We start from the raw sequence: 72,089 nt of genomic DNA on the forward strand, positions 1-72,089 counted from the left end.
TACAATTACGAATTACAGGGACATTCCCCCTGGAGTAACTGAGGGCTAAGTGCCTTACTCAAGGGCACACTAGTAGTGTGTGGTTTCAGGCGGGATTTGAACTCACAACCTTCCGATCACAAGTCCAACTCACTATGTGTTTCTCAACCCTCTCCTCGGGGCGCCCCAGCCGCTCCACATATTTGATCTGTTCCACCACCAGCACACCTGATTCAACTAATCAAGTCCAAATCATAATTGCTTTGGACTTGATTAGTTGAATCAGGTGTGCTGGTGGTGGAACAGATCAAATATGTGGAGCGGCTGGGGCGCCCCGAGGAGAGGGTTGAGAAACACCACTACCCGTATGGGATACGTCATACAGCGCGTCGGATTCAACGTCAATGAACGTCAACGTCAATGAACGTAAAAAAAAAAGACACTTGTTGAGAGAAACAAAATGGTGTTGCTGTTTAAAAAAAACATAAATAAATATGTTGTCCCAATTCATATCTTTTAAGTTCTCATCCTTGCATTAGAATTAGAGCAGTTAATAGTTTGATGGTATCATGTGGTAATGCTCTCTGAAAATAGGTGATAGATAGATTCATCCAATCACCTGCCAAGTATTTTTTGAAAGTACCTGCCCTTTTCCAAACAGCTTCCAATTAAGCTTTCCTAGATGGTTGTGTGAAACAAACCACCTGAGTCAGGTTAGTAATGCTCCATCACATGTTTTAATCTGAAGCTTGATTTTAAAGCAACCCAACTTTAAAGCAACCCAATGTAAGTGTAGTTCTTTCACTCGTAGCTCGGGCTGTGGGGGTGCTAGAGGAGGGAGCCTCTAAGTCCCCTGAAGACGTACAAACAAACTGCACGTTGATACGACCTTCCTAGCCGGAGATATGGCCACACTTTACAAAAAGCCTCGGGTTGCACTTACAACTACCATTACGAGGCGGATGAAACAAAGCAATGCAGGACTTGGCTACGGGAAACACTTTACTCACATTTAGGAATGTTCAGCGATACCGGCGTTGTAGGACGTCTGATCACTCCAGAAACAAACGATAATTCCTACAAGCTACGTACACGTGTACAACAGTAACCATGCGCTTGAATCAAAACAACACGAGATGAACACGTTGTCGCCCGTAGATGACATCATCAACGAGTCTTTCCATTTCTTCTTCTTCTTCTTTTCAGTTTGAATGGCGGTTTGCGACCAACTTGAGGCGCATTACCGCCACCTACCGGACTGTGTTTGTCCTCCTGGAGGATGGAGTTAGGTCCCAGAATCTGGAGATATGGGATCGCCACTGGCCCCAGAATATCATTCCTGTCAATTAGGTGCCATTCAGGTGCCAGTAACACACCTGCCAGCACTTGAAGCTCAAAACGAGAGCGAATACCAACAGAAGAATATTTTTGGCAAATTTTTCTGGGCCGCTACCCACACGTTTAGCTGTGTTACTCATTCCATGAATGCATGATCCTTACAAGTTGTACCTCGTTGTAAAGGTGACTAATCAGGCTTTCCAACGATATAAAATACAATACCAATTGGTATTATTAAAGGGGAGGAAGAATCGACTGAAATAACGTTTCCAAACTTTTTTTGAGGGGTTTATATCAACATACAAGCATGTGTTTTTGTTACTGAACTCTTTTTAAAAATAAATTGTACAATAGTTGGACACTTAAATGTCTGCTTGACATAATTTTTACCTAGACATCTGCTTTCACAGCCTGTTATTAATTACATTATTACTAAAACCAATAATAATAATCAAATGCAGAGACAATTGTGTAATATGATAAAGAGTAGATACATTTCTATAGTCATACAGTTACAACCGGCCCTTTGAGGGCAACCATAATGCTGATGTGGCCTGGGATGAAGTTGAGTTTGACACCACTGCTCTAAGTCAACATGACAGCAGACTTCAGGTATCAAGTCAGGTGACTTCTGCTCAGTCAAGTCTGTCTCCAGATGGCTATGCAGCCCCTCTATTATGTTTGGGGGTGTGAGGGACAATTACTGCTATGCGCTCACATGCACGGACTTAATGCTTTGTTGCAGAATGTGTGGCACAAATATGTACTTTCTAGCCTGCAAACTGCGACACTTCAAATGAATGTGCAATAACACTATGTGCAATATGACAACCCTAGTCGTCTATCTGTACAGTATAGTATAGTGGATAGTGTACATAGCCTTTATTTATTTATGCAAACCAGCTCCTTCCCTTCTTGTGTTTTTTTTTGTTTTTTTTTCTTTCCTAGCACCGGGGGAGCCACCCCTCCTAAATTTCGTTGTTTGGTACCTGTACTATAGCAATGACAATAAAGACCATTCATTCATTCATTCATTCATTCATTCATTCATTCACAACGCTCGCCCCCACAGAGCCAGGATCATCACAGAGCACCTCCAGAATTTGGGAGTGGAGAGGGTGGAATGGCCTGCCGTGAGTCCAGACCCAATTAAACACTTGTGGGATCAGCTTGGGCATGCTGTACGTGCCAGAGTGACCAACGCAACCATGTTGGCTGACTTGCGGCAAATCCTGGTTGAGAAATGGGATGCCATCCCACAGCCGTGTGTGACCAGGCTGGTGACCAGCATGAGGAGGAGGTGCCAAGCTGTTGTGACTGCGTATGGATCTTCCACACGCTACTGAGGTCCCTGACAGTGTACAATTAATAAAGTGTAAAAACGACAGCCAAGATGTGTTGTTTTTTCCTTATTACTGTGGGAGAGTGCAATCATCCAATCCACCAAGCAACTCAAAACGAGAGTGAATACCAACAGAAGAATGTTTGTAGTAAAGTAAGTAAAGGTGACTAATCAGGCTTTCCAACGATATAAAATACAATACCAATTGGTATTATTAAAGAGGAGGAATAATCAACAGAAAAAGCGTTTTCGACCTTTTTTTGAGGGGTTTATATACGTATATATACTGTATATATTTATTTATTTTTAAAGTGCCTTACTCAAGGACACACTAGTGGTGGTGTTCCTAGGTAGGATTCAAACTCATGACCTTCCGATCGCCAGTCCAACTCACTATCCCCTAGTCCAGGGGTTTTCAAAGTCCAAGACAGTGAGCCTTGCCTAAGAGAATTGTGACATACACATGCCCCCCCCCCCCCCCTGTAAAAAAACAACAACATTAAAATAGACAGCAAGACTGAATCCATTGAAAATAATTATATTTGTGTTTATTTGACACATGTCAAACTTAGGGCTGGCCCAAACTATTTGGAAATGTCTTTTAACTAAACACAAGTTAACATACAAACTACAGCGGTATAATCACCAATCCAACGGCATAACAACACTTTTCTCTGACAGTAAATTCACCAGTGTTGTGCCAGCTATCAAACACATTGTACTGAACTAAAAAAGACAACCATCGTGGAGTCCATAGTTTCAAATCAAATGTTTCAGAAGGCGTGGAGATAAAAGTCGCTATGGGTTTCATCTTTTCCAATAAAGTTTGTCTCCTTCTCCATAAGATGTAAGTTCTGTGGTGATTTAATGTATAAATCCGTAATCCACAGAAGGAATAGAAGAAAGTGTGGAATAATCCTCGCCGTTGCATTGTTGTTGAGGCAGCAGCAGGAGCGTTGAGAAATGCGACTGTTCATGTTGACGACTGACGGGACCCTTTTATCTCCACGCCGCTAAGAAGTATTTAAACTTCGGAGCGGCAACTATTCACACGACGCTGACTGCTAACCTGACGCGGAAGAACAAGCCCCCGACAGGTAGAATGGACCGAAGGACCATGATCTTTCTCTATCTACTTCTCTCGGGAGACATTCAACTGAATCCCGGTCCAGTTACAACCAGGCAAGCTACACGTTTGGCCAGAGAACAGCTGTGCTTTTCCCAGGCAACTGTTGCTAGCGACGCCATTGTCGTCACACCGGCACCGGCAGCGGACTTCCTGGATACAAACGAGGCTAACAAAACAGAGGGGAGCTATGCTAACAACATTAGCCCCCCACCTAGCTTCCACCAGCTATCCAGTGAACACAGAGGAGTCACCACCACCGCCGCCTCAGACGAGACCGAGGACCCCCAGCCCTCTCACACAACCCCCATTGATGTCCCATCTCCAACCACCGAGACCTGGGGAGACTACGGCTACTTCCCGGCCTTCAATGCAGTTTTCATGGCTCGTTTCACCGAGTCCTGGAGGCAGCTCACGGCCGGTAGAAACACCATCAACGACGTCCCCCTCCCCCACCCGGCGACGACCCCCCTCCCTCCCCCACCCGGCGACGACCCCCCCTCCCCCCTCCCTCCCCCACCCACCGACGACCCCCCCTCCCCCACCACCCGGAGACTCTCTACCGAAACCGTGGAACAATGGGCAACCCCCCCCATCCCCCAATCCTCAACTTGACGATGACCTAAATGGAGACTACTGACACTGTACATACTTTGTGTTTTGTCCCCTGCCCCCACCTGTGGTGTATGTCCCCACCTGTCCTACCCGCTGTACATACCTTATGTTTTGTTGTATTGTTCTTCCCATGTTGGATGTATGTTTATCTTGTAGATAGTACTAGTTATTTGTCTGTATTATCTTGTAGATAGGACTAGTTTTTTGTCTGTCTTACATGTAACGATGAATTGAGTATCAAGGACCCCAATTGAAATAAGCCAGTGGCTTTCTTGGGTTTTTATCCTGTTAGTTGACCTTGTATGTAATATGTACTTTCATGTACCTACTTCTGCAAATCTTCTAATAAAGTTCTCAATCAAAAAAAAAAATAATTAGAAGAAAGAGCGGAAACATTTCGAGCGGGTTGGAAAAGCTTGCAAGTTGCCTACATGTCAACGTTGTTCCTTCTGGTTGTGTAAACAGTTGGTAAGTGGTGCTTTGCAGCTTTGCAGTATTTTAGCTTTGTTGATGTGTGGAAAGTTTGTTTTCTGTCGGGAATGTTGACGTGTTTTAAGTGTTTATTTTTCAACAACCAAGCGCGGATAAAACGATGCGTTTACATTGTATCAAGGGAAACTTGATACAATGTATGGGGAAATGGAGCACTTCATATACATTTAGAACACTGTATATACATTGTATCTTGTGTGCTTGGAGAGCCGGTGTCTGCATGAGTTATATGCATATGCGCAATATGCTGAGAGACAGTACCATGACGTTAGAATGATAAGGTTCTATCTCCATTTTTGTCCAAATTGAGTTTTTTTTACATAATCTAATCCATTAGGTGTTTATTAATGCCTGTGTGGTGTTATTTTTTAAAATGTTGACATTTTTGAGTTAGTAATTCATAAAATACAAAGGTTCCATCTCACAAAACATAATGGAATGTAAAAACTTTGACGCTCAATATCTCTGAACGACCCTAAACGGAGATAGAACCTTATCATTCTAACCTCACGATCTGTTATAGAGGCTAACGCAAACGATCTGTTTGGAGAGTGTATTGTTTTGGATTGGCGCCTTGAGTGATCCAAAGTTGACCTAGTCATTTGCTCGCAGGCAGGGTGCAACAGTTGGGTAAATAATCCTTCCCCCGCCCCCTCATAATATAGGCCCTGGATAATGGACGGGGGTGTCAGATCCTGAATGAATGAATGAATGAATGGTCTTTATTGTCATTAATATAGTACAGGTACCATACAACGAAATTTAGGAGGGGGGGCTCCCCTGGTGCTAGGAAAAAAATACTAAAAAACAAGAAGGGAAAAGAGCTGGTTTACATAAATAAAGGCTATATACACTATCCACTATACTATACTATACAAATAAAACACTGTGCTGTACTCTATGCTATGCTATACCTATTCTAACATTTCCTATCTCTGAACCTTATGTACCCGAGGGTTGTCATATTGCACATGGTATTATTGCACATTCATTTAAAGTGTCGCAGTTTGCAGGTTTGAAATGTTCACAGTTGTGTTTCAGTGTTGCACTTGATTACAATCTAGTAGCTGCCATCAAATTGTCTAGATTGTCCAGGGCCCAGAACCTAGGTCTTTGCTGTGTTCAGGGCCTGAATGGCCCTGGGGTAGAAGCTGAGCTTCAGTCTATTTGTCCTGGGCTCGTATCAAACGTCGCAGGTGTCTTGGGGTGTGTCTTTATTATCAGACAAATCCAACCATGTTCTTTTGAAATATTCCAATGTTATCATCACAAGACATAATTCATTGTAATTGTATTTATTTTCTATGGAAACAAAAAGGTAAACATTGCAGGGCATATTGAGATGGAAGTTAATGGGGTCTTCTGTTTAGGCTGGCACTACCCCTTAGTGCACTAGGGGCCGGTTTCGCAGACTAAAAATATCTTCAGAGATAGAGATTTGACATTGAAATGTGATTTAGTGCAGGGCTAGGCTTAAGCCTTCTCTGTGAAACCGGCCCTTAGTGCACTACCTTTAGTATACCTATCATTTGCAGCCTCAGTGACCTTTGTGAGTGAATTTGCAAGTTGCAACGTCTGCTTTTGTCTGACCCTGTCTTTACTGAGGACATGGGTTGAGTAAGAATTGAATGTGTCTCTGTTGGTGACACTGTATAAGTTAGTGTCTACAGTCACTGCCACTGAGTGCAAGCCAAGGTGCTCACATATCTGTGGCTCAGCACTTGACTGTTTGCCAACAAGCATCGGAGGCAGTGTACAGACAAACTGAATGAGTTGTATCCGCCCTTCCTCCATTGGAATCCCTGTGCTGGATGGCATTTCCTTGCACTGTGGCCACATTCTACATTCAGTTAACATTAGGATAGCAATGTGGGCAACATAGTGTGCCTAATGATAAAGATAATATGATTGGTGTGTCCTTCTTTGTCCACACAATTTACCATAGGTTCTTTAGGTGCATTATAGATTTGGAATGCGCTGAGAAACTCAATCTTGGCCCCACGGAACGGCACACCACTCAGACTCTTGTGATTCTCTAGTTTACGCGTGTCTGGTGTTTGCGTGTGTTTCTGGAGCCGCTCTCTGCAGGAAATGACACCCTCCTTACTTCTCTCACTGGTTGATAAGCCTCTTAGTTGATAGTGGATGTGATGTCCTTTGTCGGTGAGTCTCTTTTGATTGAATGGGGAGTGGAGTGGATTTTGTCCCCTACTCAGTGTTACACCATGACTAAAGTGGGCCATGTCTGTGTGTGTGTGTGTGTGTGTGTGTGTGTGTGTGTGTGTGTAGGCACACATGCGCACTTGAGTACATTGAACTTGTACTTTGTCACAACTAGTCGTCAGGAGGTTCTTGTCAGGTGACGGGGGAAATACGGAAGTAGACTAACTGGTGAACAGCTACGGGCAGGGCTCAACTGTACCAGGGAGAGAGTCAGAGGGCATTGTTGTTATGGCAAAGAGCAACAATTAATTATGTAGGTTCTATTTATATACATCACTTACACATAGGGGTTAGGTAGGTCTGTAGTGTGAGCATGGACAGAGTATATTTAGATAAAAGGTGTCTGTGGTCTCCGATATTAAAGAAATAGAGATTGTGGCTCTTCAATGTGTGAAGCAGATTGCAACTGATCTATGAATATACCTGCAATTGCAGCTGTAGGAAACAACACATTTTACTGCTGCGAAATGAAGTGGCACAGTTTACTGTGCAATGACATGGTTGACTCCGGTGAGCTCTGGTTCAAAATGCTTCCAGTCTTCGTAAAGACTGATCGGTGTGTGCACATGTAACGGAGTTGGGAATGTATGTTTAGTTGTGGTGAATGTAGATGAGTTTCGCCGTGCTTTGAGCAGCCCTGGTTGTTGTTGGAGCCCCCCTTTGGAGTTTGGGTGTACTGCAGGTCTGCACGTTCCTTTGTCCTTCTCTTGTTGCCGTACTTGCGGTGGTGCGTCAGAACATGGCCGCCACCTTAATGGGTATGTGCGTGATGTGAAATGCTCCTCGTGTTTTGTTGTTTGTATGGAGAATCTTGTAATGTAGGGTGAAGGTGTTGGTGTAGTACTGTGCTGTTTGTTTTTACATGTATTGTGATGATGTGATGTATTGTGATGATGTGAAACAGAACATTTATTGTATGTTGTTTTGAACGTGCAGATTCACAAGCAGACCAGAGAAGAATTGTGTTCTATATGTCTTCTCTGCAGGTATGTCGCTCCACATGTTGTTTGTAATTGTTATTTGTAATGTTTGAGGGAAGTTTGTGTTCTTTCTGTGAACAAATTGTCCTGATGTGAAATGTACATAGACGGTGGTGGGAGAACATGGCCGCCACCTTAATGGATTCACAAGCAGACCAGAGAAGAATTGTGTTCTATATGTCTTCTCTGCAGGCCAAATAAAAGAATTGATTGAAAGAAGTTTGGCTGTTTGACCATCGTTACACACAGTAGTTGATAAACAAAGATGCTGTATGAACATTGGAGATACGTTTCATTAATTCCTGCCTTTGATGTCCTCTCAGGTGGCTGACTCATTTCCCCTCTGACCCCTCCAGCAGGATAGTCTATTCTGTGCTCTTTTTTTTTCCTGGAGTTTCAATGGAAATTGGGGACCTTTTTGTGTACCAGTGAAGGTTGTTAAGAGAGGGCAGTGAGTTTCCCTCTCCCACAGTTCACAGTGGAAAGAATGCTTTTTGTCTGGCAGCCCGTCATGCTCCAGGAGGGGGGAAGTCTTGTGACGTTTCTGCTGAGCTTTCTTACCCCTTTAGCTACCTTTCCCTGATTCCGACAGTACCAGCTCAACGCTTATGCTATCCTCTGCATACAAATGTCGGGAAAGGGTTTCAGTGGACTTACTCTCTCTCCTTTCTCTCTTTCTATCCTTTTCTTTCTCAGTCAGTAGATTTATCAGCTAACACGTCATCATAAACCAGACAGCTGCTTAATAGGACTAGGAATAGTATTTATTCTGTTGCCGTTGTTACAGTCAACAGCCCATGTGGGCAGCTGAAGTGACACGTTGCAGTGCAAATCTTTTTATCAGGCTTTTATGTAAAGCATGTCTGCTACTGGACATACAAAGCTAATTAAACACCAACGCAGCGTTCTATTTCAAAGTACTTTACTTTCAAACAAATGTGTCAAGTGTATTGGTCATATGCGTAGGATACAGGTATTACATTGATGTGGTTGATGTAAATGCTCTAAATGCATTGTGTTCTACTCTGTGCAATGACAAACTTTGAATCCCTTTCCCCTTTCCTTTCCCTAAAGAGAGTTAGTGGAATTTTTTAGGCAAGTAGTGCAGATTGGCAGCTAGGGTTAGCGGTTCATAAGTTAGGGTTAGGGTTATGGCATGGATGTAGAAACTGTCTCTGTACCTGTCTGTCTTAGACCAGATGCACGGCACCATCTACCAGATTGTAGCAGAGAGAATAGACCGTGGCTGGGGTGGCTGAGGTCCTTGGTGATGTTCCCGGACCTTCCTCAGACATAGCTTGGTGTAGATGTCCTGAATGGCTGGGAGCTTGACGAGCCAGTCGTCTTCAACAGCCTTGCTGTTGAGGGCTGTACAGCTGCCATACCAGGCGATGACGCGACCGGCAGGATGCTGTCAGTGGTGCATCTGTAGAAGTTGGTGAGAATGGGAAGGGGCCGTGCTGGCGCCACCTTGATCACTGTACCAGTGTGATGGGTCCATTTTAAGTCCTCTGATGTGGACACTGATGAACTTGAAGCTGCTGACTTCCACTTCAACCCCATCTTCTTCTTCCTGTATAGTCCACGATCAGCTCATTGATTTTTCTAATGTTGAGGGAGAGATTGTTGTCCTGGCACCATTCATACCTCCTCCCTGTAGGCTCACTGTCTCCTCACTGTTGGGGCTCAGGCCCTTTTCAAACAAATTTGATGATGGTATTGATGGTATTGGAGTCGTGCGTGAACATGGAGGTGAGATAAGATCGGCATTGCTCTGCACATTGCCTTATCCCATCTAGACGACCTTGCCATTGCCACTTCTGATGCCTTGGTAAAAGGAGCGAGGTATACCGGTGATATTCGGTGGTGTTGTATTTGCACTGTTGTATTTTCTTATTTCAGCAACTAGATGGTGTATATCATCAGTGTTTTTGCCGATGGGTTACACAGCACTTTTACAGAGGGAAAGTCCCGTTTCCCTGGTCTCTGCTTTGCTTTATCTCACACACCTTTAAAATATTGACTATTGACCCAGTTGGTTGATTAGAACAGGTTTGTCAATCATTTTAGGAAACATCTAAAACAAAAACAAAACCCCCCAGAAAGATGCAAAATGACTCAATGGAATTTAGTGATGACAAAGCTTAGTTATTTCCTTATGTGCAACCATTGCCAACTGTGCATGAGACCTCAGGGTGTTTTAGACCAGTATGCAGATTGGGCTCTGTAGTCTTTAGTAACCCAGAGGAGCAGAAACATCCAGAGCAGTCAACTGGTTTCTTGCACTAGAGAACAGGTTGTGCTTTAATGGTTCTCTTAGTCACATGGTTTTGCAGTATTCTTGTTGGGTCCATTATTTCCTCAGCATTCAGTGTTGGGTTTGTTTGCCATTTTGAAAACAATTGCAGATGCAGTCTGACATGCAGGGTAAAACATGTGTAAGTTTACAGACATCATTTGGAAGTGCCAATGATAGAAGAAGCCTAGGCAGATTTTAAGATAGTTAATGTTGATGTCTGTAAGTTACATGAACTTGCCATGTTGTGTATAATTATTCCATGCAACTTAATTCCAGCATCCGGCTGCCCCCCCCTGCTCCCCACTATAGAATTTGGTTCGATTTGTAACTCATGTAGGTCTATGTAGTGGCAGAAAATCAGGTTTTATACAGGCCTAACTTTCTAGTTACTACCTAATACTAATACTAGTATTAATACCTAATACTTCACTGTCAGTTCATCTCAATTATGAAATACAAGCAATGACTTAAACAGGTAAATGTCAAAACATTGCTGATTAACTCATTAAGTTGTTCATTGGCCTGCTAGTGGTCTCTCTTTATCAGCATTGCCCAGGAATAACCCTAAGTGTTGGTATAGTGCTGAGTGGAGAGGAACAACTTCTGCATACTGATACAGCAGAATCTCTCAGAATGTCTCGCTGATCTCTTTCTTTGTCTGTTTCTTTTTCTCTCCCTCTTCTATTTTCTCTTCTTTCTCTACTCTTAACTGTTGTATTGAGATGCTAACAACTCTTCTCTTGCCAGATGGGGTGGTTTTATTCTCCTCAGAACACATTGTTATGATTAATTAACCCGGTGAGGTAATGACAAACCTCAGTTGGAAAACAACCACGCACACACATGGCCTACACACCATATATCCAATCAGACTGGAAAGGTTTTAACCTTATTTTACCCCCATTAAAAGCCTGATCCCTCCCCCGCCTCGGAATTTCTGTTCTTGTTGCTTTTAAAATGAGGGTTTTGTCGCCATGTCGTCACCTCTCACCACAGACACCACACGGCGGTGACAGGTGGCAGGGGCACTTTTCCACTAGTTTTACTGTATGGTTGTCGAGTGGCACTTGAGATAGACTTAGAGGTCCTGAGTGTGAGCTGTCACCCGATTGCTGAAAGGGAGACTCCTACTGTAAATTCATGCTTGGAGATCACATCATCTGTATGAAGCTTTCATAATGAGACACTTTTTTATTTACGGTCTAGCGTGCACATTTGTTTGCAGAGCAATGTTTACCTCTTGAAATAGAAAGACGATTCAACTACATATTACTGTACAAGGGGAATGTTGTTTTGCCAAACTCTGGGAAACCCTCTGGATATTGCTCAATCTTGTGCGTATTTGCTCAAAGTATTGTAAATAGTGAGTCCTTTGTGATGTTACCGGTAAGTGTTTCAACTGATCTATAAAACAGATGTGTTTTTGTTTCTTTGAATTATCTGTAGCCTAATTAAATTGGCCAAGTTACGACTATTGTAATGTGCATAGGTTTATAATGAAAAGGACTTGCATTTCTGTAAACATACATCTGTGCTTTGGTTGAGGCTCATGTCTCTGTCATTGGTTTATAACGTGCTCCTCTATACAGTAACACATTTCTCTTGTCACGTGTATACAGTACCACAAAGAGAACTTATGTGATTCTTCTTTAGTAGTGTTAGTGATTCATAATTCTGCGTGTTTGTCAGTCACTGTCATTGGATTGGTAGTTCTTGTCTCCATATAACAATGTTTCCCGTGTCACCACAACGTGTTTCCTATTTGTGTGTTTTGTTTGGTGGGTCTGTGTCATATTCAGCTGATGCCATTCCCTTCAGGCGAGTTAGGCCCTGCTGAATGGAGCGGCATGACAGGGCCTCTAGTGGAATAATTGAGACAGGCCTGGTGAACAGATACGAGGCTGTCTGCTGCCCAGAGTCGTCGTCCCCCCCCCCCCCCCCCCCAGAGTCTTTTGTATCCAGAGGATCCAGAGTCTTTTGTATGATGGGGATGAGATCACTGTGGGGGAGACCATTGGGGATGGAGTTATGGGGGTTCCACTGTGTACATAATAGTCCAACCCGTTTCTAAAAAAAAGAAGACGAAGCACAAAACAACAAGCAAACAAATCCAGTTCAATTCAATCCAATCCAAGCCAGAATGGCGAAACTAAAAGAGGCGTGAGAACAACGTGATCTGGAGGTACGGCTACGGTACATGAGACTAACTCTGGTGTAGTAATAGAGGGGGAGCCTCTGGCCCGAGGGCCTGTTCGACCGTCGTTGCAAGCTTTTGTCAGGTTTTCAAGTTGAGACCAGTGCCACAGCCAAGAAACGTGACCTCAAGCATTGCACTGGCAAGCAATGGGCCTGGCCTCTCTTTCTCCCTGTGAATAAAGAGACTCAATAGAGAAAGAAAACAATCATTTGATTACTGAGTGAGGTACTGGTCAGCACAACCCCTATAGTTGACCAAAATTAACGGTCCAACTGGACACTCCATACTGAGGTATGTGGTCTTTCGTAAATGGCTGCAGGTTGTTTCAGAGACATGGGCTTCACACACAGTAGGACCAGAGATGGGGATGGTCACATGTGCTTGGTGAGTGAGGGTGGAGCGTGCTTTTTCCTCAAACACGACTTCTAGAAGTCAGTGAGCAACCCTGTAGTAAGGATAAGAAACGTGGCAGCTGTCATGTGTTTGGTTTGCCAACTCAGAAGTTCACCTGCTGTTGTTTTTGGCTCTTGATTGAATAGGCAGTAGGGATTGGCAACTACTGTCCCCGGGGGATGTGGGTCTGTTAGTTTTCTCTCGCCTGGCATTTACAAGAATTGATCAAGTCATTTCAGTGAGTATACACCCGTGTCAAATTGGTAGTTACTTCTAGGAAGGAAGGAAGGAAAGAGGGAGGGAGGGAGGGAGGGAGGGAGGGAAGGAAGGACAGGAAGGACACGTTTGTTACGTTTTTGACCAGGGTCCAGTGTTGGCATTTACCAAGTCTCACAGCATGTCGCTCACACGGTCAGCAGGAGATAGTGCACCCACAGTGCAGTCCAAACAAAGACAGTGTGACACCCGATCGCCTGCCTCTGCCTCAGAGTTACAGAGGAACAGGTTCTGAAAGGGAAGGGAGGGGCTCGCTGTTGTACAACCTGGGTGACTGGAGCTCAAGTTACCACATCAAGAAAGACTTTAGTACAATGGGGATTTCACAAACCAGTTCTGTTCATCTTTAATGTAGTGTTCATCTCGGTACTTGATAATGCTGCGTTGGAATTTGACCGTTTCTTTGAATGTCTCTAATATGCCCATCCCTGAGGCTTGACTTGACTCTTTGTCTGGACACATTAATTGCTGATTCGTTTATTTCCATATCAGATGAGCATATTTTTTCTTTTCAGAGCATATTTTCCATGTAACAGGTCACTACAAGTCTGGGGCAAGACGATTGAATATAAAGCGCCATGCTCACTTTTGTTTACAATGTCCGCCAAGGCTTTTAGTTTAATCCCTTCCCCTTTTTCCAAGTACAGGCGTTCACAATTTACGGCCACTATCTTTTTCTTTTTATTATTCGCCTGCCAAACCTGAAGTGGACTTTAAAACGGCCCTTCCCCGCTTCTGTTTACTATGTCGACATGGAACTCAGACCTCGGTGGATGTTTGTGTGGCAGAGGGGGGGGGGGGGGGCAGATAGTGGCCCACAGTGCACGTAGGGATACAGTAGGTCTACTCAACACGACGCCCTTAGAAGACCCAGGGTAGATTGATTTCCTCTGACGGCTCACCCCTCCCTGCTCAGATAGAATAACAACACCAGCAGCAGCATGGGGGCTTGCCTGGGCATTGTTGGGGCTCGGTTTCCATGGCAGCACCAATGTTTGTCTACCCTGCACTGTCCACAAAGAAAGGTTTGCCTGTCATTCTCTTCTATTGTGGTGCTAAATATGGTCAGGGTTAGGTTTAGGTTTAGCCCCCCCCCCCCCCATCCCCATTACATAGCACTACAATATTATACACATCTCTACTCACCCTCAGTTTCCTGTCATTGTTGATGATGAGGGAGACAGGTTTCAAGTCTGGAGAGCTAACTGTGGCATAGGTATTTGGCACATTTACTGGATTCTCTCTCTCTCTCTCCCTCTCTCTCTCTCTCTCTCTCTCTCTCTCTCTCTCTCTCTCTCTCTCTCTCTCTCTCTCTTTCGTATATTCTGGTATCTGTTGCTGCTAAAAAATGAAGAAGAGTTCTTGAGCAAATTTAAGACTGTTTATTCAAAAAAAGCAGGTTACACAGCATGGTTTTCTCTGGTCTGTAGCTGGTCATCTGGATGGTCGCAGGATGGTCAAGAAAGAAGAGGCAGAGTGTGGTTGTCCATAGGATTTTATATCCCTTGTGTTATTGTGCTATGCAAATCCTTTCATCCCTGAGCCAACCAAACCAGAGATCTGGTCTCTGGTCAATGCTCCCCCTTCTCTCCCCTGCCCCTCCGAGGTCCATGGAACTTTGCGAAAACATGTTTTCATGTTTCGCTCATGGTAACATCTGTTAATGATCAGTGTGTGTGTGTGTGTGTGTGTGTGTGTGGTAGCCCAATCCCTATGGGCGCCTTTCGGTCTGCCATAACACCACCCCCCCCCCTGGGCCCCAATGCAATCTTCCTTATAGCTGGTCAAGGGGGGAGGCCAGAGTGTGTGTGTGTGTGTGCTTATCTGTGTGTGTCTGTGTGTGTGTTTCAAGTAACCTAAAATATACCACATATTCCCCCCTCGGAACACCCAGAGGGTGTTTCGAAACTAAACGAACACACAAAACAAAACAAAAACACAAACCCCACACACCGCAGCCAAGAGAAAAAATAAATAAAAAAAATAATAAAAACAAACAAAAAAAAATAACAACAACAGACAGAAAAACTACATCAACACATAACACAAGAAGCACAATAACACAGACCAACCCAGGACCAGTACTAGGAACCAAAGATAACACATACAAAAAATAGAAAACAACCAATAATAAAAAGAATCTTGAAAATAACAATCACAATTAAACTAAACACAGTTCATCATGCATAATACAAAAACTGAGATACAGAAACTTCCAACGACCGATGTTTTCCTCGTCCTCGAAGCGTCAGGGTCAGAGGTTACTAGCACGTGACCCCAGTTGGAGAACAGCCTTTACCGCTGTCTCAGATTGATAACACTTTCATAGTCAGGAGCTTCCATTTTCGTTGCGCCAGGAACAGAACCTCTCTCCTAGCTTCGCGTAACCATTACATCACTCCACAACCGACATCAATCACATGATATAGAAAGAAACAAACAGTAACCGAAGCAAACAATCACAAAACATCACTTAATAAACAAATCATCAAAAGAGGAAACAAAATCAGAAAGCAAAACAGAATCCAGCTTTCGCTCATCAGCTATGTCGGTCAACATTAAAGCATTAACAGGAACATCAGAAATACACTTTCCAAAACATTTGATTAAAATACCAAGTAACATAATACAGATGATAATGACAACAAGAATAATAGCGACGGACCTGATCATATTACCAATACCTGAAAAAGCAGAATCAAAGAAATCTAATGTATTCCAACCGTGTTCTTTATGTAAATCCTCTACACCCTTCTTGTTAGATTCATGAAAATCATACAGAGCGTTACCAGAATCCGAAATATAACTGCAGCATTCACCGCCTATCAATGCACAAGTACCACCCTGACTGGCCAAAATAATGTCCAAAGCCATTCTATTTTGGAGAGCAACATTCTTAGTTTCAGTCAATTCAGTAGCCAGGGCAGATATTACAGTATCCGAAGCATTAATGTGTTTCTCAAGAACGGATGATAGGGCACTTAATTCAGTCTGAGAGTTGTAGACACCATAACTTGGGAATATTAGGCCAAAAAACTTCTGAGCAGTAGATAACTCCCTACGACTACGATGGGTTGCTTGTTTGTGAAGTACAGACATCTCCTCCCAAGTAACTTTCCTAATCAAAGGTATCAGATGAGCCATATAACAAATACCCTCACTCAAAGCAGGAAGCTTAGAGAATGCATCATTATTACACACAAGAAACACACCCTCCGGGAGTTGAAGCTCCTTACCAGGATACGAGAAAATATGACTAGGGCCTATACAAGACGCGTCCCCTAGCTGACGAATCGCGCTGCCCTTGAGCAGAGATTGAATGTCAATACAGGTTGTAACATTCACGAGAGGCATGACTTTAAGCTGCGTGGTGCCTTTCTGCCGTCTGATAGTATTGGTATCATGTAATTTCATTTGAGGCACCATAGCACAATCAACAACTTTACATTTCAATCCAGAAATAACAACTGAACCTCTCCACCGTGTAGAAGTCACAATCCCAGAACATGACAGATGAGGACTCAATGCAGTACCATTCAATTGAACGAACATAGCTTGGATAATATATATCCTCTTCGGACCTGTTGGTTGTGACAAATGTGTAAGCCTATCAATAATAACCTTCCCCACACCGCTAGGCCTATGGTGTTCGTTAACTGCTGCTGTCAGACGTTCCAACACACCAATATCCACACCTGCATAGGAAGAATTTAAAGGAACCAGAATCGTGCTGGGCTGACAAGAAGAGCTCTGGTTCTTGCCCTGTAAAACAAATTGGGCTAAACCCTGCCAATTATAATGAAACCATTCTGCTTTAGTTAACGGTATGGGGAAAAACATAGGAGCAGACGTACTTACAGGGACCTGTTGACAAATCCAGCAATCAGAATAATTCATTTTTGAAGCAAAATCTTTCATGATACTAGTGGCAGAATTAGGGTGGGACCGTGTCCCCAGTTGATTAGAATCATACAACAAATAATCTTCAGTAGCGACTACAAGCGCCTTCGTAGAAGCATTCACAGCAACTTTTTTAACCTTTTCTGATAACCCAACTTGAACATATTCATGCTCAAATTTCTCACAGTCCAACCAAGAGTGTGGAAAGTCAGGAATGTTCCTACAAACTTTGTCCTTGAAATTGTTGGATTTATCAGACACCTGTTCACCGATATTACGTCTAACACACCAATACGGGTTCAACACCTTGTCAACATTAGTTAATGTCACACGAGTGTCTGGCGTGTGATGCTTAAGTGTAACATATTTAGCATCCAGTAAATACCACTCGTCCGCTTCGGCGGTATAGATCAAACAATCATCAACAGTACAACGTGAATGTGGGCAAACAAAAGCTCTACCTGCTGTGATCATTCTTCTCTGACGTCCAGGCATAACAGTGTGTGAGTGAAGTGTAACATTGTCCAAAGAAGTCAATGGGGTAGGAACACTAAGGGGTATACTAGTCTCTGAAACGGCATGGCTTGAGTTTCCTCCTAATTGGCCTTGGTGTATCACGGGGTCTGTCTGGTTGGGGTGTATCACTGACAGGTCTGTGTCTCTCAATGGTACCTTGGTCCGGGCAGCCGCCCGGGTTGCTGACATCTCCGTCTGGAGCATTGTCAGGGTCGGAAGGGGTGACAACAGGGGCAACACCAGGCTTGGTAGAATCCCCAAGAGGGGTGTCGCAGTCACTGGATTCTTCACGATCTCCATTGGCCCACTCATCTCTGGGCTGGACAGGGTCTGGGACGAGGCCCCCGGCATCATCTGCATCACGACGCAGATACTCACCAACATCCTCGTCAGCCCGGATGTCCAAGCTGTGGACATCCTCGTCCCCAGGGGTTTCCTCACCATCCTGCTGAGGTTCTCCCTCATCTTCCTCATTGGGCGCCTTGATGCAGTGATGAACGTGATACCAAGTGGGGGACCCCTTGATTTGAATGGCAGTCCCAGTGCACCGAACGACCTCGTACGGTCCTTCCCGTCGAGCCTCATGCCACTTCCGTCGGTATACCTTCACGTATACTTTGTCACCCGGTTGCAACGCGTCCTTCCTCTCCTGTGCGTTCACCTCCTCTTCACGTTCCTGTTTGTGGAGCACATAAGAAGAGATACTCTTTTGCCGGTTAGTCATGTACTGTACATAGGCTTTCATGTCACTCTCCAGGAGAGCCAAACTTGGCCCTTTCCCACTGGTTCGTGCACAGGGAGCTGTCATTACTCTCCCCATAGCCAGTTCATGGGGAGTCAAGTGCAGCCCTCGAATCTCACTGGAACGACAGGCCATCAATGCAAGAGGGAGTCCTTCCACCCAATTAAGACCTGTATGCTGACAGACCTTAGAAAGACGGTTCTTAAGGACCCCGTTCATCCTCTCTACCATCCCCTGGCTTTGAGGTGAGTAAATACACCCAAATCTCTGCTTGATCCTCAACTTTTGTAGTATAAGCTTTACCGTCTTATCCACAAATTCCTTTCCATTGTCTGACGCTATCCTATCTGGAATTCCAAACCTAGGTATGAATTCCCTGCATAGGAACTTTGCTACAGACTGAGCATCCTTTTTTCGAGTGGGGCACGCTTCTACCCATCTGCTGAACCTGTCCACTACAACTAACATGTACCTGTATCCTGCAACAGGGCGAATCATGTCCACATAGTCAATCACCAAATGTTTCATTGGCCCGTTTGGGGTAGGGATATGCCCAGTTCCCACTGGTATTCCAGGTCTGATATTGTTTTTCAAACAGACCACACATTGACCAAGGATATGGTCTATTTGTTCCAGCAAATATGGAGCCCAAAAACCATATTCCTTGGTGATCTTGCGTCTTACCTCCCCCCTGGCCACATGTGCTAATCCATGGGCTTCCTGTATCAGCATGCCTATTAAATCTGGGGGTGCCACAACCAGTCCCTCATGATTTCTCCATAGACCTGTGTCATCCTGACTAGCCCCCCTTGTTAACCATAGGTTTTTGTCTAGCGCATTTGCCCCACTCTGTAACATCAACAAATCCTCAAGCGTGACCATGCCCTGTAACTGTGCTTCATGTGTGACCAGCAGAACTTTACCTGCTTTGTCTGCTCCTGTAATGGCTTTGGCTGCATCATCTGCAGCCCTGTTACCTTGTGTGACATGTGATGAGTCAGATCTGTGTGCGGCACACTTCACTATGGCTAATTCCCTTGGTTTCATCATGGCTTGTAACAGCTTCATGATTTGGGCGTGGTGCTGAATAGGCGAACCATCAGTTTTCTTAAAACCCCGTCCCTTCCATACAGCTCCATGTAGATGACACACATTATGGGCGTAGGCAGAGTCGGTGTACACTGACACTCTTCGTCCGGTTCCCAAGTTGCCTGCTTCTGTGAGGGCAATCAACTCAGCCAACTGAGCTGAACAAGGCTGAGGAACAGCCTCGGCTTGTTCCACAATGAACTCTGAATTTTGGGATCGGACTATGGCATACCCAGCACGTAAACGTTCTCCTACCCGGTAACAAGATCCATCAGTCCAATACTCAACGTCAGCTTCCTTTAAAGGCAAAGCTAGTAGATCTGCTCTAAGCTTAGAGTACCTCGTAGCTTCCTTCACACAATCGTGTGGTTCCCCATCTTCTGGGGTTGGCAAGGTCTCTGCTGGGTTAAGTGTGTTACATCTTAGTAATGTTACATCTTCCCTTTCCAACATCCTGTAATAATTCCTAATCCTAGGCATCGTCAAAGTGTACTTGCCTTGATTCAAGAGATTCCTTAGACTGTGGTGGCAGAGAATGGTAATTGGGTACCCCATTGTTAAGGTTGTTGCCTTCTCGTACATAAGATATGCCCCGGCCATTGCTCTGTAGCATGGCGCGAAACCCATTTCTACCTCTGAATATGCGACAGAGTAATAGGCTATGGGCTGTGGACTAGGTCCAATGCCTGTTGGTTGCGTAAGAACAGCGCAGGCATACTTCCCTTCGGCTGAAGAAGAAACATACAATCCAAATTCTTTGGAATAATCTGGAAGCGCTAAAGCTGGCGCTTCTTGCAATTTGTGTTTAATTGTTTCAAACGCCAAATCAGCTTCCCTTGTCCAAGTAATGCAACATTGGAGGTTATCACTACCTGTTTCCTTAATCATCCCCCTCAATGGAGCGACCAGTCTAGTGTAATCCTCCACCCATGCTGAACTATACCCAGTAATGCCCAAAAACATCATCATTTCCCTAACCGTTCGTGGTTTTGGAGCCTTCTGAATAGCTTCCAAATGTTCATTAGTGACACTGCGATGTCCCTGTGTAATAGATTGTCCTAAGTAAGTTACCTTTTCCTGACAATATTGTAGCTTCTTTTTAGACACCTTGTGTCCCTTCTCCGCCAAAACCTTTAACAGTTTAACGGAATCCCTGTGACATGTTTCTTCATCTGGGGCACAAAGGAGTATGTCATCCATGTACTGAATGGCAGTACTACTTATCGTCTGCCCTAACCCGTCTAAGTCCTCCTTCAAGACCTGATTAAAAACATGAGGACTGTGTTTGTACCCCTGTGGCATTCTGGTATATTGATAATGTTGACCTTTGTAGGTAAACCCAAATAACCCTTGACTTTCTACACTAAGAGGTATAGAAAAGAAAGCCCCGCATAAATCAATCACTGTAAATACTTTGGCTGTAGATGGAATCTGAGTCAACAGCACATGAGGATCAGGAACTTCAGCTGGATAGCTGACAACTACCTCATTCACAGCCCGTAGGTCATGTACCAGACGATATGAACCATCAGGTTTCGTCACTGGCAGAAGAGGTGTGTTACTTAACGGATATTGAGTTATCTTCAGGACTCCTGCCTCTAACAATCCTTTGATCTGTGGCTCAATTCCATCAATTGCTTCCTGTTTCAATGGGTATTGATTTTTCCAAGGGGGTTTTGCACCCGGTATGAGTTCAACTCTCAATGGACGAGCTGATTTCACAAATCCAATGTCTGTACTGTTCTTTGCCCACAGGTCTGCTGGCACATTCTGTATCATTTCTTCTCTGAGGTCTTTTTCAGCTTGTACAGGAAGGATTAGCTGGTTCATTAGCTTCACAGTCTGCGGATGTCCTATTCCTTGAGCAGAGATCATCAGTTTTGTAAACTGTCCATCAATGCTCCTCCAGATAGCAGGGTTTTCTTTTGTCGTTACAAATCTGGCCTTTTCTGAGTCTGCCATCATTGCCCCTAAATGCTTCTGTTCATAGTGTTCAGATATCATAAGTGTCACATGAGGGATGCTACCCTCAATCTTATGCTCCTGATCTAGATAAGTGTCACTGTTTATCTTCATAGCCACTCCCTCAGGGCCTAAGATTATACAACTTGTGCTAAGCTGTACCTGTTTTGGCTGATGCTTCAGCCACTCATCTGGGTTTGCGTCTGCAACTTCTCTAAAATACTGGAGTGTACAATGCAATGGATCAGTAGGCCTTCTGGCCTCTGACATGTGTGCCAGGATATAATTGTCCCACATCCTTGCTGGTTCCATTAGGTCTGGGCTAAGCCCTCCCACCCAATACACCATAGATGCGTTGTTGTCCATCATGACAGACAGCTGTCTGTTCTCTTGTGGCACTGTCACCTGACAGCCGTCAGGTGTGCATTTCACTGTACAGTTCAATTGGCATAGTGCATCTCTCCCTAGTAGCCCTATTGGCGTGTGTTCTGATACAAGTATTGACAGATCTGCTCTCTGTCCTTTGTACTCTAAGCTTACAAGCTCAGTAGTAGGGATCAGCTGTTTAATTCCCTCGAATCCGATTGTCTTCACATATTTCCCAGACATAGGAAGGTGCGTGGCGTCTTCAGGCTTCAGACAGGTATAGGCTGCTCCACTGTCCACCATCAATTCTAATGGACGTTGGTTGACCGACACCCATATGGTGGGTTCATCTTCAGGCCTGTTTGTCACCACCAGCTGGCACCCCCTTCTCGGATCTTCTGGGCACCCCTATAGCCCAGCTGCTGGGCCTCTGTAGGGGTTCACCACTCCTGGAGCCGGTGTAGCAGGGGGCCTATATCCTCCTTTTTGTTTCCCCCCTGCGCCCCCCTGGTTCTTCTTCCAGCAGGTACGGGCTAAGTGTCCATGCTGGTCGCATTTCCAACATGGTCCTAGCATCTTCTTCCCGGCTGCGGTCCATCCCTCTTGTGGTGGTCCTTGGCCAGGCTGGTTGTATGGCTGGTATGGAACCACTTGCACCCCTGGTGACCCCTGTGGGTATGGATACCCCCCTTGTGGCCCCTGTGGGTATGACTGGGGAGGGACAGTTTGCAGTTGCTGTGGCTGAGCTGGGACCTGTAGGGCTACAGCCTGCACTCTCTCTCTGGTTTTCTTGCCTTCTGTCAATTGTATTTGAGTTAATTTTCTGAGTGACTCTTCGTCTTGTGTCTTCTGTATCTGAATCTTCTTTCTAAATAATTCTACTTGGTGTGCTACGTTGTCTATATAAACAGCCTTGTTCATGTGTCGTAGCCCCACCACTTCTGCTAACTTGTTCTTAACTGGGGCAGGGAGACCTTGTTGAATCTTTTCCCTGATTATGGCTTTTTCTAACGGGTTATCTTCAGCGTCCTTCCCTGTCACACTTCTCCATTGAGAGTGCACACGGGCAACAAAACCCCTGGGATTCTCATCTCCCCCCAGTGGCATCACAATGATATTGTCTGGGTGAATGTGAGTAGGGTATGTCTCTCTGATTGCCTTCCACAGCCTGCCTCTGTTTGCTGCGAAGAGCTCTGGGTCATAAACTGATGTATCGATATATTTATGAAGTCCTGCCTTCATCAATATTTCCTGCATGGTGTCCAATCCTGTAATGGTAGCTAAGAGTCTTTTCAGGTCTCCCATTGCGGCTTGCGTCCCTGTCAGTCTCACGTCCATCTCAGTAGTCCACGGGTGTCCACCATCTTCCAGGACTGGGAGTTTTTCTATCACTTCAGACAGATCTGTATGATTCCAAGGACGATATTCTATCTTGTTACCTCGAATCAGCACCGGGAAGTTCCCCTGAATTTCCTCTTCCTCCGATGCCTTCCCTCTGTTTCTTAGGCCATAATCGCTTACTAGTGGCTTCGTTTTTTCGGCTGGGATGTATGGGATGTATTCGGCTGGGATGTATGTGATGGCACTTGACGATACTCTCTTGAGAGGTTCGGCTGGGATGTATGATATGATGTCGCTTGAGCTACCTGTGGTTCCAGTTCCTGTATCTGTCGTCTGTGACTTTCCTCCTCTCTTAGGATTCTCTCATGGAGTTTTCTTGCCCTCTCTCTTGACTCCTCCTCATCCTTTTTTAGGGATTTCCCGTGGCGTTTTGTCACCCTTTCTTCCTCCTCTTCCTCCAACATCTTCTTTTTTTGCTTTAAGCTCTCTTTCTTCTTCTCTACCTTCAGAGACTTCTGCTCATCTTCAGAACTACTTTCTTCTTTTCCCTTTTTATAGCGTCTTGTCCCTCCCTGCTTTTCGGCCCTGGCTATTAGTTTTCTGACCTGAGCACTGTAACCTCCCTGTGCATTGCTGTCATCACCTGAACCTTCGCCATCACCTCCACTGCCATCTTCACTGTCATCTGTCTTGTTCCTTTTGTCCTCCTCGCAGTCTCCTTTTCTGACCTTTTTCTCGTCACATTTCACTAAATGCTTCTCTTTCTTCTTTTGCTTGGCACCTGACTTGTTCTCTGGTTCGAAATCCACTGTCACTTTCGCTCTTCCCCTCTCTAGTACATTATCATCCTCATCTTGGATAGTGAAGGCTCCGTTCGTACTTAGGACGGGGACCTGAGGGTAGATCCGCTGAGAATTGTCCTCCAGTACCTTGGCATAGGGAGGAGGACTGGAGACTGGAGATGTGTGTGAGAATGGAATGTTCACTTTCTCTTCCATTGCTTTGGCCAATTCATCTCTTTCTTCTGGATTCATGTCAGCTGTTTTCTCATTCCAAGCTGATGCTACTTTCTGCCCCACTACCTTAAAGAGGTCTAAAATAGCTAACTCTAACCTGCGTTTCTCTGATCTAATCTTTCCTTTTTGATGTGCCTTGTGCACATTGATAAGTATCTCCAATGTTGCAATTACGTGTAAATTAAGGGTGCCCTCTTGTGGCCACGGTTCTTCAATGTCTGCCCAACGATTATTCCATTTCGTTGACATTTTGCTAATCTCCTTAACAAGAGGATTCATTTTTTCCACTATAGCCACAGGGGATGAAGTTGCCAATATTCCCCTATCTGTGTTAACAGCCCTTATCATTTTGCTGGATTTGGCTCCCATGTCTGAACTATATCAGCTGTCCACACAGAATCACTACAACCTTGAACAACGGATTGTTTCAGTGGTATCGTGTATTATTAACTTGAATGTAATCTATGTGTGTGTTTTTTACTTGAATGTTTTTTCCTTATTCTGTATGAATGTGTGTCACTTAATTGCTCATTCAATACTAATTATAGTTCAGGTCAACTTAATTATTAAACTACAAAGGCTGTTCAACACAATTATCAAATTACAAAGGCAGGTCACGCTCTAAGTCTTTCTGATTCACAAAACCCTTGATTGTTCAATCCTCAGATAGAAACTGTTCTGCTATTCTTTAATCAAAAGCTGTGAAAAAGAACTTAACTTGAAATAAAAAGATGTAAAATACGAATATTAATCATAACCTGTAAAGAAATCGACTTGTTATTTGGAAGGAATGAATGATTAATTATTAATTACAATTGGTAAAGAAATCGACTTGTTATTTGAAAGGAATGAATAATTAATAATTAATTACAATCTGTAAAGAAATCGACTTGTTATTTGAAAGGAATGAATAATTAATTAGACTTAGTCATTGTACAATCGTACACTTCATTGATGTAAACCTGTGAAGTCATTCAGGTATTATCGAAAAAAGAAATGGTTATCATTAGATTATTACAAACCAATTGATCAAAGTTCTGTGAAACAGAAAATGAAATGATCTGAATAATTAATTCAATCAATTTGTAATTAATTAAATTAATTAAAGTAATGTAATATATAACAATCATTTACAATCATCCATCAACTTGCAGAGAACCAATGTTTTAAAAAATGTCTTGTCGTGTTTTGGCCAGCAGATGGAGCTAAGCAACCAAAAATGTCTTATCGTGTTTTGGCCAGCAGATGGAGCTAAGCAACCAAAAATGTCTTATCGTGTTTTGGCCAGCAGATGGAGCTAAGCAACCAAAAATGTCTTATCGTGTTTTGGCCAGCAGATGGAGCTAAGCAACCAAAAATATCTTATCGTGTGGCTTCGCCCTTAGTATGGAAAGTGCTCCGGCTAACGCGCATGCGCCCGCTTTTTCACTAGACTTGTGAATTAAATGTCTTTAAACTATTTTATATACCCCGATGGTCAATTCACTTTCTTTATCTTTAGAATATTACACAACCTATGTGAAATGAATTTAATTTTATCTGTAAGAAATAAGTAATGTAATTAATCAAAGTCAGGTTCCTTTCTAAAGGAATGCTTATTATTTACCAAATGAATCTCATTCTAATATTCTCCATTGACCACTTTCTGTCCCAGTATATAATCACCCGCAGCCCCCCTTTCTCTTTGAAACTGGAGAGTATAGAGAAAAGGAAGGAGGGGGGGTTACTTTTGCCTTTGTCCTCTGGAAAAAACCGCCCCTGTGGGATTTAAACTTTACACCGTACTTTGCTTTCCACAATAATGTTATTTTCCACGACACAACAATTTCAAGATTATCTTTCAATGCAATTTAACTATTAGTTACCAAACTAATTCTTATTCAACAATTTATATGCTTTTCACACGGTCTCTTCACAGAGATATCTAGGCTTCTTTGTGCCTCTGCTTCTGGGCGTCTGCGCGCGTGCCTGTTTTTGCTCCGCTTTCAAATACGCATCCCCTTGACATTAACACATTAATACACTCATCAGAATCTCTTCTGATTTATCACAAGATATCAGCCCACTGTGAGAACGTCTTCCACGCAGTTTTCTACTGACAGCGCATTCGCAAAACGCGCACTGAAGCAATTCATTCTTTGCTCCACAACACACACACGATACTTCTACAATATCGTACAATTAAACATATATTTACAATTACAGATTTTCACAAATCCGGCTCTTTATTTCAATCTTCACCCAACTTTAATGATCTTATATTTCTAACAGATACTCAACACAAATCAAGATTCTTTTTGATTATAGCTTATCACAGTCAGTCAATCCTGCACAACTCCTCCTTCGCTTGGCTGAACTCCAGCGAGGGAGGGGGGTGTATTACTTACCTCTGCGCTGAAATGAAGGGATGCAAAAAACTGACGGTGATATACAGGCTATAGTTATTCACTTCTGGGCTAGTCTTGCCATTGTTTCGTATATTCTGGTATCTGTTGCTGCTAAAAAATGAAGAAGAGTTCTTGAGCAAATTTAAGACTGTTTATTCAAAAAAAGCAGGTTACACAGCATGGTTTTCTCTGGTCTGTAGCTGGTCATCTGGATGGTCGCAGGATGGTCAAGAAAGAAGAGGCAGAGTGTGGTTGTCCATAGGATTTTATATTGTGGTATATTTTAAGTTACATGAAACACACACACATAACATGGATTATATGTAAAGCTTTGTTAAAGTCTGACCTCTCCTGAAGGCCTACAAGGGCATGTTGTATTCTAACAAATGGGGGTTTTATGGCAGCCAGAGAACGCAAGACGCCCATACGGGTTGGGACCATTGTAAGCAACCACACACATACTTTGAGTTTCACCCCTCCTGACTAAGTTTAAATTACTTGAAACACACATACCATGAATTTGTATGGGGCTTTGTAATGTTTACATTTACGTTGTTGGCATTTGGCAGACGCCTTGTCCCAAGGCAACTTTCTTGTAAATACTTGCAGTACTTGCCTGACCGCTCCCTTCCTCTGAAACAAGGGGGTCTTGCGACAGACCACATGGTCAGACACACACGCACACACACACAGGCACGCACACGCACGCGCACACACATACACACACACACACACAGAGGTTGAGGAACGATCGATCAGCTCCTTATTGGGGCAAAAGCTGAGGAGGAAGGGGTTGGCTCAAAAGTGAGCTGGGGAGGTATAAAACTTGGGGAGACGCAAGGATCATTCTCTTTGTCCTCGGAAACCCCCACCGTGATGCCTGTTGTCGATGACCTGATCCTGTGATGACCTGATTGCTGACTTTTTTGAATAAACATTCTTAATCTTTGCTCAGAACTTTTCCTCATTTTTGACAATCATCAGAAGACGAAAATATATAACAATATCCCTTGTGTTATTGTGCTATGCAAATCCTTTCATCCCTGAGCCAACCAAACCAGAGATCTGGTCTCTGGTCAATGCTCCCCCTTCTCTCCCCTGCCCCTCCGAGGTCCATGGAACTTTGCGAAAACATGTTTTCATGTTTCGCTCATGGTAACATCTGTTAATGATCAGTGTGTGTGTGTGTGTGTGTGTGTGTGTGGTAGCCCAATCCCTATGGGCGCCTTTCGGTCTGCCATAACACCATCCCCCCCCTTGGGCCCCAATGCAATCTTCCTTATAGCTGGTCAAGGGGGGAGGCCAGAGTGTGTGTGTGTGTGTGTGTGTGTGTGTGCTTATCTGTGTGTGTCTGTGTGTGTGTTTCAAGTAACCTAAAATATACCACACTCTCTCTCTCTCTCTTTCTCTGTTGAAGGAATGTGAACTGGTTCATGTTGCCAGTAGGACAGTCATTAGTGAGGCTCTCAGCGTGGTGGATTAGGTGTTTGGCATCCGCCTCCTCCTTCTCATCCAGTTGTTGCTTTCCTCATATCGCAGGCTTGATATGTGATATTGCATAAGGGGTCATTCTCATGGCTCCATTCAACAAACTAACAGATTGTTTGTGTACATATATATGCCAGTTCTGAATTTAGGGTTGATTGGCGTTGTCAGGGCAATAAAGAGATTTCATGTGACAGGCTTGGCAGAATTGTGGATTGGCAGGGATCGTGTTTGTTTGCCGATTAATTTTTTTCTTGTTTACGTTTGTCGTGCGTGTGTGCGTGTGTGTGTGTGTGTGTGTGTGTGTGTGTGTGTGTGTGTGTGTGTGTGCGTTAGAATGACGGACTCTGGGCCAAGGCACACTGTATTCTCTGCAGCTGCCCTTTAACCTCTTACCAACTACATTAGCTTAGCACTGCAGCCTAGCCTAGAAGAGACACAGGGTGTTAAGACTAGCATTGATCCAATGTCAGCTTAATTCTGAGTAGTAGTCTGGTTCCCTTCCCTCTGTTCAAGTAATAGGCTGGAATGTACTCTGCACAAATAGGCCTACATCTAGAGACATATAAAAGTGGACCGTTTTTGAGCCGTTTTTTAAATAAATGTAACCAAGCAGGGCACATTGCAAGATGCATTAAAAGCCTGTGTAGTCTTTGGTTTAATGAGATGCAAGCTGTGTAAATGACTCCACTCCCAGTTGTGTAACGAGTGGAAAATATGTTATTGATTGATGCAGCAAGTTGATTCAGTAACTGATTTCTTCTTAGTTCGCGGGGAGGATGTAAAAGGCCATCAACTCTGCTGAGCGTAGCCGTCTGTCACGACCAGAAGGCGGAACCCAGAAGCAGACAACGGAGAACAGGTAGTATGAATATAACAGTAATTTATTATAGGGTTTGGGGTTAGGGGAATCCGGCTGGGGGTAGGTAGTGCAGGTAGGGGTTCTGGCAGGTAGACAGGTACTCAGACAGGCAGGGGGTCAGGCAGGTAGGCGGGTAGTCAGACAGGCAGGGGATCAGGCAGGTAGGCAGGTACTCAGACAGGCAGGAGGTCAGGCAGGTAGGCAGGTACTCAGACAGGCAGGGGGTCAGGCAGGTAGGCGGGTAGTCAGACAGGCAGGAGGTCGGCAGGCAGGGAATCCTTTAGCGGGGAACAGGGAGTAAAGAGTTAGGCTAAGGTATCGGATAATGTCTCGAGTACAGGGAACGAACATAGGAACCAACCATTAAGTGGTTACGATCTGGCGTTGACTGGAAGCAGGAGCAGGGCTTAAGTAGGCACCAGTCGCGGTCTTAATCGGCCACACCTGGCGCCACTGATAGATGGCTGATGAGCCGGGGGCGGAGCTGGGGGCGGAGCTGGAGGCGGAACTGTGACACCGTCTAATCTTGCCTGTGTGCGTGCACGAATATGCATGCTTGTTGAGAAGAGAGGATGGCATTGTCATGTCTGGGTGTGTGGACACAGTTCCTAAGTCACTACCTTTGTTTGTTTAGTGGCTACACAAGCATGTTGGCACAGAATTATTATTATTATATTACAGAAACATGTGCTTTGACACTGGGGGAAACAGTTGGAACATCAAACCGTGGTTCTGAAGCTCTTAAGGCCCCAAAGTAGCAGCAGTACAGTTGTTTCTGTAAAAGGTTCTGTTCTGGAGTTTTGGATGTGGAATGTCTGACACTATTGAGTGTGAGCCAGACACTTCTCTGCCCACACAGAAGACTTTAAGAGATGTTTTCATCCAGAGACAAGTCAAACCACCACAGACAAACAGTTTGTCTGTTTTTTTAATATAACGTTCAACAGGAACATATTTAACGATGTGGTTTATTAGAAAGCTAACAATGTCTCAAATCAACGCTGAGCGCCTGACTCCCGGCTCTGACCAGTGTGATGTAACCATGGATACACTGCTGTAAATCTCGCCAGAGTAAAAGGAGGACCCGCTCAGTTTTGTCTCTGCAGTCTGCCACAATGCACTGCATACTAAAGGCCCTATCCCATCGGAAATAGGGATGTGCATGAGCGATGCACACATTTTGTACTATAGCTGTCCAGCATCAGACTCTCCGAAGACAGGGACCAAATGAAAAGTTTCAAAAAATCTAAACCTGAGGAACACTGCCCGCCAGCGTTAGACCCCATCGCTATTTCACCTTTCTGCAACTTTACGTTTTGACGCCTCTTAATAGCCATGTCTGCTTCCAATCTCTTCAGCTTCAACTGATATTTTCACTCTCTTTCTCCTTTCGCACTTTCAGCATGCGATCTACCATAGAGCCAGGAGATGTAAATACTGCCATTTTTACAAAGAGACCAACAAAACACACGTATTCCTACACTGGCAACGTAGCCCTCACAAGGCTAGACTAGGCTAAAAACAAGTAACCCAACTGTAAACACAAGTTGAATGACGTCAGACTCTCGTCCCGTTCTACACTAAAATAGTAATAATAATTACTGAACTATAGGTGCACAATATATGTGTGCAGTAGGACTACGACAAATAATATTCCATTCCCTATGTGTTGCGAAAATGCAGAATCTGGTTTCATCTAGTTATTAGAATTTTGTTGACTAGGCTACATGAAGCATAAACAAACTCAGCAGCATATTGATTTGCACAACACATTCTCAGATTTTAGTTTTGCTTTACTGATGTTCTGGATGTTGTCTTTGATTGAATAGCCCTTATTGTTGTATGATGAAATGGGGTTTTCCCTGTGGTACAGTAGAAGCACTTTACTCTTGACATTTCGGTTCAGCTATAGTGTTGTCTTGCGTTAATGACAGAACACAAGCACAGAGAGTAATTTTCCCTCTCTTAAAAGACATTTGTTTGTTAAGACTCAGAGAGCCAATCCTTTGACAAATGCCCCTGGTATGGAGTGAATGTTGTGGTTTTGCCCAATGGTGCTTTTCCATCAGCAGCCCGCGTTAGTGCAGGGTTAGATCAGTTCGAGGTCAGGTCGGGTCACTTTGATCTGTTCTGGTTTTCCATTATACACAAACCGACCCGGACTAGTAGGAGGAGTAGACGATAGTAGGTCGTTTAGTTTCGGAACACCCTCTGGTTGGTCCGAGGGGGGATGTGTCGTATATTTTCTACTTAAACACACACACATACCTTGGATTTGTATGATAAGGCTTGGTAACAGTTTCATTTACATTTATGGCATTTATGGCTTGTTCCAAAGCGGAGCCTTTGGGCCTACAGGCAAGCTCTCTGAGGGGGTCAGGTTACGACAGACCACATAGTCGAGCGCACACACACACACACACACACACACACACACACACACACACACTGATCATTAACAGATGGCCCCTGGACCAGCTATCAGAGACCTCTGGGGGTTGGGCAAAGACACACATACACGCTGGCCCCTCCCCTCTGGAACGAAACGGGGAGAGAGAGAGAGAGCGTCCTCTTTCCAGCCCAGGTCCACGGGGAACACATGTAATGTATATATCTGTCTGATTAAATTGTCTTAAACTCAATAAGTGTTCTTTGATTCATAACCAATAAGGGAAATACACAACACATGGCGAGCCTAGCAACGGAGTCTAAAAAGGGAAATCTATGTTTGAAAACTGAAGCTGCAAGAAAGGTATGATTGTGTGGAATGGCTGTGTTTTTCAAACATTTTCTTTGAGACTAAAACAACCTTAAAGTAAAGAATCTTGTTGGAATAGAAACAAACTTTTCATAATCTTTAATAAGTGGGTGGTGAGAGCCGGACTTTGAAGCCCGTTTTTTTTTGTAAAATATAGTGTTTGATGGTAAGGTATGTGATTTGGTTGTATGGTATTGGAATATCGTGCGTGTCTGTGTAAAAGCATATAAATTGTTGAATGAGAATTAGTTTGGTAACTAATAGTTAAATTGCATTGAAAAGAGCATTATTGTTATAGACTAAGAAATCGATTCTTCAGAACTGTGTCAGAGAATCCATTCTTAGACGCCATTGTCTTTGTCCTTGAGGAAGGACACACACAGAGGCCATCTCTTTATGAAAAGTGGAAAACGTGAATGCATGGTATGAGTATTTGAATAAGATTATTTTGGCAAATAATACGTTTAACTGCATTGCTTGATATTGCTGTGTCGTGAAAAGTAATCGTTTATGAAAACAAGTTGTGTTAAAGAGATTGTTTTAAGCAGGCCCCAATACGGCCGTGGGCTTTCAAGAACAATAAAGCCCTTCCCCCTTCCTGCTCTGCAAAAAGCGCAGACACACAGTGGAACATTCCTTTAGAAGGGAACCTGAATTTGATTAATTTCATTACTTATCCCTTACAGATAAAGTTAAATTCATTTCACATAGGTTGTGTAGTAATTTAGAGATAGAGATAAAGTGAATTGATCAGCGGGGTATTTTAAATAGTTTAGAGTTACGGTTAAAACATTCATAGCCTCCATTTTACACGGAAGAGCTGGCGCATGCGCAATCGATACGCAAGTCGGTTGCACAGCTCCGCCTGCTGGACAAAATACGACAAGACATTTTAAAACACTAATCCTCAGTGATCCATCTGAGGTCGATGAAATAGTCCTATACAATAATAAATGGATGGTTGTAAATGATTGTAATACATTACCTTAATTCAATTAATTTAATTAATTACAAATTGATTGAATTAATTATTCAGATCATTTTATTTTTCTGTTTTCACAAAACTTTGATCAATTGTTTTGTGACAATCTAATGATATGTTGATAATAGCTAATTGACTTCACAGGTTTACATCAATGAAGTGTCAATGAATAATTCTAACTAATCATTCATTCCTTTCACTTAACAAGTCGATTTCTTTACAGATTGTAATTAATAATTAATCATTCATTCTTTTCCAAATAACAAGTCGATTTCTTTACAGGTTATAATTAATATTTGTAATTTCCAATCTTTTATTTCAAGTTAGGTCATGTCCACAGCTTTTGATTAGGAATAGCATAATAGATTGTATTGATAATTAAGCAGTAAAAGGGTTTTTGTAAATCAGTGAATACTTAGGTGTTGACCAGCCTTTGTGATTTAATAATTGTGTTGACCAGAACTGTAATTAGTATTGAATGAGTAATTAAGTGACACATATTCATAAACAATTAGGAAACACATTTAAGTATAAAGTACTTACACAGATATTAGATTTAAGTTAATACTGCACTGACATACACAAGAGGCAAATCTGTTATTCTGAGTTGCAGGGTTTTGTGGGGATGGTTAATACAGTTATATTGGACTAGCATTTGTTTAGCAAACAAGACAATAGGAAGGTGGGTTGTAAGAAGCGTACACCTTATCTAATATAGAATATTGTCAGCATATTGAGCAAGTAGAATGGGGTCAAATTCAACGAAGCTGCTAAAAGATATTAGTGAACATCGTGGAATGTTGGCTACGTTATCCCCTATGGCTGTAGTGGAAAAAATGAATCCTCTTGTTAGGGAAATTAGCAAAATGTCTACGAAATGGAATAGCCGTTGGGCATACATTGAACAGCCGTGGCCGAAAGAGGGCAGCCTTAATTTACAAATAATTGCAACATTGGAAATACTTATCAATGGGCACAAAGCACATCAAAGAGGAAAGATTAGATCAGAGAAACGCAAGTTAGAGTTAGCTATTTTAGATCTATTTAAGGTAGAGGGACAGAAAATAGCTCAGATGGAACCGGAAAAGAAAAAAGAATTGTCCAGAACACTGGAACAGAAATTGAACATTTCATCCCCAGACCTGTGTCCTGTCTCCAGTCCCCCTCCATATGCTAAGGCACTGGAGGACCATTCCCAGAAGAAGAAGAAGAAGGAGCCAAGGGGAAAAGGGGACGACAGGAGTGACGAGGAAGATGACAGCGAAGATGGCAGTGAAGACTCAAGTGATGACGACAATGCAGATGGAGGCTACAACGCGCAGGTCAGGAAGATGATAGCCACAGCCGAAAGGAAAGGTGGGAGAAGACGCCCGGAGAAAGCGGAAAGAGAGGAAGAAAGACACCACAGATGGCTGAAGGAGCAACGAGAAAGGGAGAAAGAGGGAGATTGTCACCGAATGTCATCAAATACATTAAAGAACTGTCCAGTGCTGATTCGGGGTAACAAGATGGAATATCATCCGTGGCATCATACAGATCTGTCTGAAGTGATCGAGAAACTCCCAGTTCTGGAGGAGGGAGGACATTCGTGGACGCGAGAGGTCGACGTGATACTGACAGGAACGCAGGCCGCAATGGGAGACCTGAAAAGACTCTTAGCTTTTATTGCAGGATTGGATACAATGCAGGAAATATTGATGAAGGCAGGACTTCATAGATATATCAATACATCAGTTTATGATCCAGAGCTCTTCGCAGCAAACAGAGGCAAACTGTGGAAAGCAATCAGAGAGACTTACCCTACTCACATTCACCCAGACAATATCATTGTGAAGCCACTGGGGGGAGATGAGAATCCCCGGGGTTTTGTGGCCCGTGTGCACTCTCAATGGAGAAGTGTGACAGGGAAAGACGCTGAAGATAACCCCTTAGAAAAATCCATAATCAGGGAAAAAATACAAGAAGGACTTCCTACCCCAGTTAAGGATAAGCTAGCAGAAGTGGTGGGGCTACGACACATGAACAAAGCTGTTTATATAGACCACGTAGCTCATCAAGTTGAGTTATATCGAAAGAATATTCAGATACAGAAGGCAGAAGACGAAGAATCACTCAGAATATTGACTCATGTGCAATTGACTGAAAGCGAGAGGAACATAGAGGGAGTGCAGGCTTTAGCCCCACAGCAACAGCCACCTGGAGTGCAGACTGCTACTTACCAGTCCTACTCACAGGGGCCACAAGGGGGGTATCCTGCTACTTACCAGTCCTACCCACAGGGGCCACAAGGGGGGTATCCATACCCACAAGGGCCACCAGGGGTGCAAGCGGTTCCATACCAGATGTACACACAGGCTGGCCAAGGACCACCACCAGGGGGATGGACAGCAGCAGGAAAGGAGATGCTAGAACCATGTTACCAATGCGACCAGAATGGACATCTAGCCTGTACCTGCTGCAACAGGCCCCAGGGGGGCGCAGGGGGGAGCCAAGGAGGAGGATATTGGCCCCCTACTACACCTGCTCCAGGAGTGATGAACCCTTACGGAGGCCCAGCAGCTGGCCTATAGGGGTGCCCGGAAGATCCGAGTGGGAGGTGCCAGCTGGTGGTGACAAAGAAGCCTGAAGGCGCCACGCACCTTCCTATGTCTAGAGAATATGTGAAGACAATCGGATTTGAGGGAATTAAACAGCTGATTCCTACAACTGAGCTTGTAGACTTGGAGTACAAGGGACAGAGAGCAACTCTGTCAACATTTGTGTCAGAACACACGCCAACAGGGCTGCTAGGGAGAGATGCTCTATGCCAATTGAACTCTACAGTAAAATGCACACCTGACGGCTGTCAGGTGACGGTGCCATCCGGTGTTCAGATTCCATCGACAGCCAGAGTGATTAAGCATAGAACAGACCTACAAGCTTTGCCTTTAAAGGGAGCTGATATAGAATATTGGGTTGATGGGTCTTGTTACGGGGTAGGAGAAACTTTGTGCGCTGGGTATTCCTTAGTTAAAGCACAGAATTCAAAGTTTATTGTAGAACAGGCTGAGGCAGTTCCTCAGCCTTGCTCGGCTCAGTTGGCTGAGTTGATTGCCCTCACAGAAGCATGCAACTTGGGAACCGGACGGAGAGTGACAGTGTACACCGACTCTGCCTATGCACATAATGTTTGTCATTTTAATGGAGCTGTATGGAGGGGGCGGGGTTTTAAGAGAACTGATGGTACGCCTATACAGCACCACGCACAGATCATGAAGCTGTTACAGGCCATGATGAAGCCAAAGGAATTAGCCATAGTGAAGTGTGCCGCACACAGGTCTGACTCATCACATGTCACACAAGGTAACAGGGCTGCAGAAGATGCAGCCAAAGCCATTACAGGAGCAGACAAGGCAGGTAAAGGTCTTCTGGTCACACATGAAAAGCAATTACAGGGCATGGTCACACTTGAGGATTTATTGATGTTACAGAGTAGAGTAACTACGTTAGACAAGAACGTTTGGCTAGCAAGGGGGGCAAGTCAGGATGACACAGGTCTATGGAGGAATCATGAGGGGTTGGTTGTAGCACCCTCAGATTTAATAGGCATGTTAATACGGGAAGCTCATGGATTAGCACATGTGGCTAGGGGGGAGGTAAGACGCAAGATCACCAAGGAATATGGGTTTTGGAGTCCATATTTGATGGAACAGATTGACCATGCTTTAGGTCAATGTGGGGTCTGTTGGAGAAACAACATCAGAGTGGGTACACCAGTGGTGTCTGGGCATATCCCTACCCCAATAGGGCCACGGGTGGTGGACAGGGGGGTGGATGTACAGAGTAGGCAGGATGTTGTGCCAACAGGTGCCGAGGTCCCCAGAGAACCTGAGAAGGAGGAGCTACGAGGAGATGCTGTGGTGTTGCCAGAGCCAGTGGCAATGCCAGTGTTACAGCCAGTGACATTACCGGCAGTGCCTGAAACCGAGGGGACAGTGGAAAGCTGTCCAGATGCCAATGAACCAGAAACCAACGAAGCAGAGAGTGTTGACAGTCTGGAGGTCCAGCCTGGGAGTGTCCAAAGCTTGGACACCTGTGCTACTGGGGATGCTGGCGAGTGCCTGCATCATGCTTCAGATGATGCTGAGGGCGACTCCCCAGACCTTGATCAGCGTGGGAGGGGACCAGGCGGCTGCCTGAACCTCAATGACACTGACGGACGACGACCAGTTAGGAAAAGATTAAAGACTATGAATAGGGTAGTGAAGCAGCAGATCAAAGGGAACGACGGGAATGGACAGCAGATGATAGCATGGCTGGAAACGGTCTTAGGGGCATGGGAAACTTATTTTGCTAAGATAGGAGCACCTATTATAGCAGACATGATTTTTGACTTTCTTAGGAGGCAGGGCCTCATTGACTGTTTTTGGAAAATCAGTCACTCAGTCCACGTTAATGAACTTTTCAGAAGACTAGTCCTCACCTGAGGTGAAGATCTATGCATTAATGCATTCCCTTTGTCCTATGCTTACTGTTGGAGAATTATGTGTTATGATAACTGAATGTCATTATTTGTGTATTGTTTGTTTGTTTCTATATCGTGTGATTGAGGTCAGTTGAGAAGTGATGTGGTGGTTATACAAAGCTAGGAGAGAGGTTCTGTTCCTAGCGCAACGAAAATGGAAGCTCCTGACTATGAAAGTGTTATCAATCTGAGACAGCGGTAAATGCTGTTCTCCAACTGGGTACAAGTGCTAGTAACCTCTGACCCTGACGCTTCAAGGACAAAGAAAACATCGGTCGTTGGAAGTTTCTGTATTGATTTGTGCATGATGAACTGTGTTTAGTTTAATTGTGATTGTTATTTTCAAAATTCTTTTTATTATTGGTTGTTTTCTATTTTTTGTTTATGATATCTTTGGGTCCTAATACTGGTCCTGGGTTGGTCTGTGTTATTGTGCTTCTTGTGTTGTGTGTTGGTGTAGTTTTTCTGTCTGTTGTTGTTTATTTTTTAATTTTAAATTTTTTTTTTTTTTTTTTTTTTGGGATGTTTTGTGGGGTTTTGTGTTTTTGTTTTTGTTTTGTGGTCGTTTAGTTTCGGAACACCCTCTGGGTGGTCCGAGGGGGGATGTGTCGTATATTTTCTACTTAAACACACACATACCTTGGATTTGTATGATAAGGCTTGGTAACAGTTTCATTTACATTTATGGCATTTATGGCTTGTTCCAAAGCGGAGCCTTTGGGCCTACAGGCAAGCTCTCTGAGGGGGTCAGGTTACGACAGACCACATAGTCGAGCGCACACACACACACACACACACACACACACACACACACACACTGATCATTAACAGATGGCCCCTGGACCAGCTATCAGAGACCTCTGGGGGTTGGGCAAAGACACACATACACGCTGGCCCCTCCCCTCTGGAACGAAACGGGGAGAGAGAGAGAGAGCGTCCTCTTTCCAGCCCAGGTCCACGGGGAACACATGTAATGTATATATCTGTCTGATTAAATTGTCTTAAACTCAATAAGTGTTCTTTGATTCATAACCAATAAGGGAAATACACAACATTAGCAAAGGAGTATTGTGTTTGTACCACCTCCACAGCCGGTGTTATTCACGGACAAAGACGGTGCATAATAGCGATGTTTGTGTTGTGCTTGTTGTAAATAAAAGTTCTATGATTCATTGAAATGACATTAAACTAAGATAATACGATGGTCAGCATAATTTTTCGAATCTTTATTAATAAGCTATTACAGAAACTCTAGTGAGTATCAATGCTTCATTGAATGGAAAGTCCTATCTATTCCATTCAAAGTGTTTTAGCCTTCCCCCTTTCCACTGGTAATAAGGAATTGGCAAGAATAGATCGATATAGATAGATCAACATAATGCAGCACTATCATGCACAGATCAGCCTTAAAACATGTAACGTTATATATATAACGGAGCGATGTATTTCTACGGAAAAGGCTGACTGACGCGGGCATTTGAATGGAATTCCCGGGTAGAAATATTCTCTGCCCCCGCTGTCAACACGACTTTCAACCAGCAGCAAGCGGTGCTGCGAGCAGCAGCGGCCGGGTGAACTCCCGGTTCATCGAGTTTACGGGTAAAAGCATAACTTCTCGGGGTGTCAGCGCGGTGGTTAAGGGCTCAAAATGACCGTATACCGATGGTGAAGTTAGCAAAGGAGTTTTGTGTTTGTACCACCTCCACAGCCGGTGTTATTCACGGACAAAGACGGTGCATAATAGCGATTTTTGTGTTGTGCTTGTTGTAAATAAAAGTTCTATGATTCATTGAAATGACATTAAACTAAGATAATATGATGGTCAGCATAATTTTTCTAATCTTTATTAATAAGCTATTCAGAAACTCTAGTGACATTTTCCTAGAGCGAATGTGGTATTTCAAGATGGCGGTTAGTGAAGAAATATATGGACATGGGATGACGATTTCCCTTGACCAATCAACGGTGTGCAGCGTCACACGTCACACGCAGCCTGGCAAAAAGATCCGGATGTTAAAATGTAGTACCTGCTCTCGATGTGGAGCTAAAGAAGCGACCCGAACCGACCTGGGACGACAATGGAAAAGGGGAAAAGAAGCAGACCGAAGCGGGCTGGCTTGCTTTGGCCTGCTTTGGCGCTGTAGTGGAAAAGGGCCATATGTGGGCCCGGACAAGTTTCTCGAAGCACTTCATGATGATTGGTGTGAGTGCCACCGGGTGGTAGTCGTTTAGGCAGCTCACCGTGCTTTTCTTCGGGACTGGGATGATAGTTGAGGTTTTCAGGCAGGGTGGGATGGTGGCCTGGGACAGGGACTGGTTGAAGATGTTGGTGAAAACCAAGCCGCCTCACGCTACTGAAACAGGAGATAGGCTCCTGCCCTATGGGCCATTAGGCTGGAGAACCATCGGTTCTTAAGGCTACTTACTTATGTGGTCTTGACTACCTGTCCACTTTCTCACCTGGTTCTTGCTCTCTCTCTCTCTCTCTCTCTCTCTCTCTCTCTCTCTCTCTCTCTCTGGTGCACCATCCTGCTCTCTCTCCTTCTCTCCCTCTCTATCCTCCTCTCTCTCTTTTGCTGTCAACCAAAAGGCAAACCTAACAACCAGAGTATTTATAATCTAATAAGAGGTATAAATTGATCCATATCAATTTATAACATAATTATAATTGAACATTGGATTGCTGTGGGCAATGCAGTCATATAATGTCATTTTGGAAAAAAAAATCGTATGTCCAACTATAAAAAACAGAAATTTCCAATGCTTCAATCCACTGTCCATGTACTGTAAATATGCCATTATGGTATTACCATAAAGCCCAATTCTAGCAGAATAAGAAAGATAGTATATCTACTTTAAGTAAAATAATAAAGTGCATCCAGTTAGCTCTTTAGCTGGCAAGTGTGCAGCAGACTAGCCCATCTAATCACCTCTGAACTAGATAGTTAGCTTGCTAGTTCTTTGACACTATTTTACATACCATGGAACTTTAATCAGACACTTTCTAGTCATAATAATAACGACCAATTTGAACCAACTTGTTCTGTTAGAACACTCAGCAATTATATTTGCTAACGTTTCAACTTGCTTACTTTCATTTGCAGACATCTCACCCTGCAAAAACTCTCTCGCGTCGCGCGCACACATTCGCGCACAATCTTGTACGTGAGTGTGCAAGTGTGTCCAGCACGAAGCGAAGTGTGGAGAGATAGGTTTGGCTATGCGAGACTACTGGCGGACTAACGATACCAACGAGCCCATGGGCTTGCCACTCGCCAGATTCGGATTGGGTGCATTTAAAAAAAAGCTGATATTTTAGCCTACTTGTCAGATGTTTGGTGTCTACGTCTGTAATAGTTCCTCTTTCTTGGGGGGGCGGGGGGTTCCGTTGGCGGCCCGCCCCCCCAAGGCAATGGTAGGGGAAACACTGATACTATTATATACTAGTATACTATACTACTATACGGCTATTTAGATGCAAGGTTGGAGATTTGTGAATGAGTTGGTAGAACCATATGAATCTATGCTATGGACGCGTTCGTAAACTCTCTCTGAGAGAGTCAGAGCGTCCACGTGACTGCCTCTAGTCCAATCAAATTACTTGGTTCCATGATGACGTTGAATCCAGTGTGCGCTCCGACGAATTTACGAATGCGGTCTATATGTTCTAAACGGTATTTCCGTCCTCACATTTTCTGAATTCATTAATATTAAAAAACCACAAATATTCCACGGGCCCAATGGGAAGCTTTGGTGGGACGCATCTGGCCCGCGGGCCGCCTGTTGGTGATCCATGCTGTATATGGTCCCATCGGGATTCAAACCCACAATCTAAGCGTTGTTAGCACCATGCTCTACCAGCCGACCCTCAGATCCTCACCAAGTCCTATAGATGCATCATGGAGAGCCAACAGGGTCTGAGACAGCTTCTACCTACTACACACACACACACACACACACACACACACACACACACACAGACAGCTTCTACCTACTACACACACACACACACACACACACACACAGACAGCTTCTACCGACTACACACATACACACACAGACAGCTTCTACCTACTACACACACACACACACACACACACACACACACACAGACAGCTTCTACCTACTACACACACACACACACACACACACACAGACAGCTTCTACCTACTACACACACACACACACACACACACAGACAGCTTCTACCTACTACACACACACACACACACACACACACACACAGACAGCTTCTACCTACTACACACACACACAGACAGCTTCTACCTACTACACACACACACACACACACACACACACACAGACAGCTTCTACCTACTACACACACACACACACAGACAGCTTCTACCTACTACACACACACACACACACACACACACACACACACACACACACAGACAGCTTCTACCTACTATACACACACACACACACACCAGGGTTTCCGTTAGAAAAAATTTGTGCCGGTCAACGTGTCCGGGAAGATTTCAATTTACCGGACAAACGTGAGATATTCCGGTCATCATATTAAAATATAATATAGCTGTTTGTCGCGGTGATTACTGTTGTGTAGCCTATACAGTATATGCCGTTTAATGTCTATTTCTCATCCGATACGATTAGATGCGAGCTATATAATAAATATAATAATAGGCTTTCATGATTCGCATGCGTGCTATGCCATATGTCCAGCGCTGAACGCGCGCCACACTGGGAACTGAACAGACTGCATCGATCAATGAACGGACTCCACATTACGTTAACTGAAGTTTGTTAAATTGTTTGGGATTAATGTGAGTTTTCTATTTTCTCTTTCCAGTTTTACCCTTTTTTATCAATAAAACAACGTCACTTCTATAACCAGGTCTCGCTGGTTGGGAAGGCATTTTAGTTTAGCTGCCTGTCAAATCATACTTAATCGGACTTGCGAGTATGACAATGAGGAGAACATAACTGTTTATTGAGAAACAATTGATAGGCAGGCTGGGATACGTATATAACGAAATACCACAATGTCTAGATTTATAACATTTTATTTAGGGATGCACGATATGCATTTTTTCCCTACCGATACCGATGTTTACCCGCTTCTCGTGGCCGATAACCGATATGAGAACAGATATAATTTCACAGTTGATAACCTGTAGTTCATGCACACCTGAAGGTAAGAAAGGCTATGTAGTGAGCAAAGATTGATGATTTAATATGCCATAGTGATCTCACCAAATCTAACTTACATCACTATTGTTAACACAACAAAGAGAACACTTCTGACTCTTCAAATGTTCATTTATTATTTCCTCTAACAAACAGAATCTGTTATAGACAGTGCACAATGCTTTTTTTGCCAAGATCTGGCCTCCTTTTATGAAAACAAAAAAGGCTCACCTAAGAGTAATTAGATCAAAAAAGTGTATCTTGTCTATCCCTGTAAATTGAAAATGCATATATAAAATATCAAAAAATAAATAAATAAAGTGCATCAGTCAATACAAAAATAAAGACTTTTAAAGAACCAAAAGTTTTATAGAAGTTTTACAGAAACTAGTGCCAAATGGCTGCTTAGTCTGCAGATAAACAGAATGACACAAGGCACATAGTAGGCTACACTAGTATGCTTAATAAAGCAACTGAAAAGGGCTGGGCTCTCGTATGCGAGTGGTGTAGCCCATATATGCATTGTGCGCATATTATGTGCATATACGACACGCATGAAGCATTTCTGCGACACGCGTTTCTGTTAACTGTTTTCGTTCCCTCATCGCTGTATTCAATGCCAAAATCATATTCCTTCCATACAGCGTGCTTGCAATGGTGAATCTTATGGTGACTTATGAGATTCGTTGTGTTGTAACTCGTAGACCTTTGCCCTCCTCTCCGAACTTTTGTCGAACATGTATTGCAAATTGCAAACGCACTATCTGCCTCAGAAACTCTGAAGAATGTCACACCGGGGAAGACATGTTTGCTCTCGTCTCTACACTGGGTGGCTGTACGCAGGCGCAGCAGCATGAGCGTGTCAACCGGAACCAGAAATATTTCCGGCTTCATATTATCGGCTCTATATCGGCTAAAATTTAATAAAACCGATAAATATTTAATAACATTAATTTCCCATTATCGGGCCGATAAATATCGGTGCCGATAATATTGTGCATCCCTAGTCTATATAACTTACTGTCAAGTCCGTTTTTGACTGCTTGTCAGGGTGGTCTAGTAGCGTAAATAGATATATTTGAGGCTAGCAACAACATGTCTGTAGGGATATGGCTGGTTAGCTGATCTCTAACTCGGGCTATGCTCTGCTGGGTATGTGAGACGAGGTTGGTAGGAGAAATGCAAAAATTCAGTTGAGAAATTCGCTGATAAACAGACGGTGTTGGTAAGGGCAGGGGACACAGTCGGGCGAATGAAGCATGCATGTTTCTCGAAATCGCAAACATCAACATCCAACCTCTTTAGTCATTCAACTACCGTAATACATTATGATAACTGCATGTTATTAAAATACAATTTTCATCCTCATGTATTCCCAGTGTTGTGTTTATATTATCGGTTGAGTCCCTACATTGTGTTCTAGATCATAAAAAAGACATTGACCATGAGTCGGTTGTGGAGGAGCAGATCATTGGAGAGAACTCCCCACCAGACTACTCTGAATACATGACTGGGAAGAAGCTGCCCCCTGGTGGCATCCCAAGGATAGACCTCTCAGACCCCAAACAGCTGGCAGAGTTCGCTAGGTGAGTGCGCCACCTAAACCCACCAGCCAGATGGAGGTAGGCTACAATAAATACACACACAGAAAAATGAATGCCCATACAATTAGTATACATGCAGAAATACATCCGAAAACCACACTTTCATGTGATGTTTTAGAGGACACTAGGGCTAGTTTTTATCTGTAGTTTTCTCAAAGACCTGCTTTCATTGAGCAGACTTTGTAGCAGTATAATGTCAGAGGTAAACAACTTGTCACGGTAGTGAAAGTCAGGCCCAAGCGTAAGCTGACTGTCCCATGTGGATGTTGTGTTCTTAGCCCCTTCAGCTTCAGTAACAGTGAGGGTCGATTTGGTCAGAGCCCAGTTCGGTAAGTTCTAGTCAGCTCCTACAGGAGCAGGCTTTCATACCTCCATGAACACATATATCAGGGTTCCCCATCGTTAACACTCACACAGACAGAGCACTTGGACACAGAGGGAATAAGTAAGCCTCACAGAACAACTTGCATGGGTGTTAGTTTATTGACACTTTACGGTTAACGTGTGTGTGTGTGTACACTAAAACCTCATTAATGAGATCATAGGACGTCATGTGGTGTTTGATTCTCTGTAGATGTGGCCGATAAAAGCTCACACTCCATATCGTCACCTTCTTAAAATAATGGCTTACGTCACTTTTGAGGAAAATTATGTTTTCTATATTATTTTACAAAATACAAACATTTACCCCCAAAAAACCTACACATTTTGGTTCAGTGTATTCTGTTTTTCTCAAAACTTTAAAATATGACTTTAATAATAAAATATAATATATATATATAAAATATGACGTATGCCACTATTTTAAGAAGGTGACGATATCCGATTTGTTTTCACAGGATGAAGCCGAGGAAAATCAAGGAAGACGACGCACCAAGGATGATAGCCTGCCCTCATAAAGTAAGTCTCACCACTTTATCGAGTGCCTGTGGGAAGTATAGATCACCCAACTGACAGGACTGTTCAGCTGGCCTGGTGCGATTTCTTCCCCCTATCTAAACACATTGTTATTGCCTGGTTAATTTGCATAGAATATATGATTAGCAGAAATGATTTTTTAATTTAAAGCAATATGCCAGACAGGGTTTCCGTTAGAAAATATTGGTGCCGGTCAACGTGTCCGGGAAGATTTCAATTTACCGGACAAACGTGAGATATTCCGGTCATCATATTAAAATATAATATAGCTGTTTGTCGCAGTGATTACTGTTGTGTAGCCTATATATGCCATTTAATGTCTATTTCTCATCCGATACGATTAGATGCGAGCTATATAATAAATATAATAATATAGGTTTTCATGATTCGCATGCGCGCTATGCCATATGTCCAGCGCTGAACGCGCGCCACACTGGGAACTGAACAGACTGCATCGATCAATGAACGGACTCCACATTACGTTAACTGAAGTCTGTTAAATTGTTTGGGATTAATGTGAGTTTTCGATTTTCTCTTTCCAGTTTTACCCTTTTTTATCAATAAAACAACGTCATTTCTATAACCAGGTCTCGCTGGTTGGGAAGGCATTTAGTTTAGCTGCCTGTCAAATCATACTTAATCGGACTCGGGAGTATGACAATGAGGAGAACATAACTGTTTATTGAGAAACAATTGATAGGCAGGCTGGGATACGTATATAAAGAAATACCACAATGTCTAGATTTATAACATTTTATTGAAAAGTGCAACATTCTCATATTCGTTGCTCCTCTCGTGAATCCGTTATTCCTCCCCGATTTTTTGCACGGTGAGCAGAACATTTTTCCTTCCCCATCTAAACGCTAGGCAGGCTATTACCGCTGTTTCGCGGAGTCATCATCATGCCGGCGTCAAATCATATAATAATAAAAGAAATATATAGCCTGTAGTATATTGCTATGTTTAGCATAGATCTGGGATTGATTGCTATTGCCTCCGTAGCATTACATCTTGACAATGTTATCATCGATCGACTAGTGTGGTCTAGTTGTCGTTGGGATGCTGAATAAAGACGCTCGTTGAACGTTGCTCCAGAGACCAGAGTATTATTAATATAAAGTGTATCTTGTAAGTTAGAGAACAACAAGACACAACATAGCCTATATATTCGTCTTTTTTAATATAGAAGGAATCAGAATGTGACAATTAAACTTTAGCGAATTGTATTCAAAATGTTTTCACCGGTGCCAGATGTATACTAGTAACACAAATCATATGGATTTATTCTTTGTCCCACCCATTCTATTTCTATGATACTTGTCTAGTTTGATCCCTTGTGTATTGATATGTGAAAGACCAAGTGGATGTGTTAACCCTATCATGGTCTCTGTTGTTCTCAGGGCTGCACTAAGATGTTCAGGGATAACTCAGCGATGAGGAAGCACCTTCACACCCATGGACCCCGTGTGCACGTCTGCACGGAGTGTGGCAAAGCCTTTGTAGAGAGCTCCAAACTCAAACGCCATCAACTCGTTCACACAGGGGAGCAGCCCTTCCAAGTATGTACCTACACTCACACAGACAGACACACTCTGTTAGAAACTCTGAATCGCTTTTATTACATCTCAATGTACAAGTACACAAGAGTAACATTCCATTGGCTTTGGTTCCTCAACATTTACATTGCAGTATCAAGATACAAAATTACAACAGTAAAGTAAATAATTAATTATAAAGTAATAAAGTGATGGTAGTAGCCAATCGTACTGCAGTGGATTCAATAGTGCAAAAATGCTGTGCAAAGTACGATGTAAGATGTAAGATGAAGTATAATATAATACAGTACAAGTAGTTAACTCTCACACAGGGGAGAAGCACTTGAAAGTACACTCCCCTCCCCTCGTTAACACACATAATTACACAATTTCTATGTTCTAACACAAGTCTCCTTTCTCTCCTTGCAACCTATGAGCAGTGTACTTTTGAGGGCTGTGGGAAGAGGTTTTCGCTGGACTTTAACCTGCGCACACACGTGCGGATCCACACCGGAGACAGGCCGTACGTCTGTCCCTTCGACGGCTGCAAAAAGAAGTTTGCCCAGTCAACCAACCTCAAGTCCCACATCCTTACACACGCCAAAGCCAAAAACAACCAATGAGGACCCTCCTACTAGCTCAAAGTCCCCAACCCCCACAGCAGCATCTTAGCAACACACAAGAAACTTTTTAATAAAAACTGAGAAGACAGAAAATTCAAAGAAATTCAAAAGGTACTGAAATTCTACCAGTCCTTCCCCTGTTGTATTGGCTGAAGAATACAGTGGCACTGTGTTACACCCCCCCCCCCCCTCTCTCTCTCTAGCTGTCGCAGTGGCATGTTGTTGCCGGAAAGATGGAACTCATGGACAAGCATCAGAGTCTATTCTTTTTACCACAGGGTTGAAAGATGGGGCAATCTGTTTTCAATTAATTTCACTGGTCTGCATTGCTGCATAGCTTTTAATTTTCTATTTTTCCAAGTGTGCATATTGTACACTCCTTTTGGTATATGTTGAGTAAGACAATTATTTCCTGAGTATTCAGATCTGCTCACCGTTTGAGATATGACATGAGTTACTGTATCACATGCTTCATACGTGTTTTATGTAAAAAGTTCTGTTTTGTTTGCATTTTCATCCCTACTTTGGTTGTACTGCTCTAAACCTGAAATAATCTTGTATACCTGTATTGTATGACTGTATTGAAGTTATGTAGACATTGATAGAGGTGTGGTTTAAAGTGTTAACCAATTTAACTTTTAGTCATGAGTTGCATTCTTTTTTTATGGATTGTCCTATGAACGGAGAAACGTGAAACGTTGACTCACTTTGAGCCTGTCTGTTGGAGTACTCGACACACGTGAAATCGACTGACCATCAGTTTCTTTGTTAGAATGTATTGTACAGGCGTCAACCATGAACTTCCTATGTTAATATTTACACCCATGTATTTCAATGGCCCACAATAAAAGGGTCATCCTGAATCTGTTTATTACATCTACTGTCATTATTTGTATTACAATTCAGTGGTGGTGTTACACGCATTTTAGATATGTGTTGAATTATTCGGTGAAGGTTTTATTAAATCATTAGATATATGGAATACCGTACGTGCCCTTTTTTTACAAGCCTAATTCCATATTGGCCCTAAATTCAAGCACTTGCATAGATCTGAAGGGATTGGATAGGGGTACAACTACTATGGTGAAAATTAATAAAGAGGATAGTGGATATCAGCATTAGGGATGCACGATATGCATTTTTTCCCAACCGATACCGATACCGATGTTTACCTGCTTCTCGTGGCCGATAACCGATATGAGAACAGATATAATTTCACAGTTGATAACCTGTAGTTCATGCACACCTGAAGGTAAGAAAGGCTATGTAGTGAGCAAAGATTGATGATTTAATATTCCATAGTGATCTCACCAAATCTAACTTACATCACTATTGTTAACACAACAAAGAGAACACTTCTGACTCTTCAAATGTTCATTTATTATTTCCTCTAACAAACAGAATCTGTTATAGACAGTGCACAATGCTTTTTTTAGCCAAGATCTGGCCTCCTTTTATGAAAACAAAAAAGGCTCACCTAAGAGTAATTAGATCAAAAAAGTGTCAAAAATAAAGTGCATCTTGTCTATCCCTGTAAATTGAAAATGCATATATAAAATATAAAATAAATAAATAAAGTGCATCAGTCAATACAAAAATAAAGACTTTTAAAGAACCAAAAGTTTTATAGAACTTTTACAGAAACTAGTGCCAAATGGCTGCTTAGTCTGCAGATAAACAGAATGACACAAGGCACATAGTAGGCTACACTAGTATGCTTAATAAAGCAACTGAAAAGGGCTGGGCTCTCGTATGCGAGTGGTGTAGCCCATATATGCATTGTGCGCATATTATGTGCATATACGACACGCGTGAAGCATTTCTGCGACACGCGTTTCTGTTAACTGTTTTCGTTCCCTCATCGCTGTATATTCAATGCCAAAATCATATTCCTTCCATACAGCGTGCTTGCAATGGTGAATCTTAAGGTGACTTATGAGATTCGTTGTGTTGTAACTCGTAGACCTTTGCCCTCCTCTCCGAACTTTTGTCGAACATCCCAGTGAGCAATTTTACGTTGATTAGACGTCTAAACAACGTCTAAATGGCCCGTAGACGTCTAGGCCAAATCGAGGCTAAATATCGGCCATTTTGGATATTTAAAAAACGTCTATGTTTAGACGTTGAAATGCCGTTGAAACATAGACGTTGTTTCCCTTTCTATGTTTCAACGGCATTTCAACGTCTAAACATAGACGTTGTTTCAATTTCCAATTTAGCCTAAATTTAGCTTAATTATAACCTAGACATTGAAACACCGGTGTTTAAACGTCTAGGCTAAAACAAAGCCAAATGGAGGTGAAATTGAAACGACTGTTTCTATAGGCATTTCAACGGCAGACTATATATAGCTGTTGAAATGCAGTTTAAACAGACGTTTCAATTTCCAATTTCACATCAATTTAGCTTTGTTATAGCCTAGACGTTTAAACACTTAGTATAAGAAGACAAATACAATTTTCATGAGTAATAAGTAAATATAAATAAGGAAATATGAATAGGAACATGTATTTATTTAGGGAACTAGTAAATACGAAATAAAAATAAGGAAAAAAGAATATTAAATATTAACAATGTTGATTGTTGTGGAACATTTAACAACATAATAACAACATATTTAACAACATTTAATAACATAATAACAATGACATAGGAACATTTAACAACATATTAGTATTTATTGACAGTTATGGAGACAACATTTAGGTTGGGTTATTCTGTCTGTAGCCAGCACCGCCCGTTCTGCCTGGGGCCTGCTTCAGGTGATCTCCAATGCTCGCCCTTGCCTCCACCTCTGTGACCTTTTTTAGGTTCATGACAGCTTCTGTAATTAAATAAAGCAAAAGAAAAGTTATTTTCACAGAAGAATCCCATTTAAAACTTTAAAAAGCAAGAGTAAAGAGCCAGATAAATTGTGGATTGCCTACTATGTGCCAAAGAAAATGTAATATGCTTGAATGTCTGGTGCCCTGTAGCTCTTGTTCCTATAGTGAGCAAATGTTTGACACTCGCCACAAAATAATCTGTAGTATGCTACCACCCACCCTAGACCCCCGTGTATGGATAGTAGAGTTTAAGCCGTTGCTATAGACAACCAACCTTTAGTGTAGGGCTGCCACGATTAGTCGACTAGTCACGACGACGTCGATTACCAAAATCGTCGCCGACATATTTGGTAATCGACGTCGTCGCATGTAAAAAGAATGTAAAATATACAATTAGCAAAGCTGAACTCGCTTATCATGGCAGCACGTCTATGATGCGCGAGCATCTAAAAAGGAAGCACGTTGTGGCAGATGACGAGGAAGACGATGGCTCGTCTCGGTAAGCTAGTTAGCTTGTTATTGGCTAACGATATCGTTACGTTAAAAGCCTTCTTACATTATTTTACGTTATGTGCTGTAGGAGGAGGTGGTAGAAAAGTTTGACATCTCGCCTGCCAAAATAACGCACATTAGGGGCGTTTCCCCACACTATCTAAGCTGGCAAAATCTTGTCTGTGCATCCCTGCAACCTCCACCCCATCCGAGAGGATCTTCTCTGCAGCAGGGAACATCTGCTCTCAAAAGAGAGCAAGCCTCTCTCCAGAACATGTGGAAATGCTGACTTTCCTCGCTATGAATGAATAGTCCACACAGGAGAGAAACAATTTCTTTGCTCAGTCTCCTGCACTTTTCTTTGTTATGTTATTTGATTGAGACCAAACCTTTTCTCTACAAACATTTCTTTTTGTGGATAATTGCTCTTTTTTAGTTGCCTTAGTGCCTACCTCATTTTATTTTGCAGCACTATTCAATACATTTAAAATGTATGTTTGATGCCAGAGATGAGTGAAGCAAAGCAAAACTTTTGTACTCTGTACAAGTATTTATTTTTGTTTTTGTATTCTTTTGGTTGCCTAGTGCCTAGCCTACCTCATTTTACTCAGCAGTTTGCACTCTCTACTACTCTTTACATTACATTACATGCAAGTGATGCCAGAAATAAATCTGCAAAGTTCATTAAAATATCTATTCTTGAGTGAACAATCACTTTAATTGTCTTTATTTTTAGTTAGCACATGCCTACAACAACAACTAACAACGTCAAGCTAAATTTAGAAGCTGATTTAGAAGATGATAGCTAAATAAGAGCGATTGAGTAATTGTGCGATAAGCTGTAATTTATGATCCGATTAGTCGACTAATCGTTAAAATAATCGGTGACTAGTCGACTATGAAAATAATCGTTTGTGGCAGCCCTACTTTAGTGCACACCTTTTTGATCAAGTCAAGTTAGCTGATGACGGTGCAGGCCTGATCAACAACAACATGGCGGCTTACAGTACAGAGATCAAAGTTCTAAATTGGAATCGAATTCATAAGTGGAAAATTCTAATGCATTTAACCAGGTTTGATGTGTGTTGAAGATCAGATGTCTGTGAGCACTGAAGACAGCTGGTCTGCACAGCGCTTCACAGAGTACAAACCACTTAACACAAACTGATAAAACTCCATATAGCCATGTAATTACCTCATTGACAATGTTGTTACTAGTTATAGTACTATACCGGTATAGAGGTTATTAACTTACTATACGGGTATAGAGGTCTTCATGTCAAATATAAGGCTTTTGTTTTGGACGCATCCACCTACTTAGTGATGATGCCGGTAGGTATATTTAGCCAAAAATAGCTAGCTAGTTAAAAACAAGAAGACAGAGTGGTCTTGGAAGTTATATAACTCCACAATGTTGACATATAGAAAAAGCAAACAAGCCAATGCTAAGCCGAAAGACTTGATACATGTTGATAAAAAGAGTAGATAAATGTTAGTATAGCTGAACTAGCTAGCTCACCCTGGGAGAGGTACTGCAGCGCAGACAGGAACGGGTCAGCCTCGTTCTTTCTTCTTTTTTCCACTCGCAAACTTCTGTTACTAGTTCGACTACAAACGGACAGATTGCTCTCAGACGATGAAACCAATTCTGACCTCGACAGGTTAGACATAAATCGTGTGGAATTTATCATTTGTTATGAACGGAATGCAAATGATCCGCCATTATCACGTCCACTGTGTTTTAAATGTTTTGTAATAATGCTCATTTTAATTGAACTGCAAAAAACACAGGCCACATGTTACTGTAAGAGTTAGCTGTTAGTTATTGTACACTGGTACACTGTTATTTAAGGTCGACGTGACCTGTTATTGATTTGTGTTTGCTGCCGTTTGGTCTAGTTGTTTTGACCTGTTATAGCCTACTGAATAAACGCCGGAGTCATGGCAAGAAGGGCTAGCAGTGTCGATTAGTGATGGGCGAAAATGAACGAAAATGAACGAACTATCAACTCGTCTGGGACGTATTCTGACAGTTTAGAGGGGTTTAATAACGGTTTTAATGCATTTAAGATAAGTAGAAAATATGTTTAGACACAGACCGCATTTAGCTGGGTTAAAGGACAGCGATGTATAGACGCAATTTAAACCACCTCTTCTGCATGAATAACTATGCTAGACTACATGGAATCTCAGACTAAATGACGGTCTGGTACATATTTTGACAATCTACAGGCGTTTAGGGTATTAATTTAAACTCAACGTGCTGCTAGACTAAAACAGGTTTAGACACAGACTGCATTTATCTGGGTTAAAGGACAGCGATGTATAGACGCAATTTAAACCACCTCTTCTGCATGAATAACTATGCTAGACTACATGGAATCTCAGACTAAATGACGGTCTGGTACATATTTTGACAATCTACAGGCGTTTAGGGTATTAATTTAAACTCAACGTGCTGCTAGACTAAAACAGGTTTAGACACAGACCGCATTTATCTGGGTTAAAGGACAGCGACGTATAGACGCAATTTAAACCACCACTTCTGCTAGGATAACTATGCTAGACTATATGAATCTCATACTACATGACGTCTGGGACGTATTCTGACAGTTTAGAGGGGTTTAATAACGGTTTTCATGCATTTAAGATAAGTAGAAAATATAGCCGTAATATAGCTGGTTTATATTGGTTTATATTGTAGACGCGAGGTTGAAAAGACGTCTATTGCTCAGAGGGTATGTATTGCAAATTGCAAACGCACTATCTGCCTCAGAAACTCTGAAGAATGTCACACCGGGGAAGACATGTTTCGCTCTCGTCTCTACACTGGGTGGCTGTACGCAGGCGCAGCAGCATGAGCGCGTCAACCGGAACCAGAAATATTTCCGGCTTCATATTATCGGCTCCATATTATGGAGGACCAAGTCTGCCAAAATTAACAATAAATATATAGACACATAAATGAATGTATGAACAAATACATCAATGAATACACACAGTATAACGCAATACATTTCTATATGTATTTATTCTTTTCCACATTTATTCTTTCTTTTCCACATTCATTCTTTCTTTTCCTTTTTCCACATTGTTTTCCACATTCATTCTTTCATTCTTTCTTTTCCACATTCATTCTTTCTTTTCCACATTCATTCTTTCTTTTCCACTTTATCAGTAATGTATGCAAATATATCCAAAGAATATATATATATATATATGCCATATATATGCGGTATATCATACCTCCACTATGATTCATATGCCCTAACCCTTTTTTTTTTTTCTTTTACATGCTATGATTGGAAATTAGAGTGTCTGCTCTCGGCTGAGGGCTTGATTGATTGATTGATTGAAAACTTTATTAGAAGATTTGCAGAAGTAGGTACATGAAAGTACATATTACATACAAGGTCAACTAACAGGATAAAAACCCAAGAAAGCCACTGGCTTATTTCAATTGGGGTCCTTGATTCTCAATTCATCGTTACATGTAAGACCGACAAAAAAACTAGTACTATCTACAAGATAATACAGACAAATAACTAGTACTATCTACAAGATAAACATACATCCACTATACATCCAGTGGGTAGTTCGGGCAGGGGGACAGACATATAATATGTACAATGGGTAGTTCCGGCGGGGGGACAAAACAACAAGTATGTACAGTGTGTGGTCATGGTGGGGGGGGGGGGGGGGTACAAAAACACCAGTAGATTTAGGGAGGGGGGGGGGGGGGCGACATAATAACATTGCGTTTGCTCAGAGTGTAGACCAGGTAGGGGGGTGGGACAAAACAACTAGTATGTGCAGAGGGTATTTCGGGTGGGGGGGGGGGGGGTGTGGGAGACATAACAACAAAACCACAAGAATATATAGAGGGTAGTCCTGGTGGGGGTGTAGTCTTTTAATTAGATTTTTGATTTAGAGGGTCCAGTTACGGATTGCAGCCTCCTGTAAATGTTTTTTGAGAGTGGTTTTGAAGGTGGGCAGTGTTTTGCACTCCTTTAAGATTATAGGAAGGGCGTTCCTTATTTTTACTGCATAGTTTGCAAACGAGTTTAACCCCTTGTTTGTGGTGCAACGCGGTTGAACGTGGTTCGTGGAGCTTCCTCTGGTATTGTATGTGTGGACGTTGTTCACTTTTTGGAAGTATGTTGACAGGTACTTGGGTGTCTTTGTGGTGTAGCGTATCTTGAAGACCAGGCCCAGTGCAAGCTGCTGCACTCTGTCAACTACTCGTAGCCAATCAAGGCTCAAAAAATGAGCAGCGGTTAGATGTGTCCTAGGGTTGAAGCCTAGCAGAAGCCTAACCAGTTTATTTTGGGCTGTCTGGAGTCTTGTTTTTTGGGCCTTTGTGGTTCTATAGTACCATGATGTTACGGCATAGTCGAAGTGACATTGAATGAGAGCTCCTGATAGGGTCCTCAGTGTGTTTTTACTGACAAGTGAGGATATCCTGTACAAGAATCTAGTTCTATGGTTAACTTTTTTGATTACTTTTGCTGCCATTTTATCTCCGGAAAGATTTGCCTCTAAGATGGAGCCCAGGTATGTAATATCCTCTTTTCTTGTGATGGTAATGTTACCCACTTTTATTTTGTAATTTACAGCCTTTCTGAGTTTAGATGGGGATCTGTATAGGATGGTTTCAGTTTTACCTAGGTGTATTGATAGTTTATTGTCAGCTAGCCAGATGCAGATTCTACTCAGTTCAGTGCTTAGCGCTTTTTCCACCTGCAATATGTCCCTGTCAGAGACCAGCAGAGCCGAGTCATCCGCGAACAGGAACAAATTGCAATCACATGCTGATGACATGTCATTCACATATATTAGGAACAGTAAAGGTCCCAATATGCTTCCTTGTGGAACGCCGCAGGTCACTGGGAGGGGGGGGGACAGTGTTCCGTTCACACTAACCACCTGTTCCCTCCCCTCTAAGTAGGATTGCATCCAGCTCACCGATGTTCTATCGAACCCAATTGCTTTCAGTTTATCTAACAATATGTGGTGATCTACTGTGTCGAAGGCCTTCTGGAGGTCCAGCATGACCATGCCGCAGTACTTGCCCGAGTCCACCTCATGGTTGATGTGGTCGTTCAAATAGAGAAGGCATGTGTCAGTGGAATGGGATGTTCTGAATCCTGATTGAAATTCATACATCAGATTTTTTTCGGTAAGGTACCTATCAACCTGTTCATAAACTATTTTTTCCATAAGTTTCGAGATGGAATTAAGAATAGAAACAGGTCGGTAGTTGCCTGGGTCTAATTTGCTTCCTTTTTTATACAGTGGGGTTACCCTTGCTATTTTAAAGTCAAGGGGGACGTGTCCCTGTTTGATGGAGAGGTTTATTATGTGGGTGATGATTGGGGTAATGGAGGCAGCTGAGTCTTTTAGAAATCTGGCTGGAATATTGTCATGGCCCGTGGCCTTTTCTGAGTGTAGAGCGCCCAGTTTTTTAAACACCTCATCGTTTGACACCATGGAGAGTTTAAAATCATCTTTGCGTACACCCAGTTTATTGTAGAACGCACAGATGTGCTCTACACCATAACGCCCTGAGTGGGGTGGTAGATTGTTAACTAATTTAGTGGCTATGGTTGTAAAGAAAGTGTTTAAGCACTTAGCCACATCCAGCTTGTCTGTAAAGAGAGAATCTCCAGATTTTATGCTGATGTTTGTAGACCTGGTTTTGAGTTTTTGACTGCAACCTAGTTGGCTATTAAAAACCCTTCTGCGCCGAAATGTAACGCCGCCGGCACAAATCCGCACACAACATTGAAATTCCCGTAATTTCTAAACGGTTTGTGCTATCGAAAAAAATCCAACTGTCCCTGAAAGCTGAGATGTTGCACTTCAACCAACATATAGGGTATTACGGTAAAATGTGACGTGACGACATTCTCAGAGTCCATTTACACACAGTGAAGGCGGAGGCGGAGTTTTACAAAATGGAGGAGGTTTTACAAAATGTTTGGTAGCGTAAAAATTGTTCCCTAACCTATTCTGAAGCTTTGGAAACGATGAAATAGTCTTTGCTATCTCTCGAGGGTAAACAAGTATTATTATTATTATTAAAAATGTCTCGGAAATCATTGAGGGTGTCAAAACCTCCATCTCGATTTATCGAGGAGTCAGGACGACAGTGAACACGGAAGTAATACATCATTCATCATCAACGTGAGTAACTTTTGTATGTTATAGCCTAACACATTTGTAGCCTAACTTTTTGGGTAACTTGCATAATATTTTCCTTCGGGATGAAGTTATATTATTGTTATATTATCTACATTACTTTTAGCATGCCTCTAGTTCCAATGTCCATCCAGTCTACACTGGCGAGACGGTACTGCGCTGGCAGAAGACAGGTATTGACATATGCTGTAATGTAACCTTTTGTCAGTTGATGAATAAATGCATGTTACAACACACTATACATGCATATTACAACACACTATACATGCATATTACAACACACTATACATGCATATTACAACACACTATACATGCATATTACAACACACTATACATGCATATTACAACACACTATACATGCATATTACAACACACTATACATGCATGTTACAACACACTATACATGCATATTACAACACACTATACATGCATGTTACAACACACTATACATGCATATTACAACACACTATACATGCATATTACAACAAAACACATTGAATTACCATTGTGACAATGTGCACCCTCCTTTTCTCTCCTATCTATCTAGCTGATGGACAAAATGAGAGGGTCCCCATCCCCAGGCCCACAGCTGTCGGGGAGTATAATAAGTACATGGGGGGTGTTGATACATCTGACCAGATGCTGGGGACAAACTCTGTCCACCGCAAAACCAGGCGGTGGCCTATTACTGTGTTCCAGCACTTTGTGGACATTAGTTTGACAAACAGCTACATAGTCCACAAGGAGCTATGTAAAAGCAAGCAGGAGGTATGTAATTGTACTCTTCTGTATTTTGCACTGTCCTGTCTTGTCCTTGCACCTTTTGTATGCTTGTCTACTTATTGTTATGCACCAACATTCCAAAGCAAATTACATGTATGTGTGAAAACCCCCGGCAAGAGTAAATCTGATTCTGATTTTGTTTCAGGGACACATGACACGCCAGGACTTCCAGGAGCAGCTGACTGCCCAGCTCCTGGGAGTGCCACTGCATGGCAGGCCGGAGAGGACCCCCAGCCAGGGCCATTTCCCTGTCCCTGTGAGCGACGGTCAGGGGAAGGGCAAGACTGTGAGAGCCACCCTGGGGAGAAAGAGGTGCACTCTGTGCAAAAGAAACACTCCTTGGAGATGTAGAGAGTGTGGTGTGGGCCTCTGCCTTCAACTCGACAGGAACTGTTTCACTCTGTACCACGACTGAGTACAGTAGGCCTGTCTGTATATAGTTAGTTAGTTAGTCCTCTTCACCCCGTTGAGGGGCATAGGGCGTCCACCAGAGCTCTCCATCTCACTCTCTTTTGGGCCTGGGCCTTTGTTTCTTGCCAGCTCACCCCGATGTTCTTCAGGTCTTGGAGTGTGGAACGTCTCCAGGTGTTTTTCGGCCTTCCAGCTTTCCTCTTCCCCTGCGGGTTGTAGTCCAAGGCCTGTCTAGTGATGTTGTTGGAGTCCTTCCTAAGGGTGTGCCCTATCCAGCTCCACTTTCTCCTTTTGATGGTGGTAGCTATGCTGTCCTGGTTTGTTATTCTCCACAGCTCTTCATTTGTGATTCTGATGGGCCACCACAGCTTGAGGATGTACCGCAGGCATTTGTTGACTAACACCTGGATCTTGCTTGTGAGGCATAGCTTGTGTATATAGTCTGTTCTTAATTATTTGTATATAGTCTGTTCTAAATCATTTGTATATAGTCTGTTCTTAATTATTTGTATATAGTCAATTTAATATTTCACTAAAAACCCTCTAAAATCAATTCCGTTTTTGTGTTTTTTTCCCCTCAAAACATTTCAGTAATGTCAGATATTGAAAGCTGAAGTAATCCTGACAAAAGGAGCAAAGGCATTTACTCACAGGACATTATCTGACATTTTTACAGCCAACACATTACAAAATACTTTTATTCTTGACTAAAAACCTATAAAACCCAATTCCGATTTTCTTTTTCCTCCATGTCACTAATCACTAGAATGGTCATTACTCTTGAACAATATAAGATATTTCTAACCTGTCTTCTATTCTGAATTGCCAACAGAATTGTGCATGCCTCATACCCTCTAACTTTCCTTCAAGCTTGTAAGTAAAATGGTTTAAAATGCAGTTTTCTGATGGAGTATGGCAGCCGGAGAAGATTTTTGTAAAGATTGCTGTGTGAAATCTGCTGGATAAAGGATAGTTATTCTCAAATAATAAAATAAACATTGATACCATTTAAAAGTACTAGCTCTTCTCTTTAAAATGGTCATATCATTTTTGGCTCTGTGATGTAATATGAAAACACCAAAAATGTTCTTGTATCGGAATGCCATATTCCGGAATATGAACATATGAAAATATGAATATAAAATTAGGTCTAAAAGGGTTAGCTTCCAAAGGTCACGTGGTTTGTTTAAGTTTTCTTCGATTTTGTTATCGAGGTATTTTTTCTTAGCAGATTTGGTCATGGTAATTACCTGATTGCATAGTTTGTTGCATTGTTTTTTAATTTTCTCAAAGTGGTTTTTGAGATCTTCGTTTAAGTGTTTCACTAATTTTGATTTGCATTTTTGAACTTCAGAGCATTTTAGGTCTCTGACTTTCATAGCATTTAGAATGTCCGAATTCATCCATGGTTCCGATCGGGCTTTAACCCTGGTGGTTCTCATGGGGGCTATACTGTCAATAATATTTAGGAATTTGGTTTTGAAACCTAGCCATGCCTCCTCAACCTGTGTGCTTTTTAGTTCATCTAACCAGTCTTGATTCTCCAGTTTATGGTTTAAGGCCTCACTAGAATAGGATTTAAGGGATCTAGTGGTTACAGTTTTATGACCGCCAGCCTTGGGTTTATGCTTTTTACGAGTGCAAAAGATCATGTAATGATCACTTAGCCCACATACAATAACCCCACTCTTGGAGATTTTCGTCTCGCGCAGTATCAACCAATGAAAATGCGCAGGGGCGTGGACAACATGCAAGATACGCCCCTATGTTTGCATACATTACTGATAAAGCGAAATACAATGTTGTTTTCACCTATCTATTCACATAGAATAGTTTGTCTTTGTCATTGTCAGATGTGTATGCAAATATAGGGGCGTATCTTGGACGCACTCTACGCATTTGGTTGATACTGCGCGTGACGTGGTAAAGCACTCAGCCAAGAGTACCTGAACATTTCATTACCATATAGTTCTAAAAAAAAGTCACATGGAGATTATAGTAGGATATGACTCCAAATAATTCTCATCGGTTTATTATCGCTATCTCCTCCGCATTATTTGTCGACTGTAATGAGGACTCCGGTTGCTGAAGTTTCTTGACGCTGCGTTCTGGTCAAAGTCCGACAGAATGTTTCCCATGAATTCCCTCTCACTGAACATTAGCCTGCAGATGTCACATAGTGGTAGAAATAAACCAAAAGTAGCCTTCTTCAGGTGTCTTCGTCCGCCCCGTGGAAAAAGAAAGACTCAAAGCACGCTTAACTCCACCATAGATTGAGTACGGCGAGAACAAAAACGAGATTCCATTTTTACACCGTACCTGGCTGTTCAATTAGTTTTTGATGTTAGGTGGAATGTTTGGGATCCTTACTTCTAAAACGTATGCATGCCATGTGGCTGTTGATTACAGATTTATGAATTCATCAATTGCATTGTCTCTGCTTAAATGTCCATGCGCCTTGCGCAGATGAACTCAAATTAAGGGGAATCTGACATTCCGCCCTAATATCCATCCTTGTGCTACAAAGCACACCGCCCTTGTACACATTGAAGAGTGAATACAACCAAGAAGTGTCAACTAGGATTGGCACATTTTGGTCTAGGGGGCGTGTAAGTGTTCTCAGCAACACGCTGCGCCGATGAGATGTGCCAACATTTACTGCATTTTATGCATGACTGTTGCATAAACCTCAGCGCACTTGATTCTGCCTTTGTATCTGTATTGTATGTGATATCACGATGTTGCCCAACGTGTAAAAGGGCCGACAATATATATAGATAGTGCTATATACCAATATAGACCATGTGATTTTTGTCGAATTAAATAAAGTAGGCTAGTCTTCTTCAGACTTGACCGACGTGATATGCTGCTTAGTTGATACTCGACTATAGTAAACTATCGATCGGTTTCCCAAACTCTTCAGTCCTCAGGACTCATGTAACAGGTTGGACATTATGAGCGGTGGTCAAGGGTCCTTCTGTCCGCTTCACGAGATTATGCAGGTCGACAGACAACAGCGACCTCTTGTGGATTAATAAATGCATTTAGCCTCACTTGTCCGACTGTTTCATGAGAAACATAGCAGAAGTGATGGCAGGGAGGCAGGGACGGCGTTAGAATGAAAGATAACGGTAACTGAATGGCACAACACAATACTGTAATTCCTACTGGATTATGTATCCGTATGCGTGTTTGCTGTAGGTTCTTGTAAATTAACTTTTTCAGATAAGGTTGATCAAAATACTTCAAAACGAACTAAATTGTCCAACAGGAATTAAAGCTATGTCAAATTTCAGATTTCCTCCATTAACCTTCCTAGAACTAGACATACAGAATATGAAAGGACATGTTCAAGGTGTAGACTATTATAAACCCATCCAGCACATCGATTTTATTCATGACAAATTCCCCAGGGATTAACCTTCATTCACTCTGAAGTATACCATTGCCACTAATCAAAACTGAAATTCTTTCATCACACATAATGACATGAATTATCAACTGCGGTGTTAATTACATACAACTGAACCATACATGAATTCATGAATTCAACTGAATTCATAATTCATGTTTGTTTTTATTTTTTGTATGTCTCGTTTTCATGCCCAACACTTCAGGTGTGGATTACATCAGCAGGATAGACCGAATCTGGTCTGCCATTTCAAAAGATAAAAATAATTTGGGCAATATCTTCAGTTATATGTCAGTCAAGACCTATTAGACCCCTATTCGTGTTGGGCATCTCATTCAGCCACATTCAAACATCCTCTGCGTTAATTTACTCTTCATTTACTCATCTATGATGGTGCTACCATATCTAGGATCCTGCATGAAATTGTATTGACCAGCCTAGAATTTCAGTTAGTACAACCACTGCATTTCAATATGTTGTCCTCAATGTACAATGCACTATAACTGTTTTTTTTATGATATATTACTTCCAGATTCACTCAGAATTCTATCCCTCCCACAAGGAACCTGTGTTTGGGTTCCCTCTGAATGTATGAAATACAATCTCTGGTAAGGAAACAAATTCACTCTTGAACAGCTGCAGAAAGCATTAGAGTTGGTGGGGAAAATGTGTCTGCACAAGAAGGGTCGATTTCCTCTCAGCAGTAATGGTGGATTGGCGTGTCATTTACAGGAAAGCTGGCGCCAGTCCAAAGGCAGTGCCGCTGTATAGGCCCTCAGTCAAATCCCTGCAAGCCAATACTACACTGAGATCCATTCAGCTTCTGAACGTCTGTGCATGAATCAGACATAGGCCACAGTGTATAAGATTACATTGTCAGCTGCAAGTCATTTCAAAAGACAAATAATACACCTTTAAGTCCCTCGAGTCCTACACCTGGTAAGTATATTACTCAGGCCCCATTAAAAGTTAAAAGAACGTTTTCTACATGTGGTTAGGTTCTTAACATTGGCAGCAGCAGCAGCAGCAGAAATAGTCATGTTCACCACATCAGTCCTATTGAGGCTGATGTGAGGAAACATGAGATGTTTGAGAGGGGAGGTTTGATAAGAAACAACAAATTAGATAAACATTCTGTGGACCACATATCATGTATGCTTGGGGAAAACATGTCTTTTATGCACAACTCTAGGTTACACAAAGTGTATAGAACTAGAAGTTGACAGAAGTGAACTTTTCTGCTGTAATTTAGTTTACCCTGTGACCTTCAGTTCAAGCCTTCAGATATTATACCCTCTATATGCGTAATGCGGTGAGTAAGTCTCTTGTGCCCGCCATGACCTTAGCCAGGCTACCCTACCTGTCCTGACAGTTCCAGAGAAGTAGACAGGAGCCCCAAATTCATAATCACACTTCATTCTCTGCCTCTATCTGATCTATGATAGCGCTAATAATAACCAGTGCAGACTGCCCTGTCTCCCTGGGTGCCATGCACACCTTGAGCCTGTGATTAGCACTGCCCATTCAGAGCCCATTAAAGCTGTATTTACTTATCATCTTCACCGGGGCCATCACTCTGTTTGCCAGGGAGATGCCCACAGGGGAGAAGTAGAGTGACCTTCCCGTAGCCAAGCATAAGTCACTGGATGGACACCACAGCTCCCCCTCTGATGCTGTGTTTCTGTTGCCTAACCTTTAAAAAGCTCAAGTGACTCACACCCAAATGACAGCACACAATAACACATTGCATTTGGAATGACATAAACTCTGAATAGCATGTAGTCCTGATGTGGACCAATGCTATGATGATGAGTCATGGTAGCACAATTACTGCAGTATGCATAACCTTCCCTCAAAAGCAGCCTTGGGGTTCACTTAATTGCATACAAATGTCGAAACAACGGCAACATTTGACAATATAGCCACTACGTTTTAAACCCTTGTTCTATATCAAAAGTAACTTCCACAAGAGGGTTTCAGGCCATTTGACTGACTGACGATCATTTTGACTGACAGTTCAGCTATTGTGATAGCACAAATGGGACAAGGTGATCTTTATTCCTCATTCTCTCTTACATGCACAGTTATTTCTTATCAGTGGGGAAGAGCCATGACCTGCTTAGGGCATACTTAACTTTCCCTGACCTTTCATACCCATGATTATTTCTATCCACATTCTATTCTCTTCTATATGCTGCCAGCACAAAAGGACATTAGGCAAAGACCCACTGGACTGATAAATCTGAGTGCTCAGAGTGCAGAGCACTGAACAAACTGTCCTAAATCGCTCCCTCGCTTGATTATCATTTCGCTGCCACCACCTTCATCTTGCCAAGGGCAGTCCATTATCTCTCCGTTGGCCAGAGTCTGCAGCTTTACGGTAACAGGAATAAGCAAAGAGTTGAATGTGTGAATGCAAATAAGAAATAACTAATGCAAAAAGGTTTTGCTCATATTTAATTCATTACATTGTCATATTATCTCTTATATATTTTTTCATGACTCCTTATTCAGTACCCTCTTGGGGAAAATGACACCTAGCTGAACATACCGTAATTAGATTGTTATTATATATTATCCTATTATATACATTGTTACCCAATGTCCTGGGAACGTCTGTCGTTGGTTTGCTGGGTATGCATTCGTTTCCCAAGTCTCCAGCCTCTAGTCCAGTCTCTAGCCTTGTTTGATGAAAGAGGGAGAATCCTAAAGAGGCCCAACAGCATTAAATGGTTGTCTAATGGGTTCCTGGTTTACTTGTGATAATCTGGTAATCAGAGGTTGAAGGAGGGCACATCTATCACTGAGGGAACAAATAAAAGTCTTAATACGTCCTGTTTCCTCTCACCCTGGGAGGAAATGTGAACCAGATAAACGACGGCCTTGTTTTAAAGAGAAATCGTATCTATTGCCAAGCATTTGTGGCCAACAAAGTAATTTCGATACGAGTCTCTGTATTGATAGATGGGGCCTACATTTAATAAGGGGCCAATTTACCAGTAGGTGGTATAGGAATGGAATTGACGTTATCTTCACTTTCTCTGCTCTTTGCTCGCAATCCAGCCCAAAATTAGGTGAGAGATGGACGGTACAGGTGGAGGCATGACCAAGTCCTGAAGACCATTGCTGAAGCCATCAGCGCAGGACTTGTGTGGGCAAAGCAGTTCCGACCCTCCAAGAAAACCATCGCCTTTGTCAGAGCTGGGGAGCAGCCAACCCCTGCCAGGAAAACATCTGCAGGCATCTTGACCTCTGCAAGAGACTGGCAGCTGTTGGTTGACCTTGAACATCAGCTGAAGTTCCCCAGCCACATTGTAGTCACCACCCTGCGACCAGACATTGTTCTCTTGTCTGAGTCCACCAGGCAAGCAGTGCTGCTGGAACTGACAGTCCCGTGGGAAGACCGCTTGGAAGAAGCCTTTGAGAGGAAGCTCTCCAAGTACGCGGGACTGGTCAGTGACTGCCAGCAGGCTGGTTGGAGAGCGAGGTGTTTCCCAGTAGAGGTTGGTTGCAGGGGATTTGCAGCCCGTTCCTTGGCCAGAGCCTTCAGCAGTTTGGGCATCGATGGAGAGAGAAAGAGGAGAGCCATCCGCAGTACCACCAATGCGGCAGAGAGAGCCTCTAGATGGCTGTGGCTCAAAAGAGGAGAGCCATGGAGTCATGGTAGCTAGTTAGCCATCTGGACACAAGCTGGGGTCTGATCAGCCCCGGCTGGGTCACCTGGAGGAGGGTGTATGATGTTGAAAGACCCGAAACGCCCGATGATTCCAGGAACATCACTGAAGATGTGTCCAGAGGCATCAGTAGATGTATGTACACAGAGAAAAAGAAACAATCACCACCAAAGAAAGGTTACTTTTAAATGGCTGTGACATGACTGCTACCTTTGCAGATAGTTTATATCGACTTCAAAAATACTTTAGTAGACTTTAGTTTTGATATGTATTCTCCACAGACATGTACTGTGGCAACTCACATTAAATAAAAGGATGATTTCTATTTTCTGGAAGCACTATTGTGACCCCATTTACTGGCACAGCAATGTTTTGGGAAAGACATTGATATGTGAATATGATGTGCTGATGTTGACAGATTTGCAGTTTATCACGCCTGCATTGATGCTGAGACACAGGAGGGGGCCCACAAATACGATGTACAGAACACTTTTCTCAGATATCAAGCACTGTTTTTGTCACACCACCCACTGTTATATTTGTCTGACAAGCAACAATGTGTTCCGGCCCACCATGGAGCTTAGGATATAAGTTAATTGAAAACAGGGAAGTGAGATCAGTTGTTGCACCAGAGATTCCAGACCAGCCTCCTAAACAGGTGTGCGCACAAAGACTGAGAAACTAATCTCTGGCAAATTGGCAAAAATGTGAGGCAAAGCTGATAATTCATGACCACGTGGCATGAAAATGGGGAGTAAATTGACTGTGGTGGGAAATCTCAGGAGACTGCAGCCACATCAGTGGGATTTAGAGCAGTCTGCCAACCCTGCAGTGAACAATGCTTTATTGAATGCCTGGGTGGGATGTGATTAAATAAAGCTTGGCCTGAAAGTGATGAAATTAGAATTATTAATCAGCCATTGATTGAACTGCTGTGTTCTTCCTTCCCTTGCAGGAAAGAGCTTGTACGTCCACTGGGTATTTATGATGGATGAATACACATAAAAACATAAAAGTCATGGAGGCAAAGTGCAAGAGCTATGTGTTTTGTGTGTCTGTGTGTGTGTGTGTGTGTGTGTGTGTGTGTGTGTGTGTGTGTGTGTGTGTGTGTGTGTGTGTGTGTGTGTGCTACAAGTAGGTCTGTGCTGCCACCTAATGAGGCATTAGGTCAATGTCATGTCCTGATAGGCTAGCAAAGAGCAAAAAGAAAAAAGGGGGCCATTGACTTGACTAGTGTCATTGTTGCCTCCAGTTAGACATGGGTTGGGTGACCTACGGGGAAGAGTGACGAGTACACTTGCAACTGTTGCTGAAGTCAGCTATCATACTGCAGCCTGTACATCCATGGCATCTAAAGATTTGCCTAATGACAAAACATGGACAAAATGTTCTGAACAATAAAGACCATTCATTCATTCATTCTAAACTAAAAGGGCAATGGATATGTTCTTGGATCAGTCTTGACTGAATGCCTGTTTGATGTTTATATCCAACATTCATTTTGCAGAAGAAAGAAAAACATTCTAACAATTGAATTTGCAGTCATGTCATCATATTTGGTGAGTAAACAGTAGATACATCTTAAATGTAAAATCTTGATTTTCTGAAGAGGCTCTTAGCTGATGTGCTGATTGATAATTGAGTGTTCTTCCAGGTTAAAGCGGATTGGACGATTAAGTCTCTCACTCAGCAATGTGCAGAGATGACAGCAGGAATTAATGAAAAGCCTGTCAAGGTAGCAGTACTGTCAGCTGATATTTTCTCTCATTGATTTTGTCACAATATTGCTGTACTAAAGAAAATGGTTATTTAAGACATTATTGTCTATGTGAATATAGCATTAGAGTAGAAATATATTGCTTGTCTACAGATTATGGTAAAAGAAAGTGTTGTGACATACAATCCAACAAATCACCAGTCAAATTGAATATTAAAGAACACAGTGGAGAGGCGTGTCTGTCAGGAAACAGAAACACAGCCGTCTGTTCCTAACCAGATGCAGCTGTGCCCATGTGTAGTATAGATGTCAGAGAGGATCAGCCTGTTGCTGTTTCAGACAATGTGTTACTGTGAGCGTCTGGACAGACAGCCATAAGGACAGCTGCTAGACCTGTGCAGATGCTTCCAAACTACCATAACTGATCCTCTTAGGCAGAGAGAACCCCCTATTGGTTAGTCAGAGTTCATATTGACAAGGAAGACAGTGTAGATTCTCTGTAAATGTCCGGTACAGACTAAACTATGGGAAATGTGTATTAATCCTGCTGTTGGGTTTCCATACAGGAGCTGTATGTAATCTTCCCCTGGTTTGTGGAGAAGGTTGTTGGCAGCTTGGATGACATCATTGTTGGCTGGAGTCTTTCCTCCCTCCATGCACACAGCAGTGACTACAACACTGCACTGGAGTTCCTTCAACCAAGGTGGACCTGTCTGTAAACAACCATCAGCATAGACTATAGTATCATTCATATATGAATGAATGAATGAATGAATGAATGGTCTTTATTGTCATTGCTACAGTACAGGTACCAAACAACGAAATTTAGGAGGGGTGGCTCCCCTGGTGTTAGGAAAGAAAAAAAAAACTTTTAAAAAACACTTTAAAAAAACACAAGAAGGGAAGGAGCTGGTTTACATAAATAAAGGCTAGGTACACAATCCACTATATATACTGTCGTTTTCAATATTTATCCATTTGTAGTCTCATATGACACCCTGCGTTGAGTGGCTTTGAATAGAACATTATACAATGTTTTGCAGTGGTCCAATGATGGAACTTGTTTATAAACTTCAAGTGGAAGACTACAAGTTTGAGATCCCAATCACCTCTTTGCCTGTAAGGATTCAATACGTATGTCACAAGTTATTACATTAGTAAACATTATTCCAATATCAGCAATGCATTGGCCATTGGTTTAGTTTGTTTGACACAATGAAAGTAAATGTGGTCATTATGTGATTGTTGAGATGTCTTTGTCTTTCATTACTCACAGGATCCTGTGAAGGTATCTATGCAGGATGATCTCGCAGATTGTCGGATTTTCTACAGTAAATTACAGTCTCAGAGTCAGAGACTGTCACTCAGTATCTTTTGCAACGTTTTACTGTTTCTTTATGCTTAGTTTACGATTTATCAGCATTAATGAAAGTCTGTCACAATATGCTTTTGTTTCAGTGCAATAATTACAGTTATTACATTGTTTCTCTATTTCAAAGATATGCGTTGCCCTTAACTGTCACAAGACGCTTTTGAATATTACTTGATTTACTTTGCCACAAGCCTCATTACACAGGTATGTAGTATTCACCACTTCCATTCTTATTTAATGTCAAGTCATCCATGCTATAATCCATTTCCTGAGTGCTATTATGTACGACCTTGTGACCCTTTGTTTTGTCTTAGAATCACTCTTCAGGGAAGCACAACCACATCTCTGACAGTGCCTACTTTGCCTTAGTGGATGCATATCTCAAGCACTTCTTGCCAACAGAGGGTTCCTCGCCCTCAAATATCAAAGGCATCTTATCCTCATCATTTCCCCGGTATACAATTTTACAGTGTACAGTATAATCAGATCAGCACAAGGGCAACCCATTGTTTAGTACAAATGTAAGGGAAAGATGATGATGATGATGATGATGAGATGATGATGATGATGATGATGATGATGATGTAGCCTGTTATGATCTGGCATTGCTCCCCAGGTCCTCTTGTGTGCCTGCAGCTGGGTCTAGCAAAGGCCTGCTGAAGCACCAGTGTTCCATTAGCTCTGAGATGGCACACCAGAAGATCTGGAGACCAGAGACTATGCTGCAGGTGAGTTGAATAACTGAGCATGGTTGCAATAGTGTCTACTGTGGATGGTTTGATGTGAAATGGCATTGACCAAGGTGCAAAATAGTTATTCTGTCAATATTCCCCACCCAGATCTTTTTGGAGATACGGTTGCCACATTATACCTTGGAAACATACCATAAACTTCACTCTTCCTTGGTAATGGTAACATCATGGGTTCTTTGCTGCTTGCTTTCAAAGACTGATTCTTCATAGACAACATTCACTTTTGTTGCTTGGCAAGCATTATGATGCTGTGTTAAATATACAAACACTTCTCTGTAAACGTGCAGGCCTCTGTAACCATCACAGAGAAGCACATGCTGGTGGTCAGGCTGCTGGTGAAGCATCTACATGCCCTCTCTGGTAGCCTAGAACCAGACCCGGCCACGGCCTCCTCACCCTGCTTCCCTCTGGAAGAAGGTTGCGGCTGCCTAAGGCACTGAAGGCCCGCCACAGGCTCAGCTTCTACCCCTCAGCCGCCAGGCTGCTAAATGACTCTGGCTTCCCCCCCCCCCCCCCGCCCCCAAGTCTGCCCAGGACTGAACTGGACTCACTGTAAAAAAAACTCTGCACTGCACTTTACTTTATACCGCACTATCCAATGCACTGTTGTCTGTCCTGTGTTGTTGTTGTGTTGTCCTGTTTTTTTACATGTGAAAAAAGTATAAACGCACTTGCTGTGGTGACGAAGCAAATTCCTACATGTGTAATGCATAGTGGCAATAAACGTTATCTCAATCTCAATCTATCTCAACCAGACATCTCCCTTACCCTCTGGCCACTCACAAACACTTCACTCAGATGATTTCAAGAGGTAAGCACCGTCCTTACACAGCAGCATTCCAACAACGTCATTATAGCCATAGCTGGGTAATGATGATGATGTTGATGAAACGATGATAATAACCTCCTGGTCTTGATTTTTGAACCCAGAGTGGTCACACCACAGTATGAACAGAGACTGTACCCTCTCCTTCTGCACTGCTTCAACCACTGGCCTATGGAGACTTCCTTCAGAGGAGTGAGTGCCATCCTTGGTCTATTTATACATCTCACCCATTTACGGTTGGCTTGGTTTACATATTTAGACATGTTTAGGAAATGACATGGGACGCAACTGTGAGTTATGTGGTGTTTCCCCACTGCAGGTGTTTGAAATGTGGCTTAGTTATATTCAGCCATGGAGATACCAAAAGCACAGTGAAAACAAGAGTGTATCAGAGAAATGGTAAGATATTTACTATGTACAATATTGTCACCATCTACCAACATCAGTGAGATGAATACTCTTTCTGTCTGTCTATCAGGGCTTCCTTTGTGCAGGAGAACATTCTTATGTACACCACAATCTTTCACTGCTTCCTGAAGAGAGTTGCACATGTGGACCTGGTCAGCAGCGACAACGCAACCATGGTTTTCAGGATAGCAAAAGTCTTTGCCCAATCCAACCTTCCGGAGTTGATTCAAAGAGGTAACCGCAATTATTCTTGTGGTGGTCACAGTTATCACAATGACATGTTCCCGGTTCATTGAGTTTACGGTTAAAAGCATAACTTCTCGGGGTGTCAGCGCGGTGGTTAAGGGCTCAAAATGACCGTATACCGATGGTGAAGTTAGCAAAGGAGTATTGTGTTTCTACCACATTCACAGCCGGTGTTATTCACGGGCAAAGACGGTGCATAATAGCGATTTTTGTGTTATGCTTGTTGTAAATAAAAGTTCTATGATGCATTGAAATGACATTAAACTAAGATAATACGATGGTCAGCATAATTTTTCGAATCTTTATTAATAAGCTATTACAGAAACTGTAGTGACATTTTCCAAGAGCGAATGTGGTATTTAAAGATGGCGGTTAGCGAAGAAATCTATGAACATGGGATGACGACTTCCATTGACCAATCAACGGTGTGCAGCGTCACACGTCACACGCAGCCTGGCAAAAAGGTTCCGGGTCTAAATTTGGTTCCTGGTTAAGAAGGGTAGCTAAAGAAGCGACCCGAACCGAGCGGAGGCGACCCAGGCCGACAAATGGAAAAGCGCCAAAGAAGCAGGCCAGCCCGGGTCGACCCGGGCTGGCCCTGTAATGGAAAAGGGGCTTTAGTCTACCTGACGCCAGAGGTCAAATCTGAAGTGGTTCCACGTCTAAAAATGAAGTTTACAACTTTACAGTCTATAGCAGGGGTCGGCAACCTATGGCACACGTGCCATCAGTGGCACGCGACAGCTTAAACAGTGGCACGCAAGCAAGAAGTGAGAGTTTTTTTTGGGGGCCGCGTTCGTAAATTCGCGCACACTGGGTTCAACGTCACAATGGTACCAAGTAATTTGATTGGACTAGAGCCAGTCTCAGGGACGCTCCGGTGCTCTCAGGGCGAATTTACGAATGCAGCCCTAGTCTCTCATCCACTCCACGAGAGTCGTATTCTGGCGCCAATTTTCAAAGTAAAATTCTGAATTCGATTCGATACAAGTGTTACTGTTAAGGAGGCTTTCCTCTGTAGCTCAGATGTTTTGTTTGAAGGCTTATCAAACAAAGACACAATAAAATCAAGAATAAAAGACATCCCAGTGTCAGCCAGAAGTGTGGAACGAAGAATAGGAGAAATGGCAGAAAACGTGAAAGCGCAGCAGACCGCTGGTTTGAAAGATGCGACGGTGTTTAGCCTTGCACTTGATGAGAGCGTAGATGTGAATGACATGCCACGTCTGGCTGTCATAGCAAGATACTGTGATTCTGCTGTAAGGGAGGAGCTCTGCTGCCTAAAACCAATGCCAGAAACAACAAAAGGTGAGGACATCGCCAAAGTTCTTATCGAGCATTTTGTGGAAAGGCATTTTTTAAAGCCATTTTTAGTCACCACAAGTCTGTTCAAACCCAGGCAGCGAGACCAGCAGGAAAACACAACTAGATCTTCTGTAATTCTAACTGGATAGTACTTCGTTTCCAGTCATAGTCAGCTAGATTGCTTACTTAGCTAGCTTACTTTTACTTATCAAATGTACATTTTGTGATATAAACGCAGTGGAGACACTCTCAGCTGTCTTGCATCGCGCATAGCCCAGAGCGTATGTCTAATTGAGTCAACTGGTATTGTGGTTATCACCAAGTTCTCCCATACAGTGCTGATGGACTAGTGTAGACCATTGCCGACATGTGTGAAAGGGGACAACACGGGAATAGCTTGGGATGTCATAGACATAGTTTGGGATTCCATGGAAATTATAGGGAGAAAGAGGCTGTGAGAGAACGGGACTATAGACTCTCTACCCGTGTGTGGTAATAACAGCGTCGCTGCTTTCATACGTCACGCGTGGTATCAACCAATGAAAATGCGTAGGGGCGTGGACAACATGCAAGATACGCCCCCAGATATTTGCATACATTACTGATAAAGTGGAAAAGAAAGAATGAATGTGGAAAAGAA

At 42.7% G+C, this 72,089-nt stretch overlaps 2 protein-coding genes across 2 annotated transcripts; both read left to right on the plus strand.

The window, feature by feature from the left end:
* Positions 1-1,912: 1,912 nt before the first annotated feature.
* On the plus strand, positions 1,913-47,146 carry LOC308163874 (transcriptional repressor protein YY1-like; the record flags this gene model as incomplete). The annotated part of the gene is made up of 7 exons (XM_080538054.1): positions 1,913-1,936; positions 3,885-4,206; positions 43,769-43,931; positions 44,228-44,278; positions 44,789-44,849; positions 46,268-46,426; positions 46,843-47,146. The coding sequence occupies 7 exons, from the start codon at positions 1,913-1,915 to the stop codon at positions 47,023-47,025; spliced, it is 963 nt and encodes a 320-aa protein (XP_080394180.1). The 3' UTR covers positions 47,026-47,146.
* A 9,374-nt stretch (positions 47,147-56,520) lies between these two features.
* On the plus strand, positions 56,521-58,063 carry LOC308163442 (piggyBac transposable element-derived protein 4-like). Its single transcript, XM_080537628.1, has 3 exons — positions 56,521-56,528; positions 57,091-57,311; positions 57,472-58,063. The coding sequence occupies exons 2-3, from the start codon at positions 57,156-57,158 to the stop codon at positions 57,739-57,741; spliced, it is 426 nt and encodes a 141-aa protein (XP_080393754.1). The 5' UTR covers positions 56,521-56,528; positions 57,091-57,155; the 3' UTR covers positions 57,742-58,063.
* Positions 58,064-72,089: the final 14,026 nt, after the last annotated feature.

The sequence above is a fragment of the Nansenia antarctica genome, assembly GCF_963989245.1.
Source record: "Nansenia antarctica genome assembly, chromosome: 8".
Lineage (NCBI taxonomy): Eukaryota > Metazoa > Chordata > Actinopteri > Argentiniformes > Microstomatidae > Nansenia > Nansenia antarctica.

Coding starts and splice junctions, on each gene's coding strand:
- LOC308163442 (XM_080537628.1), top strand. CDS start 57,156: ATGGGGGGTGTTGATACATCTGACCAGATGCTGGGGACAAACTCTGTC. Junction 57,312..57,471: donor TATGTAAAAGCAAGCAGGAG/GTATGTAATTGT, acceptor ATTTTGTTTCAG/GGACACATGACACGCCAGGA.